At 46.9% G+C, this 71294-nt stretch overlaps 3 protein-coding genes across 3 annotated transcripts; 1 reads left to right on the top strand and 2 right to left on the bottom strand.

Annotated features, from left to right (window-relative positions):
• Positions 1 to 10771: 10771 nt before the first annotated feature.
• Positions 10772 to 11956, bottom strand: LOC125533688 (chitinase 5-like). The gene is made up of 2 exons (XM_048697057.1): positions 11476 to 11956; positions 10772 to 11385 (listed from the first exon to the last, which is right to left on the bottom strand). Exons 1-2 carry the CDS (start codon positions 11882 to 11884, stop codon positions 10979 to 10981), a joined length of 816 nt encoding a protein of 271 aa, XP_048553014.1. The 5' UTR covers positions 11885 to 11956; the 3' UTR covers positions 10772 to 10978.
• An 18652-nt stretch (positions 11957 to 30608) lies between these two features.
• On the bottom strand, positions 30609 to 31677 carry LOC125533689 (chitinase 5-like). The gene is made up of 2 exons (XM_048697058.1): positions 31306 to 31677; positions 30609 to 31203 (listed from the first exon to the last, which is right to left on the bottom strand). Exons 1-2 carry the CDS (start codon positions 31592 to 31594, stop codon positions 30800 to 30802), a joined length of 693 nt encoding a protein of 230 aa, XP_048553015.1. The 5' UTR covers positions 31595 to 31677; the 3' UTR covers positions 30609 to 30799.
• Positions 31678 to 37543: 5866 nt separating this feature from the next.
• LOC125533690 (COX assembly mitochondrial protein 2 homolog) lies at positions 37544 to 40567 on the top strand. The gene is made up of 4 exons (XM_048697059.1): positions 37544 to 37896; positions 39889 to 39957; positions 40064 to 40168; positions 40292 to 40567. The coding sequence occupies exons 2-4, from the start codon at positions 39913 to 39915 to the stop codon at positions 40391 to 40393; spliced, it is 252 nt and encodes an 83-aa protein (XP_048553016.1). The 5' UTR covers positions 37544 to 37896; positions 39889 to 39912; the 3' UTR covers positions 40394 to 40567.
• Positions 40568 to 71294: the final 30727 nt, after the last annotated feature.

Raw genomic sequence — 71294 nt, forward strand, 5'->3', positions numbered from 1 at the left:
GAGAGAAACCTTTGACAACCTCCGGGTTTACAAGATGATGCTCAATCCGGAGAAGTGTGTCTTTGGTGTCCCGGCAGGTAAGCTCTTGGGTTTTCTGGTGTCAAACAGAGGCATTGAGGCTAATCCGGAAAAAAATTCAGCGATCACATCTTTGGCTAAACCGGCGTGTATCAATGACGTTCAACGTCTGACTGGCCGGATTACAGCTTTGAGCCCTTTTATCAGTCGTCTCGGGGAGAAGGCCATCCCTTTATATCAGATGCTCAAGAAAACAGATAACTTTGTCTGGAGCGAGGTAGCTGATAAAGCGTTCGAGGATCTGAAGAGACAGTTAGCTGAGCCGCCCATGCTTCCAGCATCGATCGATAAGGAGCCGTTATTGCTATATGTGGCTGCTAATGCCCGAGCTGTCAGCGTGGCTATTGTGGTGGAGCGCAAGGAGGTTGGCAAGGAATATCCGGTTCAACAACCGGTTTATTATATCAGTGAGGTGCTCATTGAGTCAAAGCAGAGGTATCCACATTGGCAGAAGCTGGTATATGGAGTGTTTATGGCAAGCCGGAAGCTTAAACACTATTTTCAGGGCCATCCCATCACAGTGGTCAGTTCGGCCCCTCTGGGAGATATCATTCAAAACAGAGAAGCAACTGGCCGGATTGCCAAGTGGGCTATCGAGCTTGGACCTCATGGGCTCAAATATATACCCCGCAAAACAATCAAATCCCAGGCACTCGTGGACTTCATCAATGATTGGACGGAGTTACAGGCACCAGAAGAGAAACCAGATAATACGTATTGGACTATTCATTTTGATGGATCCAGGCAGTTGGAGGGCTCGGGGCTGGAGTCATACTAACTTCCCCACGAGGTGACAAGTTTTGTTATGTCCTCCATTTAATGTTCCCTTGTACTAACAATGTAGCTGAATATGAGGCTTTGCTCCATGGTCTTCGGATGGCTAAGGAGATGAACTTAAGCCGGGTTAAGTGCTTCGGCGATTCAGATCTGGTGGCTCAACAGGTGTCTGGCACTTGGGATTCTAAAGACCCACTAATGGCTGCACATCGGCGAGAGGTGGATACAGCGGTTGGTCACTTTAAGGGTTATCAGGTGGACCATATAGACCGGCGAAAGAATGAAGCGGCAGATGCTTTAAGTCGTCTTGGTTCTCAGCGTAAACCGCTTCCACCAAATGTCTTTCTTGATGTATTGCATAATCCGTCAGTCAAGGTACCAACAGAAGAAGAGTTGGCTATTCCTGATCCGGAGGCTCTATTAGTGGCAGCTTTGCACATCATACCGGATTGGACAATCCCATTCTGGCTTACATGAACCGGGGCGAGTTACCAGACGATGAAACGTTGGCTCGATAGATAATCCGGCATTCCAAGTCCATGACCCTTAACGGGGAGTTACATCGTTACAGCGTTTCAGGAGCAATTCAGCGTTGTGTTTCTCCTCAAGAGGGTTGTGAGATTTTGCAAGAAAATCATGAAGGGGATTGCGGTCATCACGCCGGTTCAAAGTCTTTGGTTGCTAAGGCTTTTCGCCACGGTTTTTAATGGTTAACAGCACATGCCGATGCGGAGGATTTGGTTAAAAGATGTGACGGCTGTCAAAAATTCGCACGTCGTGCTCACGTTCCGGCTCAGGAGTTGAGGATGATTCCAATAACTTGGCCGTTTGCGACTTGGGGGCTTGATATGGTTGGACCCTTCAAGCCATCCAAGGACAAAAAAACCCACTTATTAGTGGCAGTTGATAAATTCACCAAATGGGTGGAAGCAGAGCCAGTCAGCAAGTGTGATGCGGCCACGGCGGTTCAATTCATCAAAAAGGTGATATTCCGTTTTGGTTTTCCACACGGCATTATAACTGACAATGGTACTAACCTGTCAAAAGGGGAGATGGAGGAATTTTGCCAACGTGAGCACACCCGGCTCGATCTAGCATCAGTGGCTCACCCCCAGTCTAATGGTCAAGCAGAGAGGGAAAATCAAGAAATTCTACGAGGTATCAAACCCAGACTTATGGTTCCTTTAAAGCGAACGCCGGGTTGTTGGGTTGAGGAGCTACCTTCTGTGTTATGGAGTATCAACACCACACCCAATAGGTCTACGGGTTACACACCTTCCTTCATGGTTTATGGAGCGGAGGCAGTTCTTCCTAGTGACATCCGTCACGACTCGCCCCGTGTGACAGCCTACGTTGAAGCTGATAATGAGAAGGCACGTCAAGACTCCCTGGACCTGTTGGATGAAGAGCGTGATCTTGCAGCAGCATGTTCGGTGATTTATCAACAAGATCTCCGACGTTATCACAGCCGCCGGGTTAAAACCAGAACTTTTCAAGAAGGCGATTTGGTGCTCCGGCCCATCCAGGATCAGACTGATATGCACAAGTTATCCCCACCTTGGGAAGGACCCTTTGTGGTCAGCAAAAATCTGCACAACGGGTCTTACTACCTCATTGATGTTCGAGAGCACAAAGACTCATGTAAATCGGAGGAGGAGACCAAGCGGCCATGGAATATAGCTCTTCTTCGGCCTTACTATACTTGAAGCCATAGGCTCTTCATATGTACATATTTATGACGATGTATATAGCATATAATAAACTGGAGCCTCCGTTAAAGCGGGGTATCTGTTCTTTTTACATCCTGTGTGTGCTTACAAGAGTTTACTGACAAAGCGGACTTTTTTGTTAATCCGGTCTCAGTAGCCGCACGGATATAAAGAAAATCACTAGGGGGCTTGGTCATATCTGAACCATAGCTACACCTCTTGATCGGTTTGACACCACGAAGGGATATCACTAGGGGGCTTGGTTGTTGTCACACCATAGCTACACCTCTTGATAGGCATTTAAACTACAAAAGAAAAATATCTGGAGCCAAAGAGAGTGTTGCACAAAGCACAGACTCAAACATGGGCACACACTGAGCACAGCTCACAAAGTTACTTGGGGGCTCTTTTTGCCAAGCAACAAAGATTTTGAAAGGACCCTTGTAATTGGCTATCAAGCCACGGCTTGGAAGCCTGGTGTATTCACCTAAAACCCCGGGTTAACCTGCCTTCATCAAGTAAGGCACTCCTGTCCAGGTAATCCTGGTATGACCCGCCGAACATTTGACAAGTCAATCTTTTACAGACCCTGAACTTGTCAAAGTTAAAACGACGATTGGTTAATTGGAGGCCCATCTTAAAAGGCTTTGTTAAATGGTTTAACTCAGAGGCGTGGCAGCCCATGAAAGCCTCGATTTGGAGCCTGGCAGCTCGTAAAAAGCCTTGCATATTTCCTTTTTGAGTTTTATTTGTTGAAATTCATAAGTGTCTTCTGATAACCCGGCGTCCTTGACCCGGCTTGCCTTTCAACTACAAGTTGTCGGCACATAATCAGTCATAAACCGGTGTTCGTTGACCCGGTCTGGTTTGCCTAAATCGCCAGTACTATAAAGAAAACCCGGTAATTATCCTGGTCCGGTTTATTATATAATCCAGCATTATAAGGATGGGGTTATCAACGTTCCGGATTGGTATTAACACCTTTACCGTATACACCATTGGTCAACCAATGAGGTATGTTGCACATATTGCTTTTTATACAAACACTTTGCTTATTCATCTACGTATTGTATACTTGTTGGGCATCATGACCCGTCTAGCGGTAAACCGCTAGATACTTTTAAGTTGTTGTACCCAGGAACACAATTCATCATGGGCTATGTATAAATATATCCCAAAAGGAGGAACAAGTTGTCATGAGGTATTACAAAACATGCTCGATGGCATGGCAGATAACGGATTTTTGGCTATCATATTACAAGAAGCTTTCAAAGCGGCTCCAATTGCATTTTGTTTTTCAAAGTATCGGCACACAGTAGCCAGTAAACCGGTGACCGGTTTAAGACACTTCGTCTGGACGGTTTGATGGTTGAGGGTCAGTTGGTGTGGGCACTTCTTCATCCCTCCCCAGACGCTGGAAATCAACCATCGACCAATCGATTCCAGTTAAAGCTTGAAACACTGCCTCTTCATGGATAAGATTGGATGGGTTAACATCAGGAGCATAAGTGTGCTTACGAATCGGAGGCACAAGTTCTTCAACTTCATGGATTTCGGCAGGCTATGTTTTCCCTTTAGCGTCGTAAGCCGGTTGAAAATGGGACAAGTCTGTGTCTTCGGCCAACTTGCTGGCTACTGGCCGCATCTCTTTGGTCAGCCGCCGGAGGTCATCATTGTTGAAGTCTGAACCGTCCTCCTTCACGCCTGGATATCCTTTAATGATGTCCTCTGCTTCAAGGTCTGGAATCCAGGCTTTGGCTCGAATAAGTGCGGTTAAAGCTCCTGCTCTAGCAGCTGCTTTCTTCAATTCAACAATCCGGGCTGGTAACATGGCCAGCTTCTCAAGTGTTTCTTTTATCAGGGTTGGTGCCGGTTTGTTGTAAGCCGCCATGCAAATAGCCCGCTGAGACCCAGAGTACAACTGTTCAATCAAAGTATACGCCGCTTTGAGCTTCATCCGCATGTCTGTACCAAGATGAGCAATCCGAGTGCCTGCCAAGGGTTTTATATCAAAATTCTGGCCAATGATAAGGTTCATTGAATTGCGCAAAACACATAATGAGATATTTACCAAAGATAGCAGAAGTCATAGCGTTGATTTGCCGCTTCAAGCCAGCTAGTTCATCTACAATTGGTTTCAGGGCTGCCTCGGCGTCTTCAGCTCTTTTGGTTAAACCGGATTTTTCGGTTTCCCAGTCAGCACGATCTTTGTTGAAAGATTCTTTCAGCTTTTCCATTACGGCCAGGGCTTGGGTCAGCTCCTCTTTGGCTTTTGCAACTTCTGCTTGTTGTGACTTCACATTCTCTTGCAAGTCAGAGTTTCGGGCATCTCTATTCCTCAATTCAGCCTGCAACATTGAAGGTATATTAAACAACAGAATTTATATATGTACTAAGTACAAAACGTATAACAAGTTATACACTTCATACTTGGGGGCTAATGCCTACTTGCTCTCAATTATTACATTTTATACAAGTCTCCAGAACAATGCAAGCATTATCCTTGACACTTGGGGGCTAATGTACGTTTGTTCTAAAACGGATGCATGGATTAAAAACTGGATTAACTTGCCAAGTTAAACCGGCCTTTGGGGGCTACACTGCGGAAAGCTATCTAATTGTTAAAAGAGGAGTCTTGGTTCTTATTAGAGACCTGACATTTTGAGGGCCGATGATGAGAAACTCAAAGTGCTACAAAGACCCGGTTTATGATTAACATCATAAAACGGCCCTTGGGGGCTACTTGGGCTAGTATTTCAACTTTGAATCAACGAACAAAGGGAGATGAAAATACCTCATATCGCTCCTTCATCAAATTCACCAAACCAGCTTCATAGTCCCGGTTTGAGTGAAGACGGTTCAAGAAGCCAGAATGAAGTTCTTCAGCGTTGAGATGAGCATAATTCGATAAATCACTACTCCATTTGCCTTTTTCCCTAGCAACCTGTTCTTCCTTGGAACTATGTTGAGCCAAGATTACGGGATGGCCAGGAGAGCTGTGGCCCATTCTAGTAATGATAACATCGTCTCCTTGACCTTGAGTGTTTTTGGCTGGTGATAATGGAGTCTCAGCATCTCTCATCGGACTAGCACGGTTTGGCTCGGCCGGTTCAGTGTCAGGCGCGGCAGGTTCAGCGTCTGTTGGTTCATCCGTGTGTTGGCCTTGAAGGGGCGGGTCTCAGAGGCGGCTTCAGGATGAAGGCCCTCCGGTTCACAAGTCTGGTCCGGATCACCTCTTGGTTCCTCTTCAACAGTGGCTGGGTCTTCGGGCGGATTGTTGACCCGAGCTTTCTTGCTGGGTCTAGCTTTGGCTCTGCAAACAAAATTAAAGAGAGGGTTAGCATTTTATTCTAGATTTACAACATATTGAGATGAAAGGTTACAAAGCTTACCCAGCCACAGTTTTCAGAGGAGGGAGTTGAGTTGCTGTTGATTCACCAGAGGATGAGGGAGGTGTCACCTGATAATTTGAATCGGACGGATTAATAGGTTGTCTGAAATAAACTGCCTTGGGATAAGAATTGTCAGGAGTAGGAGAGACCTCAGACCGGCGCTTCCGAACCGGGGTGTCAGGTAAACCGGTTGAAGTAACCTGTTGGCCACTATGCCGGGTTGTCCGGCGAGCTTCATGCTCCTGAGTCTTCAAAATAAATGTTGGATCCAAATGAGCAAGAGGATGAGAAAAGCTTACTCGGACTGCTTGACGGGTTTTTTGTGTTGGCTTAGAGTCTGAACCGGAGGAAAGGGTAATTACCTCTACATCATCAGCTTGACTGCCTTCTGCGTCCTCCTGAGGGAGATCATTGTTAATGAGATGCATGAAAAGGGAGCCAAGTGAGTCAAGTTCTACCTCAACTTCTGGATCATCAGCATCATCATCAAGTTCCATGTTAATCCGGTCAGCCGTTTTCCATTTTGACGTCCGTTTGACGGCTTTGGTTTTGGGGCGAGAAGGATTGACCGCTTTATCCCCAGTTGGCTTTACTGCTTTTTCTACGAATTTCAGTTTCCAGAAGGGATCATCACCCTGTACATACATGCGCAGAAGAAGGATTACAAGCTGAACAAATTAAAGATATCAAGGATGAAAAGGAAGTATAGTACTTACAGCAGGCGGTCTGTTCTTAGTATAGAAGGGGTTCAGTCCGGTTTGACTACATACTACTTCTGATTCATTCAAAATTTTCTTTACACTTTCGGTGACCTCTTCATAGGTCACCTGAATGTTGCAATGACATTGTGGGTCTTCAACATCACCGGTGTACTCACACATTAAACCGGGGCGCCGGCTTAGCGGCAAGATGCTCCAAGATATCCAACAGCGCACGAAATCAACGCCTGTTAAACCGTTGGCCATGAAAGCCCGGAGTTTGGCGAGTTGAGGGGCATATTTGGCCCTTCCTGCAGAGCTTAAGCGTTGCGGCATTGGATAGGTGTTGAAAAGCCGGTGATCACGAAAGCCTGGGAGGGGATTCTCATCTTCAGGAGACGTATCTTTGCAGTAAAACCAAGTCTGGTTCCATTCCTTAGGATGGCTGTGCAGTTTGGCATGAGGAAATTCAACTTCTTTACGCTTCTGAATTGAGACACCACCAAGTTCAGTGTTGGGGCCATTTACAAATTTTGTGCGCCGGTTTAGGTGAAATAAGTCCCGGAACAGCTCCGCAGTTGGTTCTTCTTGTAAGTACACTTCATAGAAGACCTGGAAGTTGCATAAATTGGAGACCGAGTTAGGTCCGATATCTTGAGGATGAAGTTGGAAACTGGCAAGCACATCTCGGTAAAACTTTGACCCTGGCGGTTTGAAGCCACGGCCCATGTGATCAACAAATACAACCACCTCACCCTGCCTTGGGGTTGGAGGATTTTCTACTCCTGGGACTCGCCATTTAATTTCAGTTTTCTTAGGCAAGGTGCCGATGCTGACCATATCGTTCAATTGTTCCTCGGTGACCCGGGAACGAGCCCAATTGCAAGCGGTAAATTGCTTGGCCATTGTGGAATAAACAAGCTGGAAACGAAAGGCCGGTTTATAAATCACTCATGATGACGTATAAGATGCAATGGAGTAAAAGATATACTGAGTTATGAAATTGCATAAATCGGAGACCAATGAAAAAATGGATAACAAGGCAATACCAGAACAGGGGTACCCAGACACTGTTAAACCGGAGTACAACTATGGAGGTGAAAGGCTCCTCCGGTTTATCAGAGGGCTAATGGTATAGATTGCTTATACAAAGTTAAACCGCCTATATTGGTGTGAGGGGAAACAGATCTCACAGGTTTATATAAAAATTTCAGATCTAAGGTATGACAGAAATTGGAAAATATTCAGGTTCAAGCTTCAGGTACTTAAACAGTTCAGTAGTTCCAGATAAGTTGTTCTTGATATAAAGAGGGAGTTTAATGAGGAGAATACGATTATGGCTACAGTCACGCAAGAATAACAGATCCAGCCTAGCCTCGAATGCTACAGATAAGAAAAAAAGGAATAACACTGAAGTTTTCGATGAACTCCGACGAGCAGTGAAACCCTAAAAGATAAGATCGGGGGTGGAAGTAAAAAAAAGGGTTACCAATGTCGCAAGAACGGCGGAGAGATGCCGCAACTTTCTGGTTCGATCAGGGTGATGCAGCGGCCGACGGCGAGGCAGAGGCGAGGCTTGTCGACGACGGCGGCGCTCAGGAGCAGAGACCTCGCGGGGAAGAAGGAGAAGGGACGAAGGGGTAGCAGGAAAGAAAAGAAAAAGGGTCCCCTGCCCCTATTTATAAGGCGAAACGATACAACGGCAAGTACGGGAATCGAGGAGCTCAAAAAATGGATAAGTAATAATGGTGTCGCTTCGATGACTGGATATGCGTTAATGAAGGTAATCCTGAGCTTTAATGAACAGATGACGTCAGGGCGGTTTGTTAAAGACCTGGAGCATGACGTCACGGCGGTTTACAAGATCAAGGTGAAAATGTAAAAGAGGATTTTTTCTAAGTGATGAAGATTGACATGAACCGGTTCAAATCAATCTGGGGCCTAATGTTGGGGATATTACTACTGGGCGTAAACCGGCCAGGAGTATCCGGATTAACTTTATGAAGATTAGAAGCCTATGAAGATGTGAAGATGATGGCGCTTTACGAAGGCCCAAGGCCCAGAAGTGAGTTAAGGCATGTAGATATAAACCGGCTTAATCATGTAACTTGCTTTGTAAGATAGGAAGTGTAGAGACCAAACCGGTAACGTTTATGATCCGGCTTCGGGACTCTGTAAACCGGCGGGCGCCACCCATGTATATAAGGGGACGACCCGACAGCGGTTCAAGGGACAGACAACAACTCGAGAGCCAGACAAAGCGGATTCGCTCCCTGGCCTTCGAAACCCTAGCAATACCAATCACAACTAGACGTAGGCTTTTACCTTCCTTGAAGGGGCCGAACTAGTATAAAACTCCCCGTGTCCCCTTGTCCGGTTTAACCCCTTTAAGCTAACCCGTTGCGATGGCTCCACGACTAAGTCCTTTCACAAGGACACCTTCCGTGACAAACCCACGACAGTCACCATGTTCTCGTGCCGGCGGAACTCTCCCTCGACACTTTGCTGGATCAAGAGTTCGAGGGAAGTCATTGAGATGAACTGTGCAAAACTCGGAGGTGTCGTACGTTCGGTGCTTGATTGGTCGGAATGAGAAGAAGTTCGACTACATCAACTGCATTGTCAAACGCTTCCGCTTTTGGTCTACGAGTGTACGTGGACACACTCTCCCTCTCTCGTTGCTATGCATCTTCTAGATAGATCTTGTGTGAGCGTAGGAAATTTTTGAAATTGCATGCTACGTTCCCCAACAATTTGACCCAACTCGGTCAGACCGAATAGAAGAACTCAGTGAGACCGATTTAGTTCAAAATATGAGCGTTAGGAATCTTGGTGGGACCGACTGGAACAACTCGGCGGGACCGATGTGCTAGGGCTAGGGCAAAACCTCATCTCGGTGAGACCAATTGCTTGAACTCGGTGAGACCAATTTCAGCAAAGAGCAAACAGAGACTTGGTCAAGCAAACTCAGTGGGCCCGATTGCACATTTCGGTGAGACCGAAATAATTGCAACAGGCAACAAAGAGTATGTAGGGCCATCTCGGTGAGACCGAGATCCGTATCGGTGTGACCGAATTGTCTAGGGTTTCTGGCAGTGGCTAGGTCAAATGAATTCGATGGCGCCGGATAGATCAAATCGGTGGGGCCAAGTTTGACTTTGAGTTTTGGACATATGTGGAAATGAGAAAGTGGCTGAGGGTTTTGGAACAATACCACTAAGCACTTTGAGCAAGTAGACCATTAAGCAACACATCATCCCCTTTTAATAGTATTAACTTTCCTATGGACTCAATGTGATCTTGAACCACTAAAAATAGAAATGAAGAGTCTTGAGCTTTTGCCAATCTTTGTCCTTAGCATTTTGAAGGGGTTCCACATCCTCTTGTCCTTGCCACACCATTGTTGAACTCATCTGAAATACACTAGGTAAAGATATTAGTCCAACAAAAGATATGTTGACATTAATTACCAAAATCACCCTAGGAGCACTTGTGCTTTCAATGGCCCGAGTGAAGTTTATCCGAGTGAGGGTTGCTTTGTGGACCGAGTGAGGTGATCCCTCCTACAAGTGCCCATGCCGATTGACAAAAAACCCTTGTTGCTGACATTATCTTGGGCCATATAGGACGTGAGCTTGGGCCTTCATGGTCTTTGTTGGGGTTTATATCTCTGTGGGCCTACCTAGTGGAGGATAACCTCATCCACATCCTTCGCTATAAGTTCTACATCCAATTAAAATATTTGTTGCCCTCGCTAGTCTAACAACATCCGCAATAATCTCTATTTTGACCATGTTGCTAACACCCCTAATCACTGTGTTGTTTCATCACAACAACAGTGAAATATTGGAAAACATATTTGTGAAATCGTTCAAATCATTTTACTAAAGTAATCGCAATTTTGGAATAGTGAAATATTTTAAATCAGTTTAATTAAATATTTAAATTAACCTTTTTTAATAGTGCAAATCACTTTTCTGAAATAATTTAAATCTCTGGAATAATGAATATTCAATATCCAAATGATGCAAATCTCTGAAGTAAATGAAACATTACAAACCACTTGTCTGAAATAGTGGAAATAAATTCCTGAAAAGTTAAAATCACTTCTCCAAAATAATCAAATTTTCTGGAATAATGAAATATATTTGCATCATTTGCATATTTTGTCAAGAAATGTTTATTTAGTATGTTTACATTACCGACATATGAATACAGAAATCCAAATTTATTACATATACAGAATATATAGATATCCCAGAATACACAGGGAGGTAGAGCAGTAGGAGCATCGCTGCGCGTGGATCAATTCAGACCCAAGCACCTAGCAAGTGAGGTTGTTCCCCGGGTCGACGCCGAACTGCTGGCAGTAGTCCGTGTAGTAGCCCGCCCGCGCGCTCACCAAGTCTGGCCTCTTGCCGTCGCACTCCACGTCGCCGTTGATTTTCCTGGTGGTCTCGCCGAACCCCTGCGGCACGGCCTGGTGCACGTTGGTCATCCAGAACCAGAAGGCCGCCTTGAACGTTAGCGCCTGGTCCTGCGCCACCGTCTCCGGGCTGTTGAGCCCGTCGAACCCGGTGCTCTCCCCGGCCGCCCCGTAGTTGTAGTTCCACGACAGCTGCAGCGGCCCGCGCCCGTAGTAGGCCTTCCCCGGGGTACACGGCCACTGCGTGTTCGTCTCGTCGCAGTAATCCTTGCTCGCCCCTTCGTTCTCCTCGATGGAGCACATGTCTGCACGCAAGTTACATACAACCAGCTTAATTATGGAGAGGTAAATTCGTCCGGTTTTGGTAGTAGTTAGTTAGTTGGAGGTGAACTTACGCCCAGTCTCGTGGGTGAAGTGGGCGAAGAAGGCGGCTATCTCCCTCTTGCCGTCGTCGCTGGTGCTGCCTTTCCCGAAGTCGGGGTTCGCCTGGGCGCCGTCCAGGAAAAACTGGCGCTTGTAGAAGCTCTTGCCGGGGCACCCGTCGGCGGCCTGGGACTTGATCCCGTCGAAGAACGCGTCGGTGACGACGCTCTCCACGGGATCGCCGCTCCCGCCGCCGCTCGCCGTGCACGGGCCTGACCGACAATCTTGTCCGCAGTAGCTGGCATCGGTCCCGCAATAACCGTACTTGCTGCAGCACTCGTTCGGCTGGCAGCCGCAGTTCTGCGCGGCCACCAGCCCGGCGCCGGATAGGACTAGTGCTGCTAGCCCGAGAGCCAAGATCGCCATGGGCGACTTCGCCATGTCGAATCAAGGTTTGATTGTTGAGGCTGTAGCAGCTGCTTGCTTACGAGGTGACTGTGCATGGCAAGGCGCGGCGGCAAGCGGTTTATATAGACACAGCAAGTTTGATCTTGCGGACGACTATGGCGTCAAGGTTGGGCTAGATCAAACCGACCGTCGGTCACAGATTCACACGGCTCGTCGACTATCAAGACTTTTCTTTGCAGGGGTCATGTTTCAAAGCATAGTCTGATGCGTAGCCTGCACTTGCTGTCGCACTGTACGAGAGTTCGGCAGTTCAAGACCAAATGCTCGTCGTGTTGAACGGGGAACTAATTCCAGTCCCGGCGTGCTGCTCCCTCCAAGTTCCATCTTTTTTCCACGTCGGTGCTTGGTAGCTAGTGCCGTTACCCTTCTGGTACGTGTATTGTGCGTTTGTGCTCACTGCTTAGTAGTCATTTCTTCTCTCTGCGCGGCCAGGAGTGAGTTACGCAGAAAACAGAAGCTTCACAGAAAGCGCGAGTTTATTGATACCCAGCAAGACAGCACAAAACAGCTTGATCAGTCTAGAAAGGAAGACTCTTCATGGTCAGTCCACTGTGGAAATGCTGGCTCATTCAACGCCTAAAGTAGGTGCTTGTTGCTGTCAAAGATTGCTAAGAGCATCTACACCCATAAATCGCAAAATCCCTCCCCGGACGCGTCCGCGGATAATGAACGATCAACACACACAAAATCGTTTCCACAATCAGATACCCCATTTACAAATAATCAACTCCATACGATCACATGCAACATAAAACTATTTTGTCGGCGACTGTCCTTGTTGTTCCAGCCATGTCTATGTCCGGCAGCCGGTTGCGCCCTTCGGAGTGAAGGGATGGTCCCCGGCGAGGTAGAGTAGGCATGGGACACGCACCAACGTCTCTCATGCCCTACTCTTCCTCATCGGATCCCGGAGCCTGCACATTGCCGGTGGGTGTGAGATTGACGATGGATCTGTCATGGTTGGAAGCCGACACGTCCACCACGACGGTTGTGGTGCGAGGGATCACCGGTCACCGTTGTGGCACCAGAGAGGCGACTCTGCCTCGTCGGCGTCTGTCGTGAGGACTGCCGTGGTCTCTCGCTCGCTGCCTCGCACGACGAGCACGCCGCGCTATATTTTCATCAGACATGAAGTGCTTGTGCACCTTGGCCTTGGTGCGTCAACGAAGCGGTTGTGCATCCGCCACGACGTTCGGACACTAGACAGACCGCTCTGCCTCCGGCAAGGCAGCGACCACGCGCCTCGCGCCGGATCCATGCACCATTCGGGAGGACACAATGGGTTCTCGCCGGATGGAGTCCGTCACTGTTGGGCAGGCTTCTCCGGGGGCGGCGGAGCGCAATGCGGACAACCATCTCCTCCTCGGGGCCGCGTGGGACGAGTTCCAGTCAACAGATCAGGAGGTGTAGGACTCACATCAGCTACCTGCCATGCCGAAGAAGGCCAGAGATCACCAGAAAAGGGAGCTTGGGAGGGGAATGGAGGGAGAATGCGTCTAGGGTTTCGTCTGAAGTGCGGATCAGGTTCAATATATGTAGGGTCGGGTGGCCACAGTCGGACTGATCCGAGGTGGTGGGTGCGTTTGTATGTCGCATATCCGTCCTAAATATGGGCAGGATACGAGGGTTGCCTGTTAGTCTGGGCTTTTGGAACGGATTTGCCATGTCCGGTTTTGTGGCAATTTTGCGTGCAACAAGAGTTCGGGCAGCCCACCTGGTCGTTTGGATTGGATATATATGGGGTCCGGATGTAGATGCTCTAACTATGAGAAGACATGTTTCTCATGTTGCTATCGTAAACAAGAGTGTTGTATTATTTTTTTGAAAAGTAATCCATTATATTAATTAAAAGTAATAGTTTTATAATTGTTTGTTCCAGGCTTACAACAAAATTACAAGTAAACCCGAGTTATAAAAGTTAGTCCATGAAAATTATATAAAAGTCCTTCCCTCAAAAAAGAAAATTATATAAAAGTTATATAAAAAGTGCACCAAAACCATATAAAACTATTATAAACATGACATGAATACTTCAGAAATTAGATACGTTGAAGACGTATCAAGTCACACCCAGTATGTGCAAAATCCTGGCTCGCTTTTCTTTCTATCCTATCAAAAGGTTCAAGCAAACCGAGGGGATTTAAACAATTTTTCCTCTTTCCAACTTAGTCGCAGCCTGTCTGCCTAGATGGTCACGAGAGAGTTCGTTAACAAGATTCAATCGGACAAAGAGCCAATTATAAGAGAGTCAAAGAAAAGTAATCCAAAGTAACAATTTAACTTGATCCGATTCAAAGTTTTTAAAGCAAAGAGAAAAGTATATTTTTCGTCCTCAACTCTTCGCGAAGTCTAGATTTAGTCCTTCAACTTTAAAACCGGACAACTTGCACTCCCAACTCTTAAAACCAGACAAGTTCAGTCCCTTGTTTGTGCAGGCCCGGTATAGCTGCTGACTCGGCATGGTTTTGACCGGCCTTCATCCACGTGGCAGTATTTCTCCCTCCTATCTTCTTCCTTTTCATATTGCTATCTTCTTCCTTTTCATATTGGCTTATTGAGATACTTCATCGAACACCTTGCATGCACTGGGTTCCACGGCCAGGCCAGGGAGGATGCACGCAAGCCACGCGCGGTGGAGCTACCTCGTGCTCGTCCTCGACTTCCTCTTCTCCACTGCCTGGGAGCACGTGGTCGGGGGTGCACGGGCGAGGGAACCCAGTGCAGGGGCGGCGACGGGGAGAAGCTCAAGAGCGTGTCGGCCACCTCCATCTGGCGCACAGTAGCAGCGGGACGAGGCAGCACCACGGGCATGCTGGGCGGGGTCGCGGCGCTCCCGTGGAGCCTCTCCAAGGCGACGGTGGTGGGCGTGGTGCGGCTGCTGGTGGACAAGCTGGTGCGCCGGTGTGCGTGTGAACTAGCGAAGCAGCACGAGCAGCTCTGTGTCCGTGCGGGAACACACCAGCGATCATGCTGTTGGACACGGCGTCACGAACGGACATCGGCCAGAGCGTACCCCTGTGGACCAGCGCACATGGCGCACCACCATGCAGGAAGCCAGGAGACTCTGCTGTAGAGATGCTGCTTGGCTGGTGCGTCGCGTACGCGTAGCTGGCTCGTGCACGGCGTTGGTGTACGCGGATTGGTGAGCCAGCAGGCTAACGCAGGACGTGCAAGCAGCCATCCACATATGTGCGTTGGTGTATACCTGTGCACATAGCGTGGTGCCACAGTGCAATGCATGAAGCTGTGTGGTGCAACGAAGCTGGATGGAGGCGTGGTTGATGGAGGAGTCCCGATCAAATCAGGCAACAACGGCTGGTGGACGACGGGCATTTTCCTCGGACGCCGCGTGCCGAGCCAAACAGCCATATCGCCCGGTTGTTGCGGCCAGCGCTCCGTTGGTGCGGCCAGCGATGCCGAGCTGCGCTGCATCCTGGGGAGTTACGACCAACACGGGGGAGAGCATGACGGAGATGTTGATGCTGAGCTGCACTGTCCAGAGCCGTGGCTTTCTTTTGGCCTAAGCGAAGCAGCACGCTGGCGCACACACGGTATGGCGCACGTGCATGAGCAACGTGAGCACCGGCGGGAGTAGCCACCGCTGTTTGGTCGTGGACGGCGCATATAATGCGTGCTAGGTGTTTGATGAAATGCCTTAGTAAGCCATTGTGAGGAGGAAGAAGGAAGGAGAGATATAGACTGCCACGTGGACAAAGACAGGTCAAAACCACATTGAGTTAGCAATGATACCGGGTTAGGCGAGACTAGGGACTAAACTTAACTGGTTTCAAAAGTTGAGGATGCAAGTTGTCCGGTTTTAAAGTTGAGGGACTAAATTTAGACTTTACCAAAAGTTAAGGAACGAAAAGTATACTTTTCTCTAAAGCAAAATAATTAGGAGTTTTCGAGTCTCGCTGCTCAATCAGACTTAAAGTTTCTTACAAATTTCACTCAGCATTCCAAGGAAAATTTAACACCTAAGTTTTTCACTCGTTGCCTTTTCCTTTTTCCTTTTCGGCCTCGGCCTTCAGGGTGTCTGGCACTCTGACTGGATCAATGAAAGTATCCAAATCAATGAAATCGGGAATCTGGCTTGCAGCTTCGATAAAGGTCTCCAAGTGGTCTTCAAAGTTTTGGCCCTCTGTATTCCCAGATCCAACTGCTTGAAATTTCTTCTCATTGATCTTAGGAATGTGAGAGTGAGAGCAAGGGCAACATCAGGTCCATGATGTGCAACGCATTTCTTCCATTGTGTCACTCGGTCTCACACTTGCGCAAGTTGGGATAGGCAGGCTTCTAGTTCTCCATCAAGTTCTTCCCCAGGGCGCATGTCTGCATTGATTTCCTTCATGGATTCCTTCACTCCGGCTACATGGTCCCTTGCCGCTTCAGCATGCTCCTCTAGCCAGATGAAAAACTCTGCTGCCGAGTGGATGCCCATGGGGTCTCCTTGATGTCCATCCCGTATGCTTCAAGTTCTGGGTGAACTTTATGCGCCTCCTCACTTGGATCAGAACAAAATTCTGCACAAGTGAAGGTTAGTGACAATGAGTAAAAAGAGGTCAGTTTGAATGTCACTCGGCAGGAAGACAATCATTACTTCAAGTTTCTGCTCAATTTTCTGGTTAACGTCATCTAGCTTTTTTTTTGGTAATGGAGGTATACCCCCGGTCTCTGCATCATGATGATGCATGCGGCCATTTTATTAAAAATGCAGAAAGTATCATCATAAAGATCTTATAGCTCACAAACGGAGCAAAGTCATAGCACAAAGATCTGAAAAAAATATAGGGCCTCAACCGATACGGTGATAATAAGGACAAGCTCTCTAGCCCTCTATCCTATTATGTGAACGTCATCCGAACCGGTTGAATATAGGCCGAGCCACCATCTCCCATTGGTTGCACCCAGTAAGCAAAGGCTCCCTGGAGTCCATAGGAATGAGTAAAGACCATGTACAGATCCAAGCTATAACGTCATCTAGCTGGTTCACAAAGAAAGTTTAAGCTTCACCATTACGGTGACTGAGTTCACCAAGATCCTTCTCATACTGCATCTATTCTTCTCCATGATATCCGACAGTTGCAAATATTTTATGTGCCAGTCTGTGTATGACCATCAAACTGTTTTTGCAGCTCATCAACCACTTTTCGGAGATGGTCATTGAGTTATTTGACTTCTTGGAATTCATTCAAACTCGCATATTGTCGGGGCCGCTAGATCCACGGGAACCTATGGGACCGGCGGACCGGGTCCCTTTTGGTTCGGCGGGGGCGGAGGTCGCGCAAAGAGCAGATCGAGGCGAGACACACGAGCGATTTACCCAGGTTCGGACCGCACGGATGCGTAAAACCCTACTCCTGCTTTGTGGTGTTGTATTGATTTCTAGCTCGGGAGCGCAGAGTGCTACAGTATACACCAGCAGCTAGCAAGATCGAGCGTGAGTGTTCGAAGTGGCTAACCCCCTCCCTCGTTGCACTCGGGCCTCCTTTTATATGCTCAAGGGGTTACCGACATAGCAACGGGGGGCAAAAATGTAAAAGTGGTGGTTGGTACAGCTACCTGTACAGTGTTGTCATACCTAACCCTGGCGGCAGGGGACAAGGGCATTAATTGCCCGTCTGTGTCGCCTAAACAGTGCCGAAATGGACCGCTAGGGACGCCACCGTTTGCCATGATGGTTACCTTGTCAGCGCCTGCTTGCCACGATGGTTATCTCGTCAGCGCCTGCTTGCCACCGCGCACCCCTAGCTGCACGGCCTCTCTGCCACGTGTGCTTGGGAGGGTCCCAGAGCGACACGTTGGCAGGTGTGCTGGAGCGCGGGCACGAAGTGGGGGTTTCCCGCGGCAAGCTCCTTGCCGCGGTCGTCGCCTTGTCGTATTCGGGAGCTTGTCGCTCACCGGGCCTTGCCGGGACGCGCGGCGCGTCGCGGCAAGCTTTCTTGGTATGCCTTGAGTGGCCTTCCCGGCAAGCTCCTCTTGCCGGGGTCTTGTCTTCTTCCCGGCCAGCTTTTCTTGCCGGGGCCTTGGTTGGCCTTCCCGGCAAGCTCCTCTTGCCGGGGCCTTGGTTTTAGTACTTTGTTCTTGAATGGTCTTCAAAGTAGCCGCGGAGGGTCTTGGCGGCCACCGCGGCAAGCCTTGCCGCGGGATGCTGCGACTGCCCGTGCACAAGTTCGGGGTACTAGGGTACCCCTACTCTAGTACACCGACAGGAGCCCCCGGGCCTGGGCCAGACACGGTGCCGAGCTTGTTGGGCCAGGCCCAAAACAGTGCACGGACACGCGCGGCCTAGGTCACGCCGCATATCTCTCCGCTCCCACCGCGCACGCCCAGAACGGTGCGCGTCAAACGCGGCGTCGTGGGTGACGTGGGCGGCGTGCGCGGGGCTCAGCCCCGTGGGCATGCGTCAAGCCATGATGAAGGGGACGGTTCGCGCCCTCCTACCTAAACGGAGGTAGGCGTGGGGGCGTGGTGCATTTATTGGACGGGGCCGGTGCGCGGTTTTCGAGGCGCCCACTCCCCGCGATCACGGGGTGGGGCGAGGCCGCCTCATCCATCGCCTCAGCTCTGCATCCCCGCCACGCGGCTCCCATGCGCTTGGAGTCGTGGACGGTGGGAGTGGGAATCTGGGCCGTCGCGAGCAGAGGCAGCGGGTTGGCCCCGATTCCCTGCTCTCCCCGTGCCTTGATTCGCTGAGCGGGGCGGCCGAGCCCCCACCTCGCTCCTTTATAAAGAGCGGGAGGGGAGCGCAGAAACCCGCACTCTCTCATCTCCTCCCTTCTTCAGCTTCTGCTCCCCTTTCTCTCATTTGCCATGGAGAAAGGGAACCCTGGCCCTTCATCGGTGGCGGCGAGGGTCGCCGCCAGACAGCGCACCCCTCCCTCTCCCGCGCTCGTGGTGGCAGAGCCAGCCATAAGGGGGAGAGGGAGGGGGCGAGGTCGCGGACGAGGTCGAGGACGAGGTCGAGGCGCTCGGGGAAGAGGCGGACGGGGTGGCGCGCCAGCTTCGCCTCCGCCAGCGACTCCTCCCCCCACGGCGGTCCATATAGGGGACAACCCTTGCGAGTTCTTCGTCAGGCTGCGCCGGGCGCCTCGTCGTCGCCTCCGGCTTCCAGCTCCGTTTGCGAGCGCGATGGAGTTGGACCCGCCCGAGACACTGAGACTGCACATGAGGGGCTGTGGGATCAGCGGCACGCGAGTCCGCGTTGTATTCCCAGCCCCTAATGTGATGTATCTTGATCGAGGGTGGAAGACGTTCGCCCGTATCCACAGCCTGATGGAGGGTTTTACCCTTCATTTTAAGTTGATGGAGGGCGATCTCCTCTCCGTCAAGGTCTTCGGGTGCTTCGGCACTCGGGCGAAGTGCTGCGTGGACAGCTCCTCCGATAGCGAAGGCTCCTCCTCGAGCGAGAGTGACGAGGAGGAGAGCGACAGCGACGATGAGGGTAGCGGGCGGTGGGATGGCGGGTCCGACTAGGCATCGGGCGCCGCTTCGCGCGGCACCGGCGACCCCATCATCCGTGTCGCCGGCTCCTTGAACTCCCCGGGGCCGTCTCCTTGGGCGGCTGGCGTAGGGAGGCTGCGGAAGGGGAAGAGGGCTGGCGACAAGGCCGTCAGGTCGGAGTACGAGGGCGTGGTGCCCTCGACAGCGTGCTGACGTCCTGCCGCCCCGTCTTCGAGCCCCGCTTCCGGCGCTGCCATCATCGTCCAGCCTTTGGACGGCCCCCAGGATGTTCTCTTGGTGTCTTCTGGCACCCGTAGCTCGCCTAGGCGCCTCTTTTGCCCTTTTCGCCTCCTTGACCTATCTCCTGAAGAGAGGGATAGGAAAAGGATTACGGGCACCTTATCTTTTTAATTTGTAAGCCTTCGGGCCTTAGCTGCATCTAAAACTTGTAGTCCTCTCTTTCATGTTTTTCATCCTCTATGGACTGTACCTGAGTGGGATGTTTTTTAATGAAAAGGGGATGTTTGCCGGGTTATTTGTCTCGCGGGTTGAACCCACGCCAAGGAGCAAATCCTTGGTGTCCCTCGGACAGACATTTCATCTCCCGGCAACAGGACCTGCCGCCTTCCCACGTCGCTCGACCTTTCTCGTGCCTTTGACGGAGGCGGGAACGAGGTGGGTGCGGCCTCGTTTCATCCCTTTGCTGCCGCGACTACGACCAAACTCAGCCCCGGGAACGAGCCCCAGGGCCTAGAGTTGAGGGAGCACGGCAGTTTTCGGGAAGAAACGCGGTTTCGCATTCCCCAGTCCATAAGAGGATGCATGAAGAGGGACGAAAGACTTATCTGATATCGCAGCCCCCGGCAACTCTGGCTTGCCGTGGATGAATCTTGGCACCCGCAGCCCCCAGAAACACCGGTTTGCCGGGGCTCAGGCACCGGCGCGCCCTTCTTCTCCTTCTTGCCCTCAAGCGGTCCGGCCAGGATATGCGAGCCCTGCGAACGAAGGAAAAGCGAAGGGACGGACTCTCGACCTCTAAGCTAGGGGTTAGCAGCTGTTAGGCACTATCGACCCTAACCAAGGACGAGACTCGACCTAGCATGCATGCTCTAACCCCATGGTGATCAGCGCTTCATTTACTGGTGCTCAGGGTCTGTGCCTGGCTCTGTACAAAGGATTACATGCAACAGCGGCAAGACTTGTACAGAAAGGTGGTTGCCGGACAGGGTCCGACAACCGCGCCTTACGGGTAAAACTTACGAAGATGCTCGATGTTCTAGGAGTTGCTCACTGGTACGCCATCTTCGGTCTCAAGGCGGACAGCGCCAGGCCTTGTGACTCGCTTCACCCGGTAAGGGCCTTCCCACTTCGGCGTCAACTTGTTGGAATTCTTGGCCGACTGAACGCGCCGAAGAACAAGGTCGCCTTCCTCGAGACTCCTGGCATTGACTCTGCGGCTATGGTAGCGGCGCAGAGCTTGCTGGTAGCGAGCAGCTCGCACAGCAGCCTGGAGACGGTCTTCCTCAAGGAGCAGCGCGTCATCTTGCTGCAGCCGCTCTTGCTCGAGCTCATCATAAGCGAGCACTCGAGGTGACCCGTCTACGAGTTCCGTGGGGGTAACTGCCTCTGCTCCATAGACTAGAGCAAAGGGTGTCTATCCAGTGGCTCGATTTGGCGTTGTTCTGATCGACCAAAGAGCCACCGGCAGCTCCTCGATCCAGTTTCTTCCGCACTTGTGCAGCTTGTCGAAAGTTCTGGTCTTGAGCCCGCGCAGCACTTCAGCATTTGCCCTCTCCGCTTGACCGTTGCTTCTCGGGTGAGCAACAGAAGCGAAACAGACCTTGGCGCCAAGATCTTGGACGTACTGCATAAAGGTGCGGCTCGTGAATTGTGTTCCGTTGTCGGTGATTATCCTGTTAGGGATCCCGAAGCGGCAGACAATCGACCTGAAGAACTTGACGGCTGACTGTGCGGTCACCTTCCTCACTGGTTCCACTTCCGGCCACTTTGTGAACTTGTCGATTGCAACGTACAAGTACTCAAAGCCCCCGACAGCTCGGGGAAAGGGGCCGAGGATGTCGAGCCCCCAGACCGAAAATGGCCAGGATAAAGGGATCGTCTGAAGAGCTTGAGCTGGCTGGTGTATCTGCTTGGAATGAAACTGGCACGCTTCACACTTGATTACTTGTGCAGTTGCATCCTGGAAGGCTGTTGGCCAGAAGAAACCTTGCCGGAATGCTTTGCCGACAAGTGCTCTTGCGCCAATGTGGTGACCACATATGCCTCCATGTATCTCTGCCAACAGCTTTTGTCCGTCTTCCCGGGGAATACACTTCAATTTCACCCTGTTGAGTCTTCTTCTGTACAGTGTCTTGTCGACAAACTGGTACATACTTGACTGCCGGGCTACTCTTTCCGCTTCTTCTTGCTCTTCGGGAAGTTCTCCTGTCTGAAGGAAACGGACGATCTGCTACGCTCATGTTGGAGCTTGTGGCTCGACAACAAGGACTAAAGGCAACTCTGTTGCTGCGGGAACATCCGCTTCTATGGCAAGAATCTGCGGCTCTGCCGGAGCTTGACGTTCCCCGACAAGCTTGCCGGAGCAAAACTTGCCGGGAGCTTCTGCTTCAACGGAACAAACCCTAGGGCTTGCCGGAGCATCTTGCTCCCCAGCGCTCTTGGTGTCGGTCTCAGCTGCCGCGGGAACATCCGCTTCTACGGCGAGAATTTGTGTCTCTGCCGGAGCTTGACGTTCCCCGACAAGCTTGCCGGGAGCTTCTGCTTCAACGGAACAAACCCTAGGGCTTGCCGGAGCAGACTGCTCCTCAGCGCTCTTGGCGTCGATCTTGGGGACCCTCTTGGCGGCGGCTTCGGGAAGCTCTGCCGGCAAATAGTCACCAGAAATCAACTTCCTTTTCCTGCTCTGTCTAGTTGATGGTGTTACGGACGGTTGAGTCAGCTTGAGCACAAAGATCCCTGGTTCCACAGGTAACTTAAGTGTAGCACACTTTGACAGGCCATCTGCAATGGCGTTCTGAGCTCTTGGAACATGCTCCATTTGTAGGCCGTCAAAGTGTTCTTCTAGCTTTCTCACTTCGTCAATGTAAGCTTCCATCAACGGACTCTGATAATTCTTGTTTACTTGGCGGACGACAAGCTGTGAGTCACCCCTGACAATGAGCTTCTTGATCCCAAGGTCTGCCGCGATCCTGAGACCGGCAAGCAATCCCTCATACTCTGCAGTATTGTTCGTTGCTTGCTCCTTCGGAAAGTGCATCTGGACTATGTACTTGAGGTGCTCTCCGGTGGGTGCGATAAGCAGCACACCAGCGCCGGCGCCTTGCAGCGAGAAGGCACCATCAAAGTACATCAGCCACTCTTTGCTTGCTTCCTTGTCGAGGATGCTCGTTTCTGGAATTTCTTCATCTGGCGTTGGCGTCCATTCTGCTATAAATTCTGCCAATGCTCTGCTCTGGATAGTTGAAGTACTTTCAAACTTGAGGCCAAATCTTGACAGTTCCAGTGCCCACTCAACAATCCTGCCTGTCGCTTCTGGATTCTGCAGTATCCTTTTCAGCGGAAAGCGAGTGACGACTGTGATCTCATGTGCTTAGAAGTAATGGCGCAGCTTTCTCGAGGCCATGAGAAGGCCGAAAAGCAATTTCTGCACACCAGAATACCTTGACCTAGCCCCCTGCAGGAGGGAACTGACAAAGTAAACTGGGCGCTGCACCATTCTCTTCCGTGTCTCTTCGTGCATCTGCGCAGATCCATCTTTGTCGGAACCAGAGCTTGTCGGGGAGGCCCCCTGCTTGTCGCTGGATGCGCTTGCCGCGGTTGCTGGCTCATCATCTGCCTCCCTCTCTGCTACTAACGCAGCACTAACCACTTGATTGGTTGTCGCTATGTACAGCAGCAACTTCTCTTGTGGCTTAGGTGCGACAAGTATTGGAGGGGAGGACAGGTATCTCTTCAGGTCCTGCAGCGCAGCCTCCGCTTCCGGAGTCCATTTCATCGGACCTGCCTTTTTCAATAATTTGAAAAACGGCAGGGCGCGCTCAGCAGACCGAGAGATAAACCTGCTGAGAGCAGCCACGCAACCGGCAAGTTTCTGTACATCCTTGACGCGCTTTGGTGCTTCAATCTGCTCAATGGCCCTGATCTTGTCGGGGTTGGCTTCAATTCCCCGCTGAGACACGAAGAACCCGAGAAGCTTGCCGGAGGGAACTCCAAACACACACTTCTCTGGGTTGAGCTTGAGGCTGATCTTGCGCAGATTTGCAAAGGTCTCGTCCAAATCTTGAGTCGGGGTTGCTCTGTCCTTGCTCTTGACCACTATATCATCCATGTAGGCTTCCACATTTCTGTGTATCTGTGGCTCAAGAGCAACATGGACTACTCTTGCAAATGTCGAACCAGCATTTTTTAATCCGAAAGGCATCCGTACGAAACAGTACGTGCCACATGGAGTAATAAATGCGGTCTTCTCCTCATCCTCTTCTGCCATGAAGATCTGATGATATCCTGAGTATGCGTCAAGAAATGAGAGCAAATCACATCCGGCTGTGGAGTCAACAATCTGGTCAATGCGCGGCAAAGGAAATGGGTCTTTGGGACAAGCTTTGTTAACATCGATGAAATCGATGCAAAGTCTCCATTTCCCGTTTGCCTTGCGCACAACGACAGGATTGGCCAACCACGTGGGATAGAGCACTCCTCTGACAAGGCCCGCTGCTTCCAGTTTCTTGATTTCTTCTGCAATGAATTCTTGGCGCTCCACTGCCTGCTTTCTGACTTTCTGCTTGACGGGCCGCGCATGAGGACAAACGGCAAGGTGGTGCTCAATCACTTTCCTGGGAACACCGGGGATGTCAGACGGCTGCCATGCAAACACGTCGACATTCGCCCGCAGGAAAGTAACGAGCACGCTTTCCTATTTAGGGTCGAGCGTGGCACTGATGGTGAAGGTACCATCAGTGCCGTCCTCCTTGGCGGGCACCTTCTTCGTCTCTGGCGGAGCCGCCATCGTCTTCTTGCACTTGCCGGTGGAGTTCGATGGCGCGTCCTCAACGGCAGCGCAGCACTCCGAAGAGGTGTGCTTGCCGGAGTGGGCACCAGAACTCTTGCCGGACTTGGTCTTGCCGGTGGAGCTCGATGGTGCGTCCTCGACGGCGGCGCAGCACTCCGAAGAGGTGCGCTTGCCGGAGTGGGCATCAGAACTCTTGCCGGACTTGGTCTTCTTCCCCCCGAGAGCTTCAGCAGCAAGTGGATTGCGATCTGCCGTGGCTGCTGCTTTCCGGTAGATCTTGTCGGCACAGATAAGAGCATCCTTCTTGTCGCCAGGGACAGAAATGACGCTTATCGGGCCTGGCATCTTCAGCATGTTATATGCGTAGTGAGAGGCTGCCATGAACTTGGCGAGTGCTGGACGGCCAAGTATCCCATTGTAGGGCAATGGGATATCGGCAACGTCGAATGTGACCCTCTCAGTCCTGAAGTTTAGCTCGCTGCCAAATGTTACCGGCAGCGTGACCTTCCCCTTCGGCTTGCTCCTTCCCGGGTTAATTCCTTAGAATGTGTCGGTCTCTTCGAGCTCGCTGTCAGGGATTTGGAGTTTCTGGAGAACAGCGGAGGAGATCAGGTTCAAGCCGGCCCCGCCGTCAACTAGCATCTTTGTGACCTTGAGGTTGCGGATAGTTGGTGAGACCAACATCGGCAAGCACCCGACCGCAGTTGTTCGATCAGGGTGGTCCTCAATGTCAAAGATGATAGGCGTGCTGGACCATTTCAGAAGCTTGCGCGATTCGATAGGTGGTTCCGCTGCATTGACTTCCCGCGCCCACTGCTTGAGTTGGTGGTGTGAAGTGTGCAGAGAAGCACCGCCGTCAACGCACAAGACCTCTGTGGCTTTCTGAAACTCCTGTTCACTGGTCTCAACATCATCCATGTCTTCGTCGTCGTCATCTTCGTCGTTGTCGCGGCCGCGGGGAGGCCTGTCTCCTTGCCGCTGCTTGGCCTTGTCGCGGCGTCCTCCCTGTCCGGCGCGCTTCTTGCCGGATCCTCCAGCACCTCCTTGGGCCCTCTCCTTGTCACGCCGCTCGTACTCAGCTCTTTGCTGCTGGACAAGCTGCTCGACTTTCTTGCAGCTCTGGAGGTCATGGCCCTTGGTGCGGTGAATCTTGCAGTATTGCTTGGCGGAGCCGTCCTGCTTGTCGGCGGCTGCCACAGCCTGGCAGTTGGCGCACGCGGCAACCTCCTTGCCGGAGCTACTGACCCTGGCTTGCTTGGCGCCGCCGTCGCTGCCGGACTGCTCAACGACCAGCACCTCCTTGTTCTGCTTTTTCCTGTTGTTGCGCCGCCGGTTTTTCTTTGCCGGGGCGGCATCCTCGCTGTCAGATCCCCCTGCTCCAGTGCTTTCTCTGGGGAATTTCCTCCCTTCCTCAGCGCGTGCAGACTTGTCGGCCAGGGCATATAGCTCGCTGACGTCCCGAATCTTGCACATCGCCAACTCCTCCCGCATCCTGCGGTTACGCATGTTCTGATGGAACGCGCTGATTACCGCGGCAGGGTGGATATTTGGGATGTTGTGATGTACACGGCTGAATCTCTGGATATACTTGCGCAGGGGCTCTCCTTCCTTCTGGACGAGCAGGTGAAGATCGCTCTCTTGGCCATGCGGTTTGTGGCCGCCTGTGAAGGCGCCGACAAACTGATGGCATAGATCAGCCCAGGAGGATATGGAGTTGTCCGGCAAGTGCATGAGCCAGGACCTGACGTTGGGCTTGAGCACCAACGGGAAGTAGTTGGCAAGGATCTTATCGTCCCGCCCCCCAGCAGCCTGCACCGCGATGGTGTAGATGCTGAGGAACTCCGACGGATGCGACTTGCCGTCGTACTTCTCGGGTACATCTGGTTTGAAATTCTTTGTACTGGGCCACTGGACTTGCCGCAGCTCACAAGTGAACGCAGGGCAACCTACCGCGTACGGTAAGTCGCCTGGCTCCTCCGGTGCACGCATGTCAACAGAGGGCCCAGCGCGCTGGTCTGATTGACGCCACGCTTCTCTCCGGCGCTCGATGTGAGTACGAGCGTCTTCTTGTTGTCGCTCTTGAAGGACTTGGCGCTGATCGCGACGAGCTCGCGGATCTGACAACGCGGTGGAGTCGCTGTCGAGGTGGACCCGGCGAGTCGACGATCTTGGCCTTCGGGGTGGAGAGTGCACAGTAGTTGCACCCCCACCAGTCTTGTCGTCTCCGGCTTGTGCCTGGCTGGCATGCCGCGGCTGAGACGCACTCGGCTGCCGTGGAGTGTCGCCATTGGCGAAGCCGATGAGACTCTGGATAGTGGCCCTCCAGTCGTCAACCTTGTCCGCCGCTGGAGGGTAGTCTAGGAGCAGCTGAGCTCGTGCCAACGCTTCTGCTGCGGTGGCGGGTGGCGGTGGCGAACGGTGCGAGGAGCGGGATATGCTCGGACTTCTAACTACGTTAGAAGGAGCAGTATCTCGCCCAGGCGATCGTGTCTCGCTCGCGCCAGCAGGTTGACGTGCATGGTGGTCCTGAGCGCTCCGAGATCCACCAGCACGATCTTGGTCTAGCGAACGCATGGTACCGTGAGTACCATGACGCTGCCGGTCCCGCGCCTCCTGAGATGGGCGCGGTGCATGCACGGACGCCGAGGTCTTGGAGTGTGCCCGGTCATTGTGGGAGCCGGCTACGCCGCCGATGGGCAGCGCAGCCTTGTCCTGTGACCTGGCAGCACCGTGAGTTCCCTCGTCGACGCGTGTTCTTCCGCCGGTGCCTGCCCCACCAACCGTTTGCTCCGGCGGTGGCTGGCTCGGCGCGGACGGAGTAGCTGCCTCCGAAACTTTCTTCTTCGGCGGCATGTTGATGAAGGTGATGAAGATCTAGCTCGCGAGAACGCCGGATCTGATGTTGATGAAGATGAAAAAGATCTAGCTCGCAAGAACGCCGGATCTGGTTCACACAACTTCGACGCCCCCTACCTGGCGCGCCAGAGATGCCGGGGCCGCTAGATCCACGGGCACCTATGGGACCGGCGGACCGGGTCCCTTTTGGTTCGGCGGGGGCGGAGGTCGCGCAAAGAGCAGATCGAGGCGAGACACACGAGCGATTTACCCAGGTTCGGGCCGCACGGATGCGTAAAACCCTACTCCTGCTTTGTGGTGTTGTATTGATTTCTAGCTCGGGAGCGCGGAGTGCTACAGTACACACCAGCAGCTAGCAAGACCGAGCGTGAGTGTTTGAAGTGGCTAACCCCCTCCCTCGTTGCACTCGGGCCTCCTTTTATATGCTCAAGGGGTTACCGACATAGCAACGGGGGGCAAAAATGTAAAAGTGGTGGTTGGTACAGCTACCTGTACAGTGTTATCATACCTAACCCTGGCGGCAGGGGACAAGGGCATTAATTGCCCGTCTGTGTCGCCTAAACAGTGCCGAAATGGACCGCTAGGGACGCCACCGTTTGCCACGATGGTTACCTTGTCAGCGCCTGCTTGCCACGATGGTTATCTCGTCAGCGCCTGCTTGCCACCGCGCACCCCTAACTGCACGGCCTCTCTGCCACGTGTGCTTGGGAGGGTCCCAGAGCGACACGTTGGCAGGTGTGCTGGAGCGCGGGCACGAAGTGGGGGTTTCCCGCGGCAAGCTCCTTGCCGCGGTCGTCGGCTTGTCGTATTCGGAAGCTTGTCGCTCACCGGGCCTTGCCGGGACGCGCGGCGCGTCGCGGCAAGCTTTCTTGGTATGCCTTGAGTGGCCTTCCCGGCAAGCTCCTCTTGCCGGGGTCTTGTCTTCTTCCCGGCCAGCTTTTCTTGTCGGGGCCTTGGTTAGCCTTCCCGGCAAGCTCCTCTTGCCGGGGTCTTGGTTTTAGTACTTTGTTCTTGAATGGTCTTCAAAGTAGCCGCGGAGGGTCTTGGCGGCCACCGCGGCAAGCCTTGCCGCGGGATGTTGCGACTGCCCGTGCACAAATTCGGAGTACTAGGGTACCCCTACTCTAGTACACCGACACATATGCTTTTCTAATCTTTTCTCGGACTTCTTCCCAAGATTTGGCATGCTCAACATATTTTTCCTCCAAGGCTTTCTTCACAGATTCTAGAGAGATGCAGTTCCTTAGTCGTTTAGTTAAAAGAACGTTTCAGACATACATTTATTGGAATGAGTCTTGTTCGGGATCAGGCGAAAGGAAAATAACAAGTTCACTTAGATAATAAAGATTACCTCCCATGGCAGTTTCTTTTTTTCTAGCAGCTTGGTATTGCCCTTCTCGTTCTCGGGTTTCTGGCGCACCTCTTCCATCTCCCTTTGCAGCTCACATACTTGGATCCTAACTTGCAAGATTTCTATTCAAAGTCAACAACCATTTAAGTTATTCCTCTCGGGTGACATATAATCTGAGTGAAGCCATGGATCTAAAGCAATTAATCTAGATCTATGAAAGCCTTGAGGACAGAAATTTGAAATTGTGTGTTCTCTTTGATACTTATTCAGAATTGACTGGAATTTGAACAATAGACTACTATGAATATACTTGATTTTCTGTAATGTTTTCAGATTTTTTTTTGGGCAGTACAAATTTTCGTCCAAAATTTAAACAAATCTGTACAGAAATTTGAAATCCCGTTTTCTCTTTGATCCTTGCTTAGAATTGGATTAAATTTGAACAGTGGACTTCTGTGAACGTACTCGATTTTCTGTAATTTTTTAAGATTTTTCTGGGCATGTTGATTTTTGAACAAAATTTGAATTTTTTGGGCATTCAAACAAGATTGCATGGGCTGCTAACATTTTGTTTTTTGTTTAGGGGTATTTTGGACTTTTCCACCATCTTATTTCTATCATACCGTAAAGATATATCATCAAGTAAGTTTGGGGCATTTTATCTAGAGGCATAGCAAAGATGGGGCATTTTATCAATTGCAATATAAGATGGGGCATTTTGGCTGGGGCAGAGCAAAGGTAGGGCAAAATCTCAAGTAAAAATATAAACTCAATGGAATGGCACAAGAGCAAAAGCAGCCAGGTCAAGAAGGAAGCCCAACAAAAAAAGCCCATGATAATAGAGGCTAGACTGACTCACTCCCTCTCATAGTCCACCACGGATCCATGGACCAAAGGTTACCAATCCTACCCCTCCCACCTACCATCTCAATCTAGAAGAGGTTGCATCTTTTGTGGATGCTGACCGCTATGTTTGGCTTGGTGATTTACTGTATTTTGTTTGTATGCCTTGAAACATTTTGCATGAATAAACATACTTTGTTCCACTAAAACAAACCTACCATCCCAAGGGAAGCCTTGGTCATTTGTCAAGAACCCATGTCCCCTATAAAGGCCACAAGGGCCTGTAACTCACTCACTATCACTTGAATAAAAATCAGGGGGGGGGGGACTGAAGCTTCAAGCCTCGTTCAGAGAGCTCTAGGGTTGTGTCCGAGGAGCCTCATTCAACTCGGATCGACATTGAGAAAGAGAAGTTTAGAGAGCATGCATGTCGAGTAGCCTCGTTTGACTCGGGCCTACCACTGAACCTCTCTCGACGCCTTATTAACATAGGACCATGTCACGCTTCGTCGAGTCGACTGCACCTATTCATAAAACATTGATGACTTAATCTTATCATGTATGACAAACTTCACTATAAGGTCATCGTACAGATCCCCAATTAAAATATTCATTGGGCTTGCTAGACTAATGATATCCGCAATAATCTTGATTTTGACCATGTTGATAACACACCCCTAATCACCATGTTGTTTTCCCTACAACAACAATAAAATATTGGAAATCATTTATATGAAATTGTTAAAATCATTGTACTAAAATAATTGTAATTCTGGAGTAGAATATTTTTAAGCAGTTTTATGAAATAGTTAAATTGATCTTTTTTAGTAGTGCAAAACACTTTTTTGAAATAATTTAAATATCTGGAATAATGAAATATTTGATATCACTTTCTGAAGTAAAAATAATAATTCATGAATACACATGCATTTGTGTATCTTTGCATTGATAGGTAGAAAAGGTACAACAAATGGAGGGGGCATTACTACTCGGCGTGAACAATGAACTGCGCGGCTATTACCATGAGCAGAACAGAGCAAATGGGTTGCTCAGCCCCGAAACGAAGGGAAAACCAAGGAAAGAATCAAAAACTATGAATAGTTAAAGTAGTGAAAAATAACTTTGCTGAAATAAGTAGAATCACTTCTCCGAAATAATAAAAAACTCTGGGATAATGAAACATTGGCAGCATTTGGATGCTGTCAAGAAATGTTTATTTATTACGTTTATTTATATTACCGATATATGAATACAGGAATCCAAATTACATATACAGAATATATAGATGATCCCAGAATACACAGGGAGGCAGAGCTGTAAGTAGGAGCATCGTCTGAAAAAATGTTTTTGCGCGTCGATCAAGAATCTAGCAAGTGAGGTTGTTCCCCGGGTCGACCCCGAACTGCTTGCAGTACTCCACGTAGTAGTTCGCCCGCGCGTTCATCGCCGGCGCGTTCCCGCCGTTGCACTCGCCACTGTTGATTTTCCTGGTGGTCTCGCCGAACCCCTGCGGCACGACCTGATGCACGTTGGTCATCCAGAACCAGAACGCCGCCTGGAACGTCAACGCCGGGTCCTGCGCCACCTTCTCCGGGTTGTCGAGCCCGTTGAAGCCGAGCTTCTGCCCCGCCGCCCCGTAGTTGTAGTTCCACGTCAGCTGCAGCGGCCCGCGCCCGTAGTACGCCCTCCCCGAGGTACACGGCCACAGCGGGTAATTCGTGTCGCAGTAGTTCTGGCTCGCCCCGTCCTTCTCCTCGATGTAGCACATGTCTGTACACAAGTAACAAGTTACATCGACAGCTTAATTATGGAGAGCTAATGAAAGCTTAAACTCGTCTAGTGTTGGTATATGACTGCTTTCGTTTAGCTTACATCCAGTCTCGTGGGTGAAATGGGCGAAGAAGGCGGCTATCTCCCTCTTGCCGTCGTCGCTGGTGCCGCCTTCCCCGAAGTCGGGGTTCGCCTGGGCGCCGTCCAGGAAAAACTGGCGCGTGTAAAAGCTCTTGCCGGGGCACCCGTCGGCGGCGGCCCGGGACTTGATCCCGTCGAAGAACGCGTCGGTGACGACGCTCTCCACGGGATCGCCGCCCGCCAGTCCGGCGCCAGATAGGACTACTGCTGCTAGCCCGAGAGCCAGGATCGCCATGGGCGACTTCGCCATGTCGAATCAACAATCAAGGTTTGCTTGTTGAGGCCCTAGTAGCTGCTTGCTTACGATGTGACTGTGCATGGCAAGGCGCGGTGGCAAGCGGTTTATATAGACACAGCAAGTTTGATCTTGCGGACGACTATGGCGTCAAGGTTGGGCTAGATCAGACCGACCGTCGGTCACAGATTCACACGGCTCGTCGACTATCAAGACTTTTCTTTGCAGGGGTCATGTTTCAAAGCTTAGTCTGATGCGTAAACTGCACGCCCTTGCACTTGCTGTCGCGCTGTACGAGAGTTCGGCAGCTCAAGACCAAATGCTCGTCGTGTCGATCGGGGAATCAATCCCAGCCCCGGCGTGCTGCTCCCTCCAAAGTTCGATCTTTTTTCCACGTCGGTGCTTGGTAGCTAGTGCCGTTACCCTTCTGGTACGTGTACTGTGCTCGCTGCTCAGTGGTCATTTCTTCTCTCTGCGCGGCCAGGAGTGAGTTACGCATGCAATATCCGGGTTCACGGAAGCTTCACAGAAAGCGCGAATTTATTGGTACCCAGCAAGGCAGCAGAAAACAGCTTGATCAGTCTAGAAAGGAAGACTCTTCATGGTCAGTCCACTGCGGAAATGCTGGCTCATTCAACGGCTAAAGTAGGCACCTATATTGATGTCAAAGATTGGTAAGAGCATCTGCCACCCTATTTGCAAACCATCACATTCGTACGATTACATGCAACGTAAAACTACTCTAATTTTCGCCAGGACGGTCCTTGTTGTTCCGGCTGTGTCCATGTATGGCGGCCGGCTGCGCCCATCGGATTGGAGGTGCGGTCTTTGGAAAGGTAGAGTAGGTACTCGGGGCGCCAAAGTCTTTCATGCCCTATTCTTCCTCATCGAAGCCCTGAGACTGCAGGTTGCTAGTGGATGTGAGATTGATGATGGATCTGATCCGTCATGGTTGGAGGCTGACACGTCCACCACGACGCGACTGCAGAGCCATGGTCACCGATCACCCGTTGCGGCACCGGAGAGTGCGAGTCTGCCTCGCCGACGTCTGGCGCGAGGGTTGTCACGACCTCCCGCGCCTGCTAGCATTGTGCCATATTTGTGTCGGCATGAAGTGGTTGCGCACCTTCGCCTCGGTGCGCTAACGAAGCGGTTGCGTATCCGCCATGGCGCTTGTACGCCAAATGGACCGCACCACCTTAGGCGAGGCAGCGGCGACACTCCTCGCGCCGGAACCATGCGCCATTTGCGTGGACACAATGGATTCTCCCGAATGGAGTTCGATCATTGTAAGCATACTCCTCCCAGGAGCGACGGAGTGCGATGCGGGCAACCATCTCCTCGGGGCCGCATGGACGAGTTTCCAGTGAACGAATCAAAAGGTGTAGGACTCAGATCCGTTGCCCGTCATGCAAGAGAAGGACGGAGATCGCCAGAAATGAGCTTGGGGCGGAGGGGGGGGGGGGGGGTGAGTAGAGTGGTGCGAAATGCGGCTAGGGTTTCCTTTCGAATGCGAATAGGGTTGAATATATGTGAGATCGGGTGGGGCACAGTGGGCCGGACTAGACGTGGCGGACGTGCCCGTGCATCCCGTATCTGCCCCAGATATAGACTGAATATGGGGGTTGCTGGTCAGTTCGAGTGTTCGGACCAGATTTACCATGTCCGAATGAGTGCCAATTTTACGTCTGATCAGTGTCCGAGCAGCCCGCGCTTAAATGTTTGGGTCGGATATATCGGCCGGTTGTAAATGTTCTAACTAGAAGAAGACATGTTTTCTCATGTGGCGGTCATAGACAAGAACAAGAGTGTTGTTTCTTTTTTATAAGAAATAATCCATAATATTAATTAAGAATAATAGTTTTACAATTGTTCGTTACAGGCTTACATCAGTCACCACAAAGGGTGGAACACGAATTACAGGTAAACTATCAGCATGAATATCAAAATAATACTATCTCTCTCCTGGTTTATTGATCCTCTTCATATTTTGTGTCAAAATTTGACTAAAGATTTACCTGACAAAATGTTAATGCATAATATAAAAGATTATATATTTGAATTCATATTTAACATAATTTTCAATGATACTATTTTTTGTAACACGCATTAACATTTTGTTAATTAAATCCATGGTCAAGATTTGGCACAAAATGCTTGTAGTCGTCGCTACGTGGTCCACGGACCTAGTTGTAATTTTTATTATCTCTGATGTTCTTTGTACCGTTATGATTAAAAATGAATAGATTGAAAGTTTTTTGGAATTTTTTTACACAAAATACTTTTTTTGCATGATAATATGTGTCTTATTAATAAAATAAAGATTCAGTTACAAGGCACGTAAACATCGACATTACAAGACTAAAAAGATAGGATAATCCTATGCAAAAAAACAGTGCATGTCCCTCACCACTACGAAAAAGGAGACACATCACCACTCTCCATCGCTGATCAGCAGCTTTACGAATCTCCAAAGTAGTTTACCTGGAGCAAAACCATTGTCGTCGAAACAATCAGACCGGGACAACATGTCCCTAGACACGTCATCGAACTCCAGAACTGACGCCCCCGCACGACTACAACGTCGGAGGAGTAAACCAGAACTGTCAGCCTTCAACCAGAAACCCAGCACAAGATGCACTATCTTCCAACAGTCACTTGCGTAGACAACCGTCTACGCGTGCTCCTGGACGACAAAGCCTGCCTGCTCCACCATGACGTCGGAGACAACGCCGTAGCAACGGGGACATAGTAAAAGGAGAGACACACCTGATGGAGTCGCCGCCACCGCCTCGCCGACACCATCCATGAACCATAACGCCACCAATCTAAAGGATTGGCAAACACACGATGCCATCAACTCCGAGACGGCGCCATAGAGAGCACCGCCGTGTGGGAGTGGAGTTGAGACAAATTACCTTTTTACTTTAATAATCCCTCATCTTCAGAGTGATCAGGCACACTTCTAGCCACTCCGTCCAAGTACCTTTCGTGGTAAGTAGTAGGGGCACGCCCTACTTGAGGCCATTTAACTCAGTCTTTTTCTTTTTTCTGCTTCTCCGTTTTTCCATTCTTTTTGCATTTTGTTTCTTTGGTTTTTGTTTTTCATTGGTTATATTGTTTCTATTTCAGTTTTCTTTGTTCTTTTGATTTTTATTCTACATTTTGTTTTATGTTAACAACATTTTTCTAATATAGGTCTAACATTTTTCCAATAAAAAATTAACATTTTGCAATACATGGTCAGCATTTTTTCTATACACATTTTTAACATTTTTCAAATATTTGATTAATATTTAAAAAAAACAAGAATATTTTTTAATACATGGTCAACAGTTTATATATAAACACTTTAAAACTTTTAAAATGCTTGATTAACATTTTTTAAATACAAGATTAATATTATACATGGTAAACATTTTTTCTATGCACATTTAATATTTTTTCCAATACCTTATTAACATTTATTAAATTCAATATTAACATTTATTTAATACATGGTCAACATTTTTTCTAAACACATTTAACATTTTCTAAAATTCCTGATTAACATTTTTCAAATACTTATTCAACATTTTTTCAAATGCCTGATTAATATTTTTATATACATAATCAAATTTCCCCTTCATTTTTCTAATACATGGTCAACATTTTTTATATACACATTTAAAATCTTCCAAATGCTTTATTAACATTTTCTCAAATGGTTGATTAATATTTTTATATACATGATCATATTTTTTTTCAATTTTTAATACATGTTTAACATTTTTCCTATACGCGTTTAACATTTTGCAAATGCTTGAATAATATTTTTAAATACTTGTTCAGTATTTTTTCAACTTCTTGATTAGTCATTTTTATATACATGATAAAAAATCTTCATTTTATGATAGAAAAAGTTCATCATTTCATAATACATGTTCAACATTTTTCTCTATACACATTTAGCATTTTCCAAATGCTTGGTTATCATTTTTCAAATAATTTTTCATTTTTTTAAGTGCTTGATTAATTTCTTTATATACATGATAAAAAATAGTCATTTTTAATACATGGTCAACATTTTTTCTATACACATTTAATAGTTTTTAAATGCCCATTTATTGGTTTTCAAATACTTATTTATATGGTTTTTAAATGGTTGATTAATATTTTTTGAATACATGATCAATTATTTTATACGTGATAAACATTTATCTCTATACACATTTAACATTTTTCAAATGCTTCCTCAACATTTTAAATTGCCGTTGGGTGGATGTTTGTAGGCCAACCCTTCTTAGGGATTCACTTGTATTTCGTAGCGCGTACCCCCAACCCGCTTCGCGCATGGGTGTCGTATGGGCGGGCCCATTTTTATTTTTTTTCTTCCTTTTCTTTTCTTTTCTTTTTTTCTTTTTTCTTTTTTCCTTTTTCCTTTTCCTTTTATGTTTCCATTTTTCTTTTCTCTTTTGTATTCTTTACGTTTTCACCTTTTTCGCAAATTTTCTTTTCTAATCCACGAACACTTTTTTGTTCAACGAATTAGAAAAATGTTAATCGAATTTATATTTTGTTCATCGGATTTTAAAAATGTTCGTCAAATTAAAAAAAATCATCGAATTAGAAATTTTGCATCAAATACGAAACTTGTTCATTGATTTAAAAATGTTCATCAAATTCAAAATTTGTTCATCGGATTCAAAATTTCTTCATCCACTTTTTTAAAATAATTTTCTTGAATAAAAATTTTGTTCATAAAGTTCAAAAAATGTTCATCAGATTCAAAATTTGTTCATAAAATATCAAATAATGTTCATCATTATTGAAAAATGCTCATAAAAAATGTTCATCAAAATAAAAAATATTCGTCAAAATTGAAAAAATGTCCATTATGTTGAAATTGCAATTTTTTATAATCCAAGAACTATTTTTTAATACGGTGAATACTCTTTTGAATATGAGAATGTTTTTTGAAAATTAGATTTTATTCGAAATCTAAAAAAACAGGGGCATCTCGCGCCCCACATGGGGCAGCCTAGAGAGGGCAGGTAAGTGGGGGAGGGGGGTGCGCGCGCAGTCGATCCCTGGCGCGCACTACGCCAGGTAGGGGCTCCCTATCTCGCTAGCGGCCGAGCATCTCAGGTGGATCCCATAAAGACTCGAAACTGTAAAATATCTGCCGTTTACATTTAGGCGAAAAAAGATGCCCATTCTAGATCCTGCAAAATGGCCGGTCTTGTAAAAATGAATACAACTCCCTCTTCTACCCCCAAAAAAACCTTGTCCTAGCAAATTTTACAACTTCATCTATACCAGAAAGCCGTTGTCGGGAGGGAAGTTTCACGACAACTGCCACTCCCGTCGGCACTAGCTCTTGATTCCGGTTGTTCTCGTCGCTGGCGACCATCTGGTCGACGCCCCCCGTCCTTCCTCGCCTCATTCCTGACAGACATCACACCCTTCGAGCTCTCGAGTGGCCGTGGCAACTCCGCCATGGATGCAAGCTCGAGGTCGTCAATGGGGCCGACAACCATCGCGCCCCTGGAGCTCTCGGGTGGCCACGACAGCTCCGCTGCTCCGCCATGGAGGCAGGCTCGCCCCCTCCCCCCCCCCAACTCTTGGGTGGCCGCGGCCCGCCATGGATGCGGGCTCAAGGTCGCTACCGGGGCCGACGACCATGGAGCGGCGGAAGCTGTCCCGATTTGGGGCGGCTACTTGTGTGAGTGATTTGGGGAACAAGATGACCCTAAACAAACATAATATTTAATTTAGTTGTGCTAAAGCACTATAAATGTGCCCTAAGTATCACACATCTAAGTCCTATGTCATTGATTTTACATAAACATTCGTGCAAGCATTTTTTTAATTTTTTATTTAGCTTGATTGAGCTACTAGATGTGCAGTAATTAAGACACATCTATTTGATTTTACGGTAGAAATTTGTGGTGCAGCTTGTGCGATACCGTGAATCTGTTCTAGGGAACCCTAAACGGGTTTTGCGGGACGGCCGAACACCGAACGAGCTCTCTCTCCGATCCAATCCCCCCACTCAGGTCACAGCTTCACACACAAACGACACACGACAGCGCGTCCACAGTTCCCCGCCCGGCGAGCGTCCTCCTTCACCGGCCTCTCTTTGCCGTCGACGCCTCGCCTTGCCTCTCCTTGCTCACCATCTCTCATCCGTGGAGCCACCTAAAGAGAACGAGCGGCCGCTCCGGCCAACGGCTAGATCTGCAGCACCATCACTCCACCAGCCCACCCCGTGATCTACCTGCTGTCGCCGGCCCTCTCTCCCTCTGCAGCACCACCGACTGAGGTGGAGTTCAACAGTGAGCACTTTCCCCCTCCATTCTTTTTCTGCAAGGTTGTATTCAAGAATTGTTCTTTGAAGTTTCTCCTGTAGCTGTAGTTCTCAGGATGATCTGCTAGTGCTACATTTAGCAAATCAAATGCAAGAAGACAGAACGAGAAAAATTGTAGGTTCCATGTCAGTGTATGTGTGTGTATCACAATTTTAGGATGGCATAACCTGCACTGCATGTCTGTTCTAGTGTTCTTACAAAGTGTTGCTGTTGTATTGTCAATTATAATTACTCGAAATTGTCAAGGAAGCAAATGTCTAGTGGTGATGAGGATTGAGGATAACCAAGTTTACCTTGCTTCCATTATTTACCCAGCTTGGTAAGCTAATTGCTTCAGTTAGTATGATTAGTAATGTCAAAACATATTTTTCATGAAAATGAATTGCATTGCTTCATGATGTTAAGTTTTTTTTCCAGATTATCCTCAATTGAAAATGAATTGCATTGTTTTATGAAAATCATTGTACTATTAGTATCACAATTTTTCATGAAAATGAATTGCATTGCTTCCATTGAGGATAACCGAGTGTTTGCTGTTTATAATTTATCGACTGCGACCGATTTGATATTACTTGCCACATAAAACATAATTAACATAATCTGTAAACACCAAATTGGACTCGATTAACAAGTTTTACATGCCTACGTATAAGCAAAGACAGAATACAAAACTTTCTTGGGCTGTAACAAGTTTTTATTATATAATCACAACTCAAAACAATACAAATCAAGTAAACAACTAGCCATGACTATAAGTTTGCAACTACCAACTAGCCATGTTTTGATTTCACCGTAGGTCTGAAGACTCAAGTAGTACTCAAAGAGTATTTTCTACAACCACAGTGACACTAGTCAAGGTTCGCAACTCTGTGTACACTAGTTCCCTCAAGCTCGATGGATCAAGCTGATTCAGCCGTTTAGGTCTTCAGGAAGACACCGCCGCACCAAGTTCGAAGTTAGTGGCCGCCGCGCCACGGGCCGCTGCCGTGCAAGTGTGAGGAAGGGAGTGGGACCGGGTAGCAGAAGCAATGGGAGGTCCGCGGGGGGGGGGGGGGGGGGGGGGGGGGGGGGGGGGGGGGGGGGGGGGGGGGGGGGGGGGGGGGGGGGGGGGGGGGGGGGGGGGGGTTGCGGTGGCGGCGTTTGCCTCGACTGGAAGAGGACAACACGAGCGAGTAGGCACAGGCGACGGGCTCGTTCTTGGGCTGTAACTTAAGCATGGGACTTTTTCATTTTTTAATACTCCCTCTGTTCACTTTATAAGTTGTTTCAGACAACTGAAAATAAGCTACTTTGCACCCTTTCTGAAATGTCTTCAAAGCCTTATAAAAGTGAACAGAGGGAGTAAGTTACAGCCTAAGAAAATGTGATGGCCTGGGTAGCTGTTACATGGGACTTTTTCATTTTTTAATAAAATACAAAACTTGTCAATCGAGTCCAATTTGGTGCTTTCAGTCTATGTTAAGTATCTGTGGCAAGTAATATCGAAATCGATATTAATTATTATAAACAGCAAACACTTGGTATTCTAGACATTTACTTGTGAGTTCAGTCATGCGACTCAGTACCCAGCAGCCATCCCAAGCGGCATGACTTGCTTCCATAGACAGATGCACCTCATGGGCTATGCTAGCTCACCACCAGCTCGATTCTGCCCAAGCCCCAGCTCAGCCAAATCTCTTCTGTAGTTTACTGTCGCTGTGCCCTACAGATATTACAAACATTTGCTCCTCTATGTCAGTTGTCCATTCTTTTGCAAGTCTTCCTGGGCAAGGTATAGATCTTGTTTTATGACAGGATTTATAGTAGAGGTACTGTTACAGCAGAAATATAAGGTTGTGTTTGCTGGTATGTATCGATGTTATTAGGCGCCACTTCTAGTTTGTAGTGTCACAGTCTGTCATTTGTAGAAGAATCTACTTCGAGGATCAGATCTTGCTAACTTGGGCAACTTTCATGCAGGCTCACGTTCCTACATCTTTGGAAATGCATCCCCATCTAACCCTACACAGGCATCCTATGTGTGCTGAGGTAGCTTTGTACTGACCTTTGGCTCTAACTGATGCTTTGTCATTTTAAGTGTATATATTTTCACAGAAGTTCCTAGATTATAAAATTTACTGTCCTTGTTGCCCAGATTATTGAAGAATTCCAGAAGTGCCATGTGGATCACCCCATCAAAAAATTCTTTGGTGAATGCACAGATCTTAAGATTAAGCTTGATCGGTGCTTCCGGCAGGAGGTAAGCAACCTTTTGCCCTAAGTTAGTGTCGTCGCTAAAATTCATGTATTTTGTTCTGTATCATAATTTGTAGGAGTTCTTTGTCTCCCTAAATGTGTTACTCTCCTTGTGAAACAAACTCAGAAAGCTGTGAAGAGAAAGGCAAACTTTGAAGAGAGCAAGAAATTTAAAGAAAGGTTGCAGGCTTATAAAAAGGAAATGGCTGAGAAAGAAAATGAATCATAGCTTTGAATGGAGGACAATGACCTTCACTGAATGCCTTTTTGCTGCAATCCTGTGGCTTCAACTTTGTGAAACAAAGTTCCAGACTTGTCTTTGCTTCATGTTTACACCACATATCTACTGTTATAAGATTACAGTTGAGGTCATATAATTTATTTAAAAGTTTGAATTTCCTTCTGTGGCTGATGCTTTTCATGGTTAGTCTATTTCCATCATATCTCTATCTCTACTCCTATAAAAGAGCGAGTTGGTGATGATGATATGCCTGACTTCCGTCATCTGCGCCGTTTGATCTGGAATGTAAGGCTGGAGATTGAGACTGGGTCCCAACTTCCGTGAAACATAACGCCACAGACTTTGAGTTGGGCAAGGATCCCTCCTCTTTGATTAATTAATGAAATGTTTTTCTCCCCGCAAAAAAGCATTTTCATATACATGACAAAGAAATCATCATTTTTTAATAATTGGTCAAACATTTATATATACACATTTAACATTTCTCAAATGCTTGATTATTACTTGTTCAACATTTTTGAAATGCTTAATTAACATTTTTATATACATGATCAACATTTTTACAAATACTTGTTGAACATTATTCAAATACTTGTTCAACATTTCTCAAATGCTTGAATAACATTTTTCAAATACTTATTCATTTCTCAAATACTCGCTGAAGGCAAGATATAGGGGCTCCTGACGATCAAACACGCTCACTTTTGGGCCGGTCGATGTGTAGGCTCGGCCTTCTGTTTTTAGTTTTTTTCTTTTTCCATTCTTTCGGTTTTTTAGTTCATTTACTTTCAGAACTGTTCAGGAATCTCCAATATGAAAAATAATGTGTTTACGATTTAAAAAAATGTTAATTAAAAAATCATGAATTTGAAAATTGTTCAAAAATCCAAAAAATCTTCACGAAATTTGAAAAAATTCTGGCTTGCACAAACTGTTTGCAAATTCAAAAAATGTGAACAAAATTTTAAATATGATTGTGATTTTTAAAATTATGTTATACTCCCTCCGTCCCATAATGTAAGACATTTTTTAACACTAGTGTAGTGTCAAAAAGTGTCTTATATTATGGGACAGAGGGAGTAGAGTTTCTGAATTATTGTTTCTGAATTTCCAAAATTGTTCACAAATTTCAAAAACTGCTTGTCGGTTCAAAAAGGTTCATAAGTTCCAAAAATATATTTTTGATACAAAACATGTTTGTGAATTTGAAAATTACTCCTAAATTTCAAAATATGTTTCCAAATTTGGGAAATGTTCGTGAATTTGAAAAAGATCATGAATTAGAATGAGTTCATGAGTTTGAAAAAAGGTTCACGCTTTTCAAAAGAGAAAAAGTAGTAAAAACATAAAATAAAAGGAAGAAATGAAAAACCTGAAATAAAAATAGAAGAAAAAACCGGTACAAGGAAGGTACTAGAACCTTCCCATAACCAGTGGGTGAAAAGCGAAAAATGGGCTAACCTAGTTGAAGCAGCGCTCGCGTCGGGAGTACGCGTTACAACGCTATCACCTAACTTACGCGATAAATAGGAGGCGCGGATAGCACTCCTTCCACTTATTGGACCTGCCCAATGCAGCATATTTTTCTTTTTCCACTTTAGATATTTTTGTCGGGTTTGTTGTCGGTTTTATTCTCTTTGTTTTTTTTCCCGATGGGCAGTTGGTTTTCTTTTTATCTTTGTTTTTGTTTTTCTCAGTTTTCTTTCTTCCTTTTCCTCTATAAAAGTAATGTTTATTTTTAAAACACATGGCATTTTATAAAATAATTTCTGAATATTTCTTCTATGAAAGTCATGAACCTGTTAAAAAAGCTTGAAGATTTTTAAAAGTTTGCAAACATTTTAAAATCATGGACATTGTTTAGAATTTTATAAACATTTTTGCAAAATTTTCATATTTTTTGCATTTCCTTCAATAAATAAAATATTAAAAAAGTAATGCAAACTCATTAATGGGTAATATTAGGATATATCAAATAATTAATACAAGAAATCGAACACTAAATGGGCCAACCTATCACAGTGGGGTGTATGTTTGGTTCCTAACCCAAATGTAGGGCATAGAATACGAGGTCTCCAAGCATCACACACCCGCACCAGTCGTTGTCAACAACTAGAGAGGTATGTATTTAAACTGTGGTGGGAGCCCAACATTCACTTAGGTCCTCCTCCTAGCACAAAACTCATTATGATGTGCTTGAAATCATGAGCTACTAATGACTTTCCTTTATATCTTTTGGGCTAAGATCTACGTCTACTCGGCTCAGAATCTCCAAGGATCTAGGTACTTACGGGTGGAGTGCGAAATTTGGAGGCCGAGCTTCATGGAGCCCTTTTATAAAACAAATATAAAAAATTATAGTTAAATATATAAAAAATAATCAATTTTTTGTCCATGGAACTTATGTGTTTTCCGCACGAACTTGTAAAAATTCGTTTAAAAGAATTGTGATTCGTCTGTTGTACAAAAAAGACAAAATTTTGGCACAACAAAAAGAAAAGTCGGCCTATTTTGAATATACATATTTGTAATTTTTTGTATGCCACATGTGAAAGTATAATGTTATGAAACTTTTCTCCGATGTGTTAGACATGCATTTCTATATGTGCTATGAAAATATATTTTTTAAATGAGCTCACTGGAGCCCGGCCACCATTAGTAATTTGCGCTCATGGGCGGCCCTATCTCGGGCATTCCCTATTTGGCGCTTCAGGCACATGTTATAGGTCATTTCACTTGCGGGCGCCTGAATCGTGCACACACTCCCTCGAGCTGGGCTGACCCATCATCTTGTTCTTCTGGTTGTTAAATCGCAAAAAACAGTGAGCGCAAATATATTTTTTAAATGAGCTCACTGGAGCCCGGCCACCATTAGTAATTTGCGCTCATGGGCGGCCCTATCTCGGGCATTCCCTATTTGGCGCTTCAGGCACATGTTATAGGTCATTTCACTTGCGGGCGCTTGAATCGTGCACACACTCCCTCGAGCTGGGCTGACCCATCATCTTGTTCTTCTGGTTGTTAAATCGCAAAAAACAGTGAGCTAGGTGGGATTCGAACCAGTGACTTGGGCATATCCTATTCCATATTTGGCACAACAAAAAGAAAAGTCGGCCTATTTTGAACATACATATTTGTAATTTTTTTGTATGCCACGTGTGAAAGTATAATGTTATGAAACTTTTCTCCGATGTGTTAGACATGCATTTCTATATGTGTATGAAAATATATTTTTTAAATGAGCTCACTGGAGCCCGGCCACCATTAGTAATTTGCGCTCATGGGCGGCCCTATCTCGGGCATTCCTATTTGGCGCTTCAGGCACATGTTATAGGTCATTTCACTTGCGGGCGCCTGAATCGTGCACACACTCCCTCGAGCCGGGCTGACCCATCATCTTGTTCTTCTGGTTGTTAAATCGCAAAAAACAGTGAGCTAGGTGGGATTCGAACCAGTGACTTGGGCATATCCTATTCCATATTTGGCACAACAAAAAGAAAAGTCGGCCTATTTTGAACATACATATTTGTAATTTTTTTGTATGCCACGTGTGAAAGTATAATGTTATGAAACTTTTCTCCCGATGTGTTAGACATGCATTTCTATATGTGCTATGAAAATATATTTTTTAAATGAGCTCACTGGAGCCCGGCCACCATTAGTAATTTGCGCTCATGGGCGGCCCTATCTCGGGCATTCCCTATTTGGCGCTTCAGGCACATGTTATAGGTCATTTCACTTGCGGGCGCCTGAATCGTGCACACACTCCCTCGAGTTGGGCTGACCCATCATCTTGTTCTTCTGGTTGTTAAATCGCAAAAAACAGTGAGCTAGGTGGGATTCGAACCAGTGACTTGGGCATATCCTATTCCATATTTGGCACAACAAAAAGAAAAGTCGGCCTATTTTGAACATACATATTTGTAATTTTTTTGTATGCCACGTGTGAAAGTATAATGTTATGAAACTTTTCTCCCATGTGTTAGACATGCATTTCTATATGTGCTATGAAAATATATTTTTTAAATGAGCTCACTGGAGCCCGGCCACCATTAGTAATTTGCGCTCATGGGCGGCCCTATCTCGGGCATTCCCTATTTGGCGCTTCAGGCACATGTTATAGGTCATTTCACTTGCGGGCGCCTGAATCGTGCACACACTCCCTCGAGCTGGGCTGACCCATCATCTTGTTCTTCTGGTTGTTAAATCGCAAAAAACAGTGAGCGAAAATATATTTTTTAAATGAGCTCACTGGAGCCCGGCCACCATTAGTAATTTGCGCTCATGGGCGGCCCTATCTCGGGCATTCCCTATTTGGCGCTTCAGGCACATGTTATAGGTCATTTCACTTGCGGGCGCCTGAATCGTGCACACACTCCCTCGAGCTGGGCTGACCCATCATCTTGTTCTTCTGGTTGTTAAATCGCAAAAAACAGTGAGCTAGGTGGGATTCGAACCAGTGACTTGGGCATATCCTATTCCATATTTGGCACAACAAAAAGAAAAGTCGGCCTATTTTGAACATACATATTTGTAATTTTTTTGTATGCCACGTGTGAAAGTATAATGTTATGAAACTTTTCTCCGATGTGTTAGACATGCATTTCTATATGTATGAAAATATATTTTTTAAATGAGCTCACTGGAGCCCGGCCACCATTAGTAATTTGCGCTCATGGGCGGCCCTATCTCGGGCATTCCCTATTTGGCGCTTCAGGCACATGTTATAGGTCATTTCACTTGCGGGCGCCTGAATCGTGCACACACTCCCTCGAGTGGGCTGACCCATCATCTTGTTCTTCTGGTTGTTAAATCGCAAAAAACAGTGAGCTAGGTGGGATTCGAACCAGTGACTTGGGCATATCCTATTCCATATTTGGCACAACAAAAAGAAAAGTCGGCCTATTTTGAACATACATATTTGTAATTTTTTTGTATGCCACGTGTGAAAGTATAATGTTATGAAACTTTTCTCCGATGTGTTAGACATGCATTTCTATATGTGCTATGAAAATATATTTTTTAAATGAGCTCACTGGAGCCCGGCCACCATTAGTAATTTGCGCTCATGGGCGGCCCTATCTCGGGCATTCCCTATTTGGCGCTTCAGGCACATGTTATAGGTCATTTCACTTGCGGGCGCCTGAATCGTGCACACACTCCCTCGAGCTGGGCTGACCCATCATCTTGTTCTTCTGGTTGTTAAATCGCAAAAAACAGTGAGCTAGGTGGGATTCGAACCAGTGACTTGGGCATATCCTATTCCATATTTGGCACAACAAAAAGAAAAGTCGGCCTATTTTGAACATACATATTTGTAATTTTTTTGTATGCCACGTGTGAAAGTATAATGTTATGAAACTTTTCTCCGATGTGTTAGACATGCATTTCTATATGTGCTATGAAAATATATTTTTTAAATGAGCTCACTGGAGCCCGGCCACCATTAGTAATTTGCGCTCATGGGCGGCCCTATCTCGGGCATTCCCTATTTGGCGCTTCAGGCACATGTTATAGGTCATTTCACTTGCGGGCGCCTGAATCGTGCACACACTCCCTCGAGCTGGGCTGACCCATCATCTTGTTCTTCTGGTTGTTAAATCGCAAAAAACAGTGAGCGATTCGAAATATATTTTTTAAATGAGCTCACTGGAGCCCGGCCACCATTAGTAATTTGCGCTCATGGGCGGCCCTATCTCGGGCATTCCCTATTTGGCGCTTCAGGCACATGTTATAGGTCATTTCACTTGCGGGCGCCTGAATCGTGCACACACTCCCTCGAGCTGGGCTGACCCATCATCTTGTTCTTCTGGTTGTTAAATCGCAAAAAACAGTGAGCTAGGTGGGATTCGAACCAGTGACTTGGGCATATCCTATTCCATATTTGGCACAACAAAAAGAAAAGTCGGCCTATTTTGAACATACATATTTGTAATTTTTTTGTATGCCACGTGTGAAAGTATAATGTTATGAAACTTTTCTCCGATGTGTTAGACATGCATTTCTATATGTGCTATGAAAATATATTTTAAATGAGCTCACTGGAGCCCGGCCACCATTAGTAATTTGCGCTCATGGGCGGCCCTATCTCGGGCATTCCCTATTTGGCGCTTCAGGCACATGTTATAGGTCATTTCACTTGCGGGCGCCTGAATCGTGCACACACTCCCTCGAGTTGGGCTGACCCATCATCTTGTTCTTCTGGTTGTTAAATCGCAAAAAACAGTGAGCTAGGTGGGATTCGAACCAGTGACTTGGGCATATCCTATTCCATATTTGGCACAACAAAAAGAAAAGTCGGCCTATTTTGAACATACATATTTGTAATTTTTTTGTATGCCACGTGTGAAAGTATAATGTTATGAAACTTTTCTCCGATGTGTTAGACATGCATTTCTATATGTGCTATGAAAATATATTTTTTAAATGAGCTCACTGGAGCCCGGCCACCATTAGTAATTTGCGCTCATGGGCGGCCCTATCTCGGGCATTCCCTATTTGGCGCTTCAGGCACATGTTATAGGTCATTTCACTTGCGGGCGCCTGAATCGTGCACACACTCCCTCGAGCTGGGCTGACCCATCATCTTGTTCTTCTGGTTGTTAAATCGCAAAAAACAGTGAGCTAGGTGGGATTCGAACCAGTGACTTGGGCATATCCTATTCCATATTTGGCACAACAAAAAGAAAAGTCGGCCTATTTTGAACATACATATTTGTAATTTTTTTGTATGCCACGTGTGAAAGTATAATGTTATGAAACTTTTCTCCCATGTGTTAGACATGCATTTCTATATGTGCTATGAAAATATATTTTTTAAATGAGCTCACTGGAGCCCGGCCACCATTAGTAATTTGCGCTCATGGGCGGCCCTATCTCGGGCATTCCCTATTTGGCGCTTCAGGCACATGTTATAGGTCATTTCACTTGCGGGCACCTGAATCGTGCACACACTCCCTCGAGCTGGGCTGACCCATCATCTTGTTCTTCTGGTTGTTAAATCGCAAAAAACAGTGAGCGCAAATATATTTTTTAAATGAGCTCACTGGAGCCCGGCCACCATTAGTAATTTGCGCTCATGGGCGGCCCTATCTCGGGCATTCCCTATTTGGCGCTTCAGGCACATGTTATAGGTCATTTCACTTGCGGGCGCTTGAATCGTGCACACACTCCCTCGAGCTGGGCTGACCCATCATCTTGTTCTTCTGGTTGTTAAATCGCAAAAAACAGTGAGCTAGGTGGGATTCGAACCAGTGACTTGGGCATATCCTATTCCATATTTGGCACAACAAAAAGAAAAGTCGGCCTATTTTGAACATACATATTTGTAATTTTTTTGTATGCCACGTGTGAAGTATAATGTTATGAAACTTTTCTCCGATGTGTTAGACATGCATTTCTATATGTGTATGAAAATATATTTTTTAAATGAGCTCACTGGAGCCCGGCCACCATTAGTAATTTGCGCTCATGGGCGGCCCTATCTCGGGCATTCTCTATTTGGCGCTTCAGGCACATGTTATAGGTCATTTCACTTGCGGGCGCCTGAATCGTGCACACACTCCCTCGAGCCGGGCTGACCCATCATCTTGTTCTTCTGGTTGTTAAATCGCAAAAAACAGTGAGCTAGGTGGGATTCGAACCAGTGACTTGGGCATATCCTATTCCATATTTGGCACAACAAAAAGAAAAGTCGGCCTATTTTGAACATACATATTTGTAATTTTTTTGTATGCCACGTGTGAAAGTATAATGTTATGAAACTTTTCTCCGATGTGTTAGACATGCATTTCTATATGTGCTATGAAAATATATTATTTAAATGAGCTCACTGGAAGCCCGGCCACCATTAGTAATTTGCGCTCATGGGCGGCCCTATCTCGGGCATTCCCTATTTGGCGCTTCAGGCACATGTTATAGGTCATTTCACTTGCGGGCGCCTGAATCGTGCACACACTCCCTCGAGTTGGGCTGACCCATCATCTTGTTCTTCTGGTTGTTAAATCGCAAAAAACAGTGAGCTAGGTGGGATTCGAACCAGTGACTTGGGCATATCCTATTCCATATTTGGCACAACAAAAAGAAAAGTCGGCCTATTTTGAACATACATATTTGTAATTTTTTTGTATGCCACGTGTGAAAGTATAATGTTATGAAACTTTTCTCCAATGTGTTAGACATGCATTTCTATATGTGCTATGAAAATATATTTTTTAAATGAGCTCACTGGAGCCCGGCCACCATTAGTAATTTGCGCTCATGGGCGGCCCTATCTCGGGCATTCCCTATTTGGCGCTTCAGGCACATGTTATAGGTCATTTCACTTGCGGGCGCCTGAATCGTGCACACACTCCCTCGAGCTGGGCTGACCCATCATCTTGTTCTTCTGGTTGTTAAATCGCAAAAAACAGTGAGCTAGGTGGGATTCGAACCAGTGACTTGGGCATATCCTATTCCATGCTTCAGGCGCCGGTTACAATGTAAACTGTAAACTAGCGCACACGCCACTGAGAATCGAACCCTCGACCTACTTGATCGTATAAGCTGTAGTAACCAACTAGGCTAGCACCCCACTTCGTGAGTCCTTACATCTTTACTCGTCTCTCGAACTGTTTTTTTTCTTTTTCTTTCTTATTTTTCTTTCTTCTAGTTCCTTTTTTGTTATTTTTTTCCAAATTCGGTGAACTTATTTCAAAATTGATGAACTTTTGTTTGAATTGGATTAACTATTTTTCAAATTCAATGTACATTTTTCAAAATCGATGAATTTTTTTCAAATCTTTGATTAACTTTTTTCGCATTTGATGATATTTTTAAAAATCATTGATTTTTATTTCGATCTTTTTTTGAATTCGATGAAATTTTTTCAAATACCTAAATGCTCTTATAATTCATGAACTTTTTTTGGAAAACTTGTGAACTGTTTTTCAAGGAAGCGAGCAATCCTGTACCAAAAGAGCGATTTGTACGAGCGATCCTGTATGAAAAAACTTGTTAGCGCGGGAGGGAGGGAGCGACCCTTTTTTTGAGGGAGCGAGCAAGTTTTGGGCCATGGCCCAGTAAGGTCTCGTGTGGGCGCCGGGAACCTGTCCGGGCGCTAACAGCGCCGAATAGGAGCTCCCAAAGAATCGTCGAAATCACTAATTGAGGAGCGCTCCTCGCAACGATTAGTCGGAAAGTGCTCCCCGCGCCTCAAGTGTCACGCGCGGAGCGGTCGGGAGACTTTTCCGAGGCGCTCCGCGTGCGACACTTGTCGCGCGCACGGTGTCTCCCGTGTTTTTTGGTTTCTGGTTTTTCCTTTTTTCACTTTAGTCCTTATACTTTTAATGTTTTGTAAAACCTTTTGATCTGTTTTGAGATCTATTTTCTCTCTGGTGTGGGCGAACTGTCGTGGAGCACTGTTCTTTCTTTGCCGTCGTCTACGTCCGTCGCGGCCACCGCTCTTGTCGCGTGGTTACGGCGGCCCCTGTCCCGGCCACCGCGCTTGTTGCCTGCTTTTACGGCGGTCCTTCTTTAGCGTCGACCGCGCTTCCCCGTTCGCGTGATCGCCATTCCCTACCGGTTGCCTTCGTGGTTTCCCTGTTTCCCTTTCACGTTTCTCTTTTTGTTCCCATTATATTTCCGGGATATGGAGATTTATGGGATAGTTACGGGTGGGGACTACCAACACTATCAGATGTCAAGTTTCAACTGGGTTTTGTGGGATTAGTTCTTGATAATCATTGTGTTCCTTGCAGTTATGGCTTGTCCTTTTTGCCGTATGCCTGGTGGCCCGTGTTCTTCTGTTGATTCTTCTGTAGATGGGTTCAGTGTGGTCCTGAATCGGCGTTGTTGGAGGCGTGTTGTAAGAATATCATTTTATAATTGTTCAATTTTTGGCACACACGTTTATTTCTTTTGGTGTTGCTCATGCTGTTTAGGTTTTGATTATGATCCTTGTTTTGATTTGTTGTGCAGTATGTTCCGTGCAGTGTTAGAGCTCATCTTGCTCGTTACATCGAGGAGTGTAGGGCTTTAGCCATAAGGAGGGGTGACGAAGATACTGATCTTGCTTTTCAGTGCAATGAGGGTTATTTGTATGGTGTTCTGTTTAGTCATGGTCGGTTGAGGAGTAAATTCCATGGTCCTTCCTGGGAACGATTGGTCAGTGATTATGGTGTTCGTCCTCGTGATATAATGACCATTAGGCTTGAATACAATGGAACATGGATTGGTATTGATTTTTATCGTGTTGGTCGTGGAGATGCGTTTTCTCCTTTACCATCTGCTGGTAAGGTTTATTTTTAAGGAAGTTTTTAGCTTGTTTTATTGCACATGATGATTTTTCTGTTCCCTTGAGCCTGTGTAATTATATTTTGTAGCTCTTGATGGTTTGAGCGACTCCGAGATGGAACTTGTTGGGAGTTGTTATTACACCCGTGGTGTTTCTCTTAATTATCAGCAGATGTATTTCATGAGGTGTCAACTCTTTGATGATGTCTACATACCGTGTTGTCCTTTTGTTCATAGGATTGATTCCATGAATGTTAATTGTCATCATATGGTCAGATTTTTTTCCACTGTTTTTTTCTTTGTTTCTATTTATTTATTTATTTTTATTATCTCTTCTATTTATAGTTTTTAATTTTTGTTCTATTTCTGATAGCTTGATGTTTTTTTCCAGGTTATTCCTGGTATTGTTGTGAGGAGTTTGAAGGAGTTTGTGACTTTTCCTAGGACTGGCGTTTTAACCCTTGAAGTTACTTTGGAATCTGATGATGATGATATATATGTGAGCACTCCTTGCTCCTACTTCATTGGCTTGGGTAGTAGAATGGTGTTCAAACAGAAAGGTTTTAGTGATTTTCTCCAGGCATCGTCTATTGAAGTAAACAACTTGGTGCTGATAACTTTCAAAGAGCGTGATAGGAGGCTTGTTGTTATCTTCAATCATCTGCCGTAGTGATGTTAGTTATAGCCTTTGAACATAAATGGATTTTGTTTAAAAATCTATGCTACGGGTTAATGTTGTCTAGATATATGAAACGATATGAACCTAAGAACCTAAGTGTTCATTGCTGTTGTATGTTTGTAGAAGAGGTATGGCTGTACATCTCTTTTAAAGATGTTCTTTTGGACGGATGTTATTTAATTGGGGTCATAGTTATCAATACAGTAGAGGCACGTGTGTTGTTTACTCTCAGGCACGGCTGTTTATCTCTTTTATGTGAGGCACGTGGATTAAGCAAATGAAGGCACGGAATTGAAGTCAGTGCAGGCATGGTCATGAGGAGGCACGGGTATACTGAGAGCTACGTGTGTGCAGCGCCAAAGTTGTACGGGCGAGATACTATGGGTTTCATGCGAGAGGCACGTGTGTGTGTAGGACATGGAGTTACTGTTGGTTTTATGTGAGGCACGTGGATTGAGCAAAACGGAGGCATGGAATTATAGTCAGTACAAGCACGGTTGTGGAGGTACGGGTATACTGAGAGACGCGTCTGTGCAGCACCAAAGTTGCATTGGCGATCACGCGTGCGGAGCACGTAGAGTTACTGTGAGTTTCAAGTGAGGCACGTTGATCAAGCAAACAGAGGCACGGAAGTGCAATCAGTACAAGCACGGTTGTCTGGAGGCACGGTTTTGAACCCTCTTGCTGGTGTCAAGATTCTAGAGGCACGGATGTACGGCAGTAGAGGCATCAGTCCGAATATCTGGTTAGAGGGGCTCGGTTAATGATGCACAGGTGTGTAGTCTTTAGGGTCACGGGTGCGTGGCACCACAGGCATGGATTGAGTAGACACTTAGTAAGTCACGCTTGTAAATAGGTCAGTTGCACACAGTAGTGTAGTTTTGTGGCATCGTGCAGAACTGGTGTACGAAGAGGAACCTGTGTACAATAGCAAGGATGTTCTGAATGGACGGAGCGGTGTTTGATGTGAAATGGAGGCAAGGATTTTTTTTTCCAATGTGGTTAAGGTAACAAAGTTCTTGTCGCTTGTGACTGTGTACTGAATGATCTTCTGCAATATTTATGAATTGCTCACACCAATGTTTAATAAGCATTGTACTGAAAGTTTACAACGATATCATCACATATTCTTGTAAATGCACGATGTATCTTGTAAATGTTGAGTATGAAAATTATAATACAATATCGTGCGAGATATCTCTCGTTCTATAATCACGGATACAATATATGCTTGCTCAGTACTGGGACATAACTTACTAATTGCATTTAGACATAACTTACTAATTGCATTTAGACATGCAAAACATAGTATGCATTTGTACATGAGCACACCACCGTGTTCAAAGTTCAAACGTAAAATAGTAATACAATACACACAACATCTTTGAGCAACAACAAACCATATTTACAACATAGGTTCATACAATCCAAGTTAGTACATGAGCACACCACTGTGTTCAAAGTTCAAACGTAAAATAGTAATACAATACACACAACATCTTTGAGCAACAACAAACATATTTACAACATAGGTTCATACAATCCAAATTATGATAATAGTAGTTCCTACTAGTTTAATGTAGACATCCAATTTCTCGCAATTTACCAACCACTGTTTCCCTTCCAGCGCTTCCAGCCGCTGGAAGATCCCTCATCATTGATCTTCCGTGGGCGGAGTCTTTCTTTCATTGGTTGTTGGTGGAGATGACGTAGCCCGTTCTTGATGATTAGGATTCTACGGTACAACTCGTAGCTAACATACCCGTCCTTTGCCGCGTACTCAAGGTGTATCGGGGAAAGTGGCTTCCACTCCCAGAACTGGCGCTTCTCCTTTGGGAATGATTTCTTCATGTTCTTGTACGAGGGGTCGATGATGGCCGCTGCAAGGTCACCCATGGAGTCCCTTTCTCCACCACCCTTGATGCAGAATAGCCTATGGATGTCGACGTGGTGCTCGTCTGGAATTCTGATGCATGCACGGGCAAGCATGGTCTTGTCGTTCCTGGTGTCGACGCTAGTGAAAGTTACCGCTTTCCATTGCAGGAAGTCAACTAACGCCTGGGAGCGCTCGGATCTGCAGTAGTGGTATACAAGGGCATGCTCGCGCATGGAAAGTTGGACGACGGCGATCCCTTGTCGTATGTAACTGCTCTTACGTGTGTACTCGAGGCCGAGGCCGACGAACTTGTTCTTCTCCTCCTTCAGCCATTCTTCGTACTTGTTGATGATCCGCTCCACGGTCCTTGGGTCGTTGGTGTACACCACCTCGAGCACGGTACCGTGGGTAGTGATGTGTTCGGTGAATGTTGTTAGTTTCCCGTCGTCCATGGCTGGAGGTGTGCGGTGGTGAACTGCGGCCGGCGAGAAACTTTCGAGGAAGAGGATGAAATGGAGTTGGAAAAGTGAAAAGGTTGTTTTGTCGTGCAAAAAAAGAAACCGCCAAAGAGCAGTTGCTAGTCACACGACGGTTCCAGGCGTAGAATTTCGGAAACATGGGTTTGTTTTATCTGTTTTTTTAGATTTTCACTTGTCTCGTTCATTGAATTTTTTTACTCCTTGCATGTTGCCTGCGTGATGCATCTTTGGCTGTGAAAGTAGTCGTGTAAACGTTAGAACATTCAGCAGATGCATGGTCGTGCCTTTGTTGTGAAACGTTTTTTTTCAATTAATAATCTTCCTTGGTTAGGGAGGCACAATTTTTATGTTATTCGGTGCACAAGTGTGTGTTTAGGAAAAGTTGAACTAAATATAGTTTGGACTTGAAAATGGAGTCCTGTTTGGTTTTTAATTGAGATATGTTTCACTAGATGATTTGAATAAGTTCGATAACATCGCATTGCTAGAGGTTTTGAATCATAAACTGATTCTTGTTTCATTTCATTTTTGAAAATGAATCTTTTTGTTTTTTGGTTTTTTGAATTGTGAACTTTTCAAAGGATAAGAACTACATTTTTTCGAATGAATCATTTCGATGGTTCAAACAGCATTTGTTTTAAAGGATCATTACGATGGTTGAAACAGCAAGTTGAGTGTCCGTAAGAGCTACATAAGTTGCAAAAGATTATTCCGATAGTTCAAGCAAGCACATGGTCCATAATAGTTAAATTACTCTACCATCCTATCTAGTAAATTTATAGTAATTAGTGTTTTGCTCCTGGAGGCATCATGATGAAACGAGCATTGAACATTCTAGGAGATACACTGTTTGCTTCCATTTTAGGTGCTGGTTCCGACGGAATCTACATAATGCACTGAATGATGATGGACACAGAATGGTCATTTTGGTCTTTGAAAGTGATTAGAACAACATTCTTTTGAACGAAGGATGCAGCTGATATGAAGTCTCTGAAAGAAGACTTTTGTATTACCATCCTGCCGTCGTTTTTGGAGATGTAGTACGATGAAGGAGTGATGACATGTGTATGTTCATCAGGAGCTTCAAGGGTTACCCTGCCATTGGTTGGCATGTCCACCCATCTCTTCAGTGTTGAGACAACGCTCCTCAGAATTTTCTAGAAGAAAATCGAAATTAAATAGAAATTAAAACCGTTGATTTGTCACTTGGATAATAAATAAAAGAATGTCTGAATATGGTGAGTGCACAAACATTAAGAAATTCTATATTGGGAGTAATATAGTTCCTGGCATGTTCAGGTTTGGTGTGTAAACAGATAAAACAACATATTAAGAGAACAACGGAAGTTTTGTTGTTTTAGGTTTGAATAAATAGGTTCTTTATAATTTTACATATAAGCAATATTACATCAGTATTGTTTATATTATATATGAGCAAAATACGTTTGTTATTTTAACAAGGACAGTTGTAACCAACCATGACGTAGTCTTTGGTGTTAGTGTGAGTCAGGACATGGACAAATGGACGGCAACGGATGAAAGTATCTCCGAAAAGGCGTTGTAGAAAGAATCGTGTCTGGTCGTAGGTAAGCTCAATATCCTTAGAGTAGACACAACAGTGAACATGGTTGAAATCGTCAGAAGAAAGATCGTCGAGAGCTAGAAAAAGAAAAAGCTTTTAAAGTTAGATAAAGTTATATCCAACACGGGGTTAATATTATTCAGTTCGATTCATGCATATAAAATTACAGCGAAAGAAGATAAGTTTGTAATGTTTGTAATATTAAATACCTACCAACGTGGGGTAATGGAAGCAGCCTTTTGTTATCTCGATATGTTTGTATTTCGAGATTGAGACCCTCGTCTGGTAGTTCAAATTCTATGCAGTCTCCAGCATGAAGTTCATAATCAGCCGCAAAGATGTTCCACTCACCACCGCAGAACTTTGTGTAGTTTTCCCTATGCTTAAACAAAGCATTGTAAGACCTTCCTTCATGTGTAAGAAGGGCTAGCTCTACCTGCTGTTTACGCAATTTTCTTGCTTCTTTCTTCTCCTCTTCAATGTATTCAGCGAGAAAAGCTCTGACATTACAAGGTACATACTGGAAAAAATAGTGCAAATAACACCTCTAAGTATAAATTTGAACTTGCGTACTATTAATGTTAAAAGTTTTCTTAAATTGGATATGAATTTTTGATAAGAATTACAGATAACAACATAATTGTATTATAAATTAATGGACTATATTAATCAGGGCATAGGCAAGCAAACTAATGGAAAATGAAAACACAAGGCAGGTGCGAAGAAGTGGCAGCAGGGGGACCTAGTGTAGGTGCAAGGGGGTATGAGTGACAGTGACGATTTTTACTGTGTTGTAAGCAACTAATTTGTTAGTGATGCTTACTAATCATGCGGCTCCAACAATTTTCATGAAGAATAAGCTCAAACTCCTGGATAACTTCAAGGTGTGGTTCGCAAGGGCCGCCTGGTTGGCGGCAGGCAGGGCAAATCATACCTAAATATTTCAGAAAAACTATGTTAAGAAAACAAGAATATCATAACAATTTAAAAATAAGCTTCAACGTGGAAGGTAGACAACGGCTAGCTTCAAATATGTTAGCCATATTGAAGGCAGGCAACAACTACAAATTTACCATAAATCTTCTCATCTACTCCTTTGAAAAAAGCAGTATGACAGAGTTTATAACACTTGTTTAGATTTTCAAATGGTTTTTATATTCCGTTAGAGAATGAAGTCGTTGTACCGGATCTGATGCTTTAATAACTATCAAATGAAAAACCTAAACGTAAAACGTAAATACGGATCGGAGCATGCTGCTTACGCATATGTTTTTTTACCTGTGACATAAGAATAACGAGGGTTGACGAACGGAGATTTGGGTAGGGGAAGCTTAGGGAAAGCGCACACGGCTAGCAAAATCTACGAGAGAAGCACGGCTTGGAAGTTAATCAAGAGACCCAATAAAAACTCTACAATAACTTGTTTGAAATGAGACTGTGTGCGGGGAAGAAGCACGAACCTTAGAAGTAGGCGGACGGATAAGGCAGATGGCTTGTGATTGGAAGCTTAGGGCAAGCACCCATGGCCAGCAATCTACGAGAGAAGTATGGCTTAGAAATTAATCGATTGTGTGCGGGTTAGAAGACGAACCCTAGAAGCAGGAGACAGAGAAGAAACACGAACCCTAGAAGCAGGTGACGGAGAAGGCAAATGAGTTGTGTTGTGGCTGAGGGAGTCGGAGCTTATTGAAATATAAAGGAGACAGGAGAGAGCAAGAGTAGTAATGAATGCTTCTTGTTTTATTTTTTATTCTGCGAAATGGAATGAATGCTGGTTGTAGATGGTGTGCGTGTATTCCGAGGTGTTATGGGGACACGAGATGTTTGACTCATCCAGCTGCCTCCCATTATAGTTGTCCAGCTGAGCTGCGTCCGAGCGGAGTCTTTTACGTGCCTATCCTGCCTCACATACTTTTTGCGAGGCACCGTTATACATGCTAAAAAGCATACTCGTGCTTCTGTGTTTTAATTTTTTTAATCACATGTTTAATCAGATATGGTTGGGTGTGTCTTTAGGAGAGGAACGGTGATGATGTTATTAGATGCACGGTCGTTGTAGCAGGAGAGGCATGGTCGATACGTCGGGGGAGGCAAATTGAGGGGAGGCATGATGGTTCCTAATGAGAGGCACTTTTGTATCTGGAATGGAGTCACGGTTCATGACTCTGTTATTGCAATTTTGTTACAAGCAGTCGTTGACCCAGGGAGCCACTTTTTTTATGTACGTTGGGTTCAGGCGGGAATGTCTATGATAGCCCAGAGTTATTTGTATGTGAGAAGCATGGACGTGTTTTTGTTTTGGCAATGTTTTCGGTGGTATGCAGACATAGAGATGCAGGTCCGTTGATATCACCGAGGTTTGTCTTTAAAGCAAAGTGGAGGCACGCGTGTGGCTTTTGTGCTGGCCGAACCGTGCTTCTTTTGTTCAGTCCCCGTGTAGTATTTGTACGACAGGGTCATCTTGTTTGCTTCCTCTCATTGTTCTCTCGGTCAAAAGATATGCTGGTGACCGATGGGATGGCTATTTATTGTTAGTATTCATTGTGCCAGATACCGTGCTAGAGTCAATCTAGGTGCTCCTCGATTACAGCGTGGCAGTTGTGACTTTTGAAGTGCATGGTTTCACGAGCTGCAGAAGCACAATCGTCCATTCACCGTTTCCTTAGCAATTAAATGGGCGCATGGTAACTGAGTCGTCTCTCACCAAAGGTTAAGTAGTGGTCTATTCCTGGAGGTTATCGCGTCTTATTCCCTCCAGAGAAGTGCAAGTAGCTCCCGTCATCCTCAACTCGTATGAGAAGCATAGTCAAACTCCATTGTCGTCTTAGCTTCGGTTCCATGGACGACTCCAGGAACACTACTGAGCATCTCTCTATAGATGCTAATGGTAATACCAAGCTCGATGTGTTGTACACCAATGAGCCCCACAAGGTGGAGGAGATTCTTACTCTCTATGAGGAATGGCTGCGTGAGGACAGGTGCAAATTTGTTGGTCTTGGTCTGGAGTACACACGAGAGGATTATTTTGATCGTAGTAGAAAAGTTGCCGTTATGCAACTGGCGATGCGCAAGCATGTTCTTGTTTATCACTTGTGCAAGGCTAGGACAGAGTGCGTTGCTCTGAAAGATTTCCTTCGGAACAAAGGTATAATTTTTGCTAGTGTCGTCGTCAAGAACGATAGGGATGTTCTTGCAAACAGTTACCTCAAAATCCCAAGAGAGTGTCACATCGACCTTCAAGAGGAGCTCATGATCAAAGGAGGTAATCTAAGGGATTCAATGGCAGATTTGGCAGGAGCCGTCATAAACAAATCTTACTTGAGTATGAAGTCGTCTTTTCCACAAGGTCTGCATGACTACTGGGAATGGAAGCCGCTTTCCCTTGAACACCTGAAATATGCGGCAATTGTAAGTGAAAATTTCGTCTTTATATTTTTGTTTTATTGCAACAATAGTACTTTTTTTCCCTTAACGTATATCTTCATTCTCATCCGCTTTTTATTTTAGGATGGGTATGTCAGCTACGATCTCTACCACCGAGTTCTGTCTATGAAGGACATGATGCATCCTCGTTGTCTTCCCGACCCCGAACGCCGTTGATGCTTTTGAGCAGAACTCCAATTGAGTAGAATCGTCCCGGTGGTCTGAGCAGAATGGATTCCTAGAAGACTTTCATTTTTTTTGTATAATTAATGAGTACTTTTAGTTCAATCCTATGGAGTACCGTCTCATGTTATGTGAATATAATTTCTTATGTTTTTTCATGTTACAAGTTCATTGTTGATGTTTGCGCGAGTTCATGTATATTTAGAGAACCTGTTGAAGTGGCGCATATGTATTGTTTGGGAGAAGCGCGTTTTGTGTTTGGCTTTTATTCAGTGCCGTTTGATTGTGCTTGTATTGTTGTCTTTTACACGTTCGCACAAGAGAGGCACGTCTGCTAATGTACGAGGCAACATTTTAGTTTCGTGTCTTTGTGTGCTTTAGGACCGTGCCTCGAGAATCCATTCATCCGTGTATGTTCAGGCTTCACTTCCGTGGCTTCTTTCTGTCTAAGCATGTACATCCATGAGACACGCCATGTCTGTAACGTGCTAGTTTCACACGGAAATTCCTCTTGACACTACACATCCGTGCCTTTGCCACCACTCTTTTGTGCGTCCAGGTTGTTTGTACCTGTGCTTCGATAACTATGAGAAGCCGCAATTCCGTGCCTGTATACGCTGTAATTTGGTGTCTCCTGTACGTGCATTTGCGTGTCTCAGGCGTCATGCTGGCTGTGACTCTACGTGCCTCTGGTGCCAGACGCCCGTCCGTGAGGGGACGCATATGTATTGTTTGGGAGAAGCGTGTTTTTTGTTTGGCTTATATTCACCGCTATTTGTTTGTGTTTGTATTGTTGTGTTTTACACATTCGCACAAGAGACACACGTCCGGTAACGTATAAGGCAACATTTTTCAGTTTCCTATCTTTGTGTTCTTCGGGACCGTGCCTCTAGAAGCCCGCATCCGTGTCTGTGGAGGCTGCACTTCCGTGGCTTCTTTTCCGCTATTCATGTACCTCATGTGACACACGCGATGTCTCTATGTGGTGGTGTCACACGGCAGTTTCTCTTCAGACTACACAACCGTGCCTCTGCCACCACTCTTTTGTGCGTTCAGGTGGTTTGTACCCATGCCTCGAGAACGCCAATTCGAAAGCCGTACCCGTGTGACAAAAGTCGCAATTCCGTGCCTGTATACGCTGCAGTTCTGTGCGTCCTGTACCTGCATTCGCTTGTCTCAGGAGACACGCTGGCTGTGACTCTACGTGCCTGTGGTGCCAGATGCCTGTCCATGAGGGGATGCGGTGGCTGTGACTCGTCGTGCCCGTGCTTCTACACGCCCGTGCCTCTAGTCACTTTAAAACTGTGGCTCTTTCACTTCTACCGTTGATTCGCTGCTTGTATTTGATGTATCCTCATGTGATACACTTCACGTGTCTATGTGTCTGCGGTGTCACATGGCTGTCCCTCTTGAGAGTTTGCAACCGTGCCTCTCGAACAGAGTGTTCTTACCGATGCCTCTGCCACCTCTCTTTTTTGCATCCAGATGATTTGTATGCAGAGGATTTGTATCTGTGCCTCGATAATGCCAATTCGAAAACCGTGCTTGTGCGTCGGAGAAGCTGCAATTCCATGTCTGTACGTAGAGGGTGTCTAGCCGTGGCTCGAGAACGTTAATTGCAAGGCCGTATTCGTGCCTTGCCAAGCCGAAGCACGTGCATGTAGAGGCTTCGTTTCCGTGCCTTTGTTGCCTGCATTCACGTGTTTACGGCGAGTTGCTGCCTGCATCTATATGTGCCTGTGGAATAGACACGTATGTGCGTGGTGTGCCTACATACCCGTGCCTGATAGACACGTGTGTGCGTGTTGTGCCTGCATACCTGGGCCTGACCTGAAACCAGCCTTGACTATCGAGGGACAGATGTTGTGAATCTAGCCAGATGAGGCACGGATGAGTTTTGGCCTTCGGATCTAAGGCGTACGGCTGTTTGTTTGTTTGCTTCATTGGATTCTTCCGTTGGTGGTCTTTTTTCAAAGGAGGAATTGATGACCGATGTGCCGGCTGTTAGATGTGACTATTCAGTGTGTCAGTTACCGTAAAATAAAGTTAGAGGCTCCTCGATTTCTCCACGGCATCAAATAATTGTGCACAACCGTGACTTTACGAAGTGCATGGTTTTATGAGCTTCGGAAGCACAACCGTCTATTCGCTGTTCCTAGTTCACACGTTAATGCACATTGTAACTCAAAGGTCCCTCGCCAAGGTTAAATACTGGCCGTGTTTGTGAGGTTTTCACGTCGTATTGTAGCCACAGAACATCAGTCAGTTCCCAGCCTCCTCGCCACTCCTCAACCTTGTCGCAGGGTCTTAGGAATCTCCATTGGAACCTTGCTGCTCATTGCCATGGATGACTTTTTGAACACCACCGAGTACCATTCTATAGTTGCCGATGGTAACACGAAGCTCGACGTGTGGTACACCAACGAGCCTGGTAAGGTGGAGGAGATCATTCGCTTGTATGAGGACTGGTTGCGCGAGGAGAAGCACAAGTTTGTTGGTCTCGGCATGGAGTTCACGCGAAAGGATTTTTACGGGCGTAGAAAAGTCGCTGTCATGCAACTGGCTATGCGGAATCATGTTTTGCTCTATCACTTCTGCAGGGCCAGGACGGAGTGCCCTACCTTGAAGGATTTCCTTGAGAATAGAGGTATAACTTTCTCTAGTGTGGGTGTCAGGAATATTAGGGATGCTCTTTTTCAAGATTTCATCAAAATTCCAGAAGGGTACCATATCGACATCCAAGAGAAGTTTATGATCAAAGGCGGCAAAGAAAGGGACTCCATGGAGGACTTAGCAGGAGCCATCATTGACGAATCTTATTCGAAGCTGGAGTCATATTTTCCAGAACTTCTTCGTCACTACTGGGATTGGAATCCACTTAGATTTGATCACCTGAAATATGGAGCTACTGTAAGTGAAGATTTCATTTTCGTTAGTTTCTGCCTTTGTTGCTAGAACAGTACTTGTTTTTTTTTGTATATTCATGTTTTAGTTTGATTTTCCTTTAGGAAGGGTATGTGAGCTATGAGCTATACCGCCGGTTTCTGTCGACGAGGGACATCCTGCATCATCGCTGTCTTCCTGATCTCAGATGGCGAGGACGTTTCTGAGGAGCCTTGGTAATGATTCTAACACCCATGGAGCCTTGGTGCTGATCATGTTTTGCTCGTGGAAGAGGCTTAGTCAGCGGGTCTGCAACATTCAGATCCGTATGTATCTTGCAAATTTCTATGTCTCCCACTTGGACTAAATCCCAAATAGAATTGAAGCGTCTCTTGATGTGCTTGGTTCTCTTGTGAAATCTGGATTCCTTTGCCAAGGCAATTGCACCAGTATTGTCACAAAAGATTTTCATTAGACCCGATGCACTATGTATGACACCTAGATCGGATATGAACTCCTTCATCCAGACTCCTTCATTTGTTGCTTCCGAAGCAGCTATGTACTCTGCTTCACATGTAGATCCCGCCACGACGCTTTGTTTTGAACTGCACCAACTGACAGCTCCTCTGTTTAGTAAAAATACGTATCCGGTTTGCGATTTAGAATCGTCTGGATCAATGTCAAAGCTTGCATCAACGTAACCATTTACGATGAGCTCTTTGTCACCTCCATATACAAGAAACATATCCTTAGTCCTTTTCAGGTATTTCAGGATGTTCTTGACCGCTGTCCAGTGATCCACTCCTAGATTACTTTGGTACCTCCCTGCTAGACTTATAGCAAGGCACACATCAGGTCTGGTACACAGCATTGCATACATGATAGAGCCTATGGCTGAAGCATAGGGAACATCTTTCATTTTCTCTCTATCTTCTGCGGTGGTCGGACATTGAGTCTTACTCAACTTCACACCTTGTAACACAGGCAAGAACCCTTTCTTTGCTTGATCCATTTTGAACTTCTTCAAAACCTTGTCAAGGGATGTGCTTTGTGAAAGTCCAATTAAGCGTCTTGATCTATCTCTATAGATCTTAATGCCCAATATGTAAGCAGCTTCACCGAGGTCTTTCATTGAAAAACTCTTATTCAAGTATCCCTTTATGATATCCAGAAATTCTATATTATTTCCAATCAATAATATGTCATCCACATATAATATCAGAAATGCTACAGAGCTCCCACTCACTTTCTTGTAAATACATGCTTCTCCAAAAGTCTGTATAAAACCAAATGCTTTGATCACCCTATCAAAGCGTTTATTCCAACTCCGAGAGGCTTGCACCAGTCCATAAATGGATCGCTGGAGCTTGCACACTTTGTTAGCTCCCTTTGGATCGACAAAACCTTCTGGTTGCATCATATACAACTCTTCTTCCAGAAATCCATTCAGGAATGCAGTTTTGACATCCATTTGCCAAATTTCATAATCATAAAATGCGGAAATTGCTAACATGATTCGGACAGACTTAAGCATCGCTACGGGTGAGAAGGTCTCATCGTAGTCAATCCCTTGAACTTGTCGAAAACCTTTTGCAACAAGTCGAGCTTTATAGACAGTAACATTACCGTCAGCGTCAGTCTTCTTCTTGAAGATCCATTTATTCTCAATTGCTTGCTGATCAACGGGCAAGTCAACCAAAGTCCACACTTTGTTCTCATACATGGATCCCATCTCAGATTTCATGGCTTCTAGCCATTTTGCAGAATCTGGGCTCACCATCGCTTCTTCATAGTTCGTAGGTTCATCATGATCTAGTAGCATGACTTCCAGAACAGGATTACCGTACCACTCTGGTGCGGATCTTACTCTGGTTGATCTACGAGGTTCGGTAGTAACTTGATCTGAAGTTTCATGATCATTATCATTAGCTTCCTCACTAATTGGTGTAAGTGTCACAGAAACCGGTTTCTGTGATGTACTACTTTCCAATAAGGGAGCAGGTATAGTTACCTCATCAAGTTCTACTTTTTTCCCACTCACTTCTTTCGAGAGAAACTCCTTCTCTAGAAAAACTCCGAATTTAGCAACAAAAATCTTGCCTTCGGATCTATGATAGAAGGTGTACCCAACAGTCTCCTTTGGGTATCCTATGAAGACACATTTCTCCGATTTGGGTTCGAGCTGATCAGGTTGAAGCTTTTTCACATAAGCATCGCAGCCCCAAACTTTTAGAAACGACAACTTTGGTTTCTTGCCAAACCACAGTTCATAAGGCGTTGTCTCAACCGATTTTGATGATGTCCTATTTAACGTGAATGCAACCGTCTCTAAAGCATAACCCCAAAATGATAACGGTAAATCAGCAAGAGACATCATAGATCGCACCATATCTAATAAAGTACGATTACGACGTTCGGACACACCATTACGCTGTGGTGTTCCGGGTGGCGTGAGTTGCGAAACTACTCCGCATTGTTTCAAATGTAGACCAAACTCGTAACTCAAATATTCTCCTCCACGATCAGATCGTAGAAACTTTATTTTCTTGTTACGATGATTTTCAACTTCACTCTGAAATTCTTTAAACTTTTAAAATGTTTCAGACTTATGTTTCATTAAGTAGATATACCCATATCTTCTTAAATTATCTGTGAAGGTGAGAAAATAACGATATCCGCCACGAGCCTCAACATTCATTGGACCACATACATCTGTATGTATGATTTCCAACAAATCCGTTGCTCTCTCCATAGTACCGGAGAACGGTGTTTTAGTCATCTTACCCATGAGGCACGGTTCGCAAGTACCAAGTGATTCATAATCAAGTGGTTCCAAAAGTCCATCAGTATGGAGTTTCTTCATGCGCTTTACACCGATATGACCTAAATGGCAGTGCCACAAATAAGTTGCACTATCATTATCAACTCTGCATCTTTTGATTTCAACATTATGAATATGTGTATCACTACTATCGAGATTCATCAAAAATAGACCACTCTTCAAGTGTGCATGACCATAAAAGATATTACTCATATAAATAGAACAACCATTATTCTCTGATTTAAATGAATAACCGTCTCGCATTAAACAAGATCCAGATATAATGTTCATGCTCAACGCTGGCACAAAATAACAATTATTTAGGTCTAATACTAATCCCGAAGGTAGATGTAGAGGTAGCGTGCCGACCGCGATCACATCGACTTTGGAACCATTTCCCACGCGCATCATCACCTCGTCCTTAGCCAATCTTCGCTTGATCCGTAGCCCCTGTTTTGAGTTGCAAATGTTAGCAATAGAACCAGTATCAAATACCCAGGTGCTACTGCGAGCATTAGTAAGGTACACATCAATAACATGTATATCACATATACCTTTGTTTACTTTGCCATCCTTCTTATCCGTCAAATACTTGGGGCAGTTCCGCTTCCAGTGACCAGTCTTCTTGCAGTAGAAGCACTCAGTTTCAAGCTTAGGTCCAGACTTGGGTTTCTTCTCCTGAGCAACAACTTGTTTGCTGTTCTTCTTGAAGTTCCCTTTCTTCTTCCCTTTGCCCTTTTTCTTGAAACTGGTGGTCTTATTGACCATCAACACTTGATGCTCCTTCTTGATTTCTACCTCTGCGGCTTTTAGCATTGCGAAGAGCTCAGGAATAGTCTTATTCATCCCTTGCATATTATAGTTCATCACGAAGCTTTTGTAGCTTGGTGGCAGTGATTGAAGAACTCTGTCAATGACACTATCAACAGGAAGATTAACCCCCAGTTGAGTCAAGTGATTATGATACCCAGACATTTTGAGTATATGTTCACTGACAGAACTATTCTCCTCCATCTTGCAGCTATAGAACTTATTGGAGACTTCATATCTCTCAATCTGGGCATTTGCTTGAAATATTAACTTCAACTCCTGAAACATCTCATATGCTCCATGACGTTCAAAATGTCATTGAAGACCCGGTTCTAAGCCGTAAAGCATGGCACACTGAACTATCGAGTAGTCATCAGCTTTGCTCTGCCAGACGTTCATAACATCTGGTGTTGCTCCTGCAGCAGGCTTGGCACTTAGCGGTGCTTCCAGGACATAATTTTTCTGTGCAGCAATGAGGATAATCCTCAAGTTACGGACCCAGTCCGTGTAATTGCCACCATCATCTTTTAACTTTGCTTTCTCAAGGAACACATTAAAATTCAACGGAACAACAGCACAAGCCATCTATCTACAATCAAACATAGACAAGCAAGATTGTCGGTGTACTAGAGTAGGGGTACCCTAGTATCCCGAACTTGTGCACGGGCAGTCGCAGCATCCCGCGGCAAGGCTTGCCGGGTGACCGCCAAGATCCTCCGTGGTTCCTCTGGAGCCATTCAAGAACAAAGTGTCCAAGTCAAGAAGACAAGACCCCGGCAAGAGGAGCTTGCCGGGAAGGCCACTCAAGGCATTTCAAGGAACTTGCCGCGCCGCACCACGCGGTCCGGCAAGACCCGGTGAGGGACAAGCTCCCGGACGCGACAAGACAACGACCGCGGCAAGGCGCTTGCCGCGGCAAGCCACCTCTCCGCGCCCGTGCTCCAGCACATCCACCAACGTGTCGCTCTGGGGCCCTTCCAGGCGTACATGGCGGAAGGTTGTGCAGCTAGGGACGTGCGGTGGCAAGCGGCGCTGACAAGATCGCCATCATGGCGAACGGTGGCGTCCCTGGCGGTCCCTTTTCGCACTGTTTAGGCGACACAGACGGGCATTTAAGACCCTTGTCCCCTGCCGTCAGGGTTAGGTATGATACACTGTAGCAGGTAGCTGTGCCTACCACAGCACCTTTCCATTTTTTCCCTTTACCTCCTTTGCCACCTGTCGGTAGCCCCTTGAGCATATAAAAGGAGGCCCGTGTGCAACGTAGAGGGGGGTTAGCCAGTTCGAACACTCACACTCGGTCTTGCTAGCCGCTGGTGTGTACTGTAGCACTCCGCGCTCCCGAGCTAGAAATCAATACAAAACCACAAAGCAGGAGTAGGGTTTTACGCATCCGTGCGGCCCGAACCTGGGTAAAGCTCGCGTGCTTCGCCTCGATTTGCTCTTTGCGCGATCTCCGCCCCCGCCGAACCGAAAGGGACCCGGCCCGCCGGTCCCATAGGTGCCCGTGGATCAGTACCCCGGCATCTTTGGCGCGCCAGGTAGGGGGGCGTCGAAGTTGTGTGAACCAGATCCGGCGTTCTCGCGAGCTAGATCTTCATCATCTTCATCAACATGCCGCCGAAGAAGAAAGTTTCGGAGGCAGCTGCTCCGTCCGTGCCGAGCCAGCCACCGCCGGAGCAAACGGTTGGTGGGGAAGGCACCGGCGGAAGGACACGCGTCGACGAGGGAACTCACGGTGCTGCCAGGTCCCAGGACAAGGCTGCGCTGCCCATCGGTGGCGTAGCCGGCTCCCACAATGACCGGGCACACTCCAAGACCTCGGCGTCCGTGCATGCACCGCGCCCATCTCAGGAGGCGCGGGACCGGCAGCGTCATGGTACTCACGGTACCATGCGTTCGCTAGATCAAGATCGAGCTGGTGGATCTCGGAGCGCTCAGGACCACCATGCACGTCAACCTGCTGGCGCGAGCGAGACACGATCGCCTGGGCGAGATACTGCTCCTTCTAACGTAGTTAGAAGTCCGAGCATATCCCGCTCCTCGCACCGTTCGCCACCGCCACCCGCCACCGCAGCAGAAGCGTTGGCACGAGCTCAGCTGCTCCTAGACTACCCTCCAGCGGCGGACAAGGTTGACGACTGGAGGGCCACTATCCAGAGTCTCATCGGCTTCGCCAATGGCGACACTCCACGGCAGCCGAGCACGTCTCAGCCGCGGCAAGCCAGCCAGGCACAAGCCAGAGATGACAAGACTGGTGGGGGTGCAACTACTGTGCACTCTCCACCCCGAAGGCCAAGATCGCCGACTCGCCGGGTCCACCTCGACAGCGACTCCACCGCGTCGTCAGATCCGCGAGCTCGTCGCGATCAGCGCCAAGTTCTTCAAGAACGACAACAAGAAGACGCTCGTACTCGCATCGAGCGCCGGAGAGAAGCGCGGCGTCAATTAGACCAGCGTGCTGGGCCCTCTGTTGACATGCATGCGCCAGGGGAACCAGGGGACTTGCCGTACGCGGTAGGTTGCCCTGCGTTCACTCATGAGCTGCGGCAAGTCCAGTGGCCCAGTACGAAGAATTTCAAACCAGATGTACCAAAAAAGTACGACGGCAAGTCGCATCCGTCGGAGTTCCTCAGCATCTACACCATCGCGGTGCAGGCTGCTGGGGGGCGGGACGATAAGATCCTTGCCAACTACTTCCCGTTGGTGCTCAAGCCCAACGTCAGGTCCTGGCTCATGCACTTGCCGGACAACTCCATATCCTCCTGGGCTGATCTATGCCATCAGTTTGTCAGCGCCTTCACAGGCGGCCACAAACCTCATGGCCAAGAGAGTGATCTTCATCTGCTCGTCCAGAAGGAAGGAGAGCCCCTGCGCAAGTATATTCAGAGGTTCAGCCGTGTACAGTACAACATCCCAGACGTCCACCCCGCCGCGGTCATCAGCGCGTTTCATCAGAATGTGCGTAACCGCAGGATGCGGGAGGAGATGGCGATGTGCAGGATCAGAGACGTCGGTGAGCTGTATGCCCTGGCCGACAAGTGTGCACGCGCTGAGGAAGGAAGGAGACTCCCCGGAGAGAAGACGGGAGCAGAAGGATCTGACAGTGAGGATATTGCCCCGGCAAAGAAAAACCAGCGGCGGAACAGGAAGAAGAAAGGCAAAGAGGTGCTAGTCGTTGAGCAGCCCGGCAACGAAGGTGGCGCCAAGAAGGCCAAAGTTGGTAGCTCCGGCAAGGAGATTGCCGTGTGCGCCAACTGCCAGGATGTGGCATCCGCCGACAAGCAGGACGGCTCCGACAAGCAATACTGCAAGATTCACCGTACCAAGGGCCATGACCTCCAGAGCTGCAAAAAGGTCGAGCAGCTTGTCCAGCAGAAAAAGGCTGAGTACGAGCGGCGAGACAAGGAGAGGGCCCAAGGTGGCGCTGCAGAATCTGGCAAGAAGCGCGCCGGCCGAGGAGGACGCCGCGGTAAGGCCAAGCAGCGGCAAGGAGACAGACCTCCCCGCGGCCGCGACAACGATGAAGACGACGACGACGAAGACATGGATGATGTTGAGACCAGTGAGCAGGAGTTTCAGAAAGCCACAGAGGTCTTGTGCGTTGACGGTGGTGCTTCTCTGCATACCTCACACCGCCGACTCAAACAGTGGGTGCGGGAAGTTAATGCAGCAGAACCACCTATCGAATCACGCAAGCTTCTGAAGTGGTCCAGCACGCCTATCATCTTCGACATTGAGGATCACCCTGATCGCACAACTGCGGTCGGGTGTTTGCCGATGTTGGTATCACCAACTATCCGCAACCTCAAAGTCACCAAGATGCTAGTTGACGGCGGGGCCGGCTTAAACCTGATCTCCTCCGCTGTACTCCAAAAACTCCAAATCCCTGACAGCGAGCTCGAAGAGACCGGCACATTCCAAGGAATCAATCCGGGAAGGAGCAAGCCGAAGGGGAAGGTCACGCTGCCGGTAACATTTGGCAGCGAGCTAAACTTCAGGACTGAGAAGGTCACATTCGACGTTGCCGATATTCCATTGCCTTACAATGGGATACTTGGCCGTCCAGCACTCGCCAAGTTCATGGCAGCCTCTCACTACGCATATAACATGCTGAAGATGCCAGGCCCGATAAGCGTCATTTCTGTCCCTGGCAACAAGAAGGATGCTCTTATCTGTGCCGACAAGATCTACCGGGAAGCAGCAGCCGCGGCAGATCGCAATCCACTTGCCGCTGAAACTCCCGGGGGGGAGAAGACCAAGTCCGGCAAGAGTTCCGATGCCCACTCCGGCAAGCGCACCTCTTCGGAGTGCTGCACTGCCGTCGAGGACGCACCATCGAGCTCCACCGGCAAGTGCAAGAAGACGATGGTAGCTCCGCTAGAGACGAAGAAGGTATCCGCCAAGGAGGACGGCACTGGTGGTACCTTCACCATCAGTGCCACGCTCGACCCTAAATAGGAAAGCGCGCTTGTTACTTTCCTGCGGGCGAATGTTGACGTGTTTGCATGGCAGCCGTCTGACATCCCCGGTGTTCCCAGGAAAGTGATTGAGCACCACCTTGCCATTTGTCCCCATGCACGGCCCGTCAAGCAGAAAGTCAGGAAGCAGGCAGTGGAGCGCCAAGAATTCATTGCAGAAGAGATCAAGAAACTGGAAGCAGCAGGCCTTGTCAGAGGAGTGCTCCATCCCACGTGGTTGGCCAATCCTGTATTCGTGCGCAAGGCAAATGGGAAATGGAGACTTTGTATCGATTTTACCGATGTTAACAAAGCTTGTCCCAAAGACCCATTTCCTTTGCCGCGCATTGACCAGATTGTTGACTCCACAGCCGGATGTGATTTGCTTTCATTTCTTGACGCATACTCAGGATATCATCAGATCTTCATGGCAGAAGAGGATGAGGAGAAGACCGCATTTATTACTCCATGTGGCACGTACTGTTTCGTACGGATGCCTTTCAGATTAAAAAATGCTGGTTCGACATTTGCAAGAGTAGTCCATGTTGCTCTTGAGCCACAAATACACAGAAATGTGGAAGCCTACATGGATGATATAGTGGTCAAGAGCAAGGACAGAGCAACCCTGATTCAATATTTAGACGAGACCTTTGCAAATCTGCGCAAGATCAGCCTCAAGCTCAACCCAGAGAAGTGTGTGTTTGGAGTTCCCTCCGGCAAACTTCTCGGGTTCTTCGTGTCTCAGCGGGGAATTGAAGCCAATCCCGACAAGATCAAGGCCATTGAGTAGATTGAAGCACCAAAGCGCGTTAAGGATGTACAGAAACTTGCCGGTTGCGTGGCTGCTCTCAGCAGGTTTATCTCTCGGTCTGCTGAGCGCGCCCTGCCGTTTTTCAAATTATTGAAAAAGGCAAGTCCAATGAAATGGACTCCGGAAGCGGAGGCTGCGCTACAAGACCTGAAGAGATACCTGTCCTCCCCTCCAATACTTGTCGCACCTAAGCCACAAGAGAAGTTGCTGCTGTACATAGCGGCAACCAATCAAGTGGTCGGTGCTGCGTTAGTAGCAGAGAGGGAGGCAGATGATGAGCCAGCAACCGCGGCAAGCGCATCCAGCGACAAGCAGGGAGCTTCCCTGACAAGCTCTGGTCCCGACAAAGATGGATCTGCGCAGATACACGACGAGATACACAAGAAGATGGTGCAGCGCCCAGTTTAATTTGTCAGTTCCCTTCTGCAGGGGGCTAGGTCAAGGTACTCTGGTGTGCAGAAATTGCTTTTCGTCCTTCTCATGGCCTCAAGAAAGCTGCGCCATTACTTCCAAGCACATGAGATCACAGTTGTCACTCGCTTTCCGCTGAAGAGGATACTGCAGAATCCAGAAGCGACAGGCAGGATTGTTGAGTAGGCACTGGAACTGT

This window comes from Triticum urartu, chromosome 2 (assembly GCF_003073215.2).
Source record: "Triticum urartu cultivar G1812 chromosome 2, Tu2.1, whole genome shotgun sequence".
Lineage (NCBI taxonomy): Eukaryota > Viridiplantae > Streptophyta > Magnoliopsida > Poales > Poaceae > Triticum > Triticum urartu.

Excerpts from the sequence above, each read along its gene's own strand:
- LOC125533690 (XM_048697059.1), top strand. The coding sequence starts at position 39,913 with ATGCATCCCCATCTAACCCTACACAGGCATCCTATGTGTGCTGAG. Across the intron at positions 39,958-40,063 it reads GGCATCCTATGTGTGCTGAG|ATTATTGAAGAATTCCAGAA; the intron begins GTAGCTTTGTAC and ends CTTGTTGCCCAG. Across the intron at positions 40,169-40,291 it reads ATCGGTGCTTCCGGCAGGAG|AAAGCTGTGAAGAGAAAGGC; the intron begins GTAAGCAACCTT and ends AAACAAACTCAG.
- LOC125533688 (XM_048697057.1), bottom strand. The coding sequence starts at position 11,884 with ATGGCGAAGTCGCCCATGGCGATCTTGGCTCTCGGGCTAGCAGCACTA. Across the intron at positions 11,386-11,475 it reads CTTCACCCACGAGACTGGGC|ACATGTGCTCCATCGAGGAG; the intron begins GTAAGTTCACCT and ends ACTTGCGTGCAG.
- LOC125533689 (XM_048697058.1), bottom strand. The coding sequence starts at position 31,594 with ATGGCGAAGTCGCCCATGGCGATCCTGGCTCTCGGGCTAGCAGCAGTA. Across the intron at positions 31,204-31,305 it reads TTTCACCCACGAGACTGGAT|ACATGTGCTACATCGAGGAG; the intron begins GTAAGCTAAACG and ends ACTTGTGTACAG.